Source organism: Cavia porcellus, unplaced genomic scaffold, assembly GCF_034190915.1.
Source record: "Cavia porcellus strain 051 isolate PalLab524CR breed Dunkin Hartley unplaced genomic scaffold, mCavPor4.1 scaffold_16, whole genome shotgun sequence".
In the NCBI taxonomy this organism is placed as follows: Eukaryota; Metazoa; Chordata; class Mammalia; order Rodentia; family Caviidae; genus Cavia; species Cavia porcellus.
The window spans coordinates 30,885,301-30,944,134 of NW_026947499.1; the positions used below are offsets into that span (position 1 = coordinate 30,885,301).

The 58,834-nt window shown below is 46.5% G+C and overlaps 2 protein-coding genes and 1 pseudogene across 3 annotated transcripts; 1 reads left to right on the forward strand and 2 right to left on the reverse strand.

Annotated features, from left to right (window-relative positions):
- Positions 1 to 1,930: 1,930 nt before the first annotated feature.
- Positions 1,931 to 5,978, reverse strand: LOC134470800 (kinetochore protein Spc25-like; annotated as a pseudogene).
- Positions 5,979 to 6,103: 125 nt separating this feature from the next.
- Positions 6,104 to 32,789, forward strand: Ppil2 (peptidylprolyl isomerase like 2). The gene is made up of 21 exons (XM_003478398.5): positions 6,104 to 6,262; positions 7,646 to 7,695; positions 9,085 to 9,130; positions 11,301 to 11,363; positions 12,025 to 12,076; positions 16,682 to 16,733; positions 18,944 to 19,035; positions 19,944 to 20,033; positions 20,759 to 20,834; positions 21,890 to 22,050; positions 23,308 to 23,383; positions 23,905 to 24,011; positions 24,430 to 24,519; positions 24,806 to 24,839; positions 25,342 to 25,459; positions 26,566 to 26,622; positions 27,304 to 27,376; positions 27,444 to 27,506; positions 27,607 to 27,740; positions 28,042 to 28,168; positions 29,630 to 32,789. The coding sequence occupies exons 1-20, from the start codon at positions 6,231 to 6,233 to the stop codon at positions 28,136 to 28,138; spliced, it is 1,563 nt and encodes a 520-aa protein (XP_003478446.1). The 5' UTR covers positions 6,104 to 6,230; the 3' UTR covers positions 28,139 to 28,168; positions 29,630 to 32,789.
- Ypel1 (yippee like 1) lies at positions 29,783 to 55,119 on the reverse strand. 2 transcript variants are annotated; one of them, XR_010039769.1, is made up of 6 exons: positions 54,903 to 55,119; positions 38,407 to 38,689; positions 35,139 to 35,182; positions 34,525 to 34,633; positions 32,571 to 32,816; positions 29,783 to 32,079 (listed from the first exon to the last, which is right to left on the reverse strand). XR_010039769.1 is itself a non-coding variant. In XM_003478399.5 (5 exons), exons 2-5 carry the CDS (start codon positions 38,521 to 38,523, stop codon positions 32,727 to 32,729), a joined length of 360 nt encoding a protein of 119 aa, XP_003478447.1. In that variant the 5' UTR covers positions 38,524 to 38,689; positions 54,903 to 55,119; the 3' UTR covers positions 29,783 to 32,726. The 2 variants fall into 2 exon arrangements, 1 of the variants encoding a protein (XP_003478447.1); XM_003478399.5 differs by having other exon boundaries at positions 29,783 to 32,816.
- Between the last annotated feature and the right edge of the window lie 3,715 nt (positions 55,120 to 58,834).

Consider the following 58,834-nt stretch of genomic DNA (forward strand, 5'->3'; position numbering starts at 1 on the left):
CAGATTTAATGTTTCTGTTTTAATATTAAGATCTTTGATACATTCTGATTTAGCTTGGTACATGGTGAAAGATATGGGTCCAGTTTTAATCATCAGCATGTGTAAAGCCAGTTTTTCCAGCACCATTTGTTAAAGAAGCTATCTTTCTTCCAGTGAATGCATATGACATCTTTGTCAAAGGTAAGGTGGCTTAGTGTTTCTGGAGTTGTTTCTGCATCTTGTAATCTGTTCCATTGATTTTTGGGCCTGTTTTACTTTTCTGCTACCACACTGGTTTTATCACAGTAGTTTAATAATATAATTTCAAGTCAGGGATTACAATGCCTCCTGTCTTGTCTTTGTTGCCCAGGACTGCTTTTGCTATTCTAGGTCTGAAAACAATTTTAGAATTGCTTTCTTTACTTCTGTGAAATATGCTATTGGAATTTTTATTGGGATTGATTTGAATCTGTATAACAGTTTGGAAGCATGGTCATTTCACTATATTGGTTCTTCCTACCCAAGAGCATGGGATATCTGTCCATTTGCTAATCTCCTCTTCAATCTCTTTTTCAGAGTACTGCAGTTTTCAATGTAGAGATCTTTTATATCCTTTGATAGATTGATTTATAGGTATTTCATTTTTTGTATGCTATTGTAAAAGGTATTGCTTCCCTGATTTCTCTCTTAGTGAGTTTGTTATTAGTGTACAGGAAGGTTATTTATTTTTAAATGTTGACCTTGTAACCAGCTATGTTACTGAATTTGCTTATTAAATCTGTAAGTCTTTTGGTGGAGTTTTTGGGGTCTTCTAGATAGAGTATCATGTCATCTGCAAATAATGTTAGTTTAGCTTCTTCCTTTCCTATCTTTATTACTTTTATTTCTCTGTCTTGTCTAATTGCTCCAGCTAAAGTTTCCAGGACTATGTTGAAAAGAGTGGAGACAGTGAACATCCTTGTCTTGTTCCTGATTTTGAAAGTTTTTAGTTTTAGTCCATCTGCTATGATGTTGGCTGTTGTTTTTTCATAGATGGCTTTTACTAGATTGAGATAAAGACCATCTATTCCAGTTTTCTGTAGGTTTTTTTTTTAATCACGAAGGATGCCAGACTTTGTCAAAAGCTTTTTCTGCATCTATTGAGATGATCATATAACTTTTGTCCTTGGCTCTGTTAATATGGTGGGTTACATTTATAGATTTAGTATGGTGAGTCATCCCTGCATCTCTGGGATGAATCCAACTTGGTCATGGTATACAACTTTATTGACAATTTGCTACAGTCTGTTTGCCAGTTATCTTATTGAGAATTTTTTGCATTAATGTTCATTAGGGAGACTGGCCTATAATTCTCTTTCTTAGTTGGGTCCTTCTCTGGTTTTGGTATCAAGGTGATGCTTGCTTCCAGGAATGAATTTGGAGTATTGCTTCCCTTTCAGTTTCATTAAAGAGTTTTTATTAGGTTTTCTCTAAATTTTCTTGTTGAATTCAGCAGTGAATCTATCAGGATCTGAGCTTTTATTTGTTGATAGATTTTTTTTTTTTTGGTACCAGGGATTGAACTCAGGACCTAGTGTTTGCCAGGCAGGTGCTCATGCTGCTGAGCTAAATCCCCAGCCCTGTTGATAGGTTTTTAATTACATTTTTAATTTCATTTATTGATATTGGGTTATTTAGGATTTTTATGTCTTCTTGATTCAGCTTTGCTAATTCATATGTATCCAGGAATTTGTCCATTTCTTCTGTGTTTTCTGCAAGCAAGATCGATTGTGATTTCACCCTTTTCATTCCTAATTGCATGGATTTGAGTTTTTTTTTTTTTTTTTTTGTACTGGGGATTGAATTCACAACTTTGCACTTGCCAGGCAGGTGCTTATGCTTCTGAGCTAACTCCCTGGCCTTTTTTTTTTTTTTTTTTTTTTTTTTTTTTTTACCTTTTGATAAGATTGGCTAAGGGTTTGTCAATTTTATTTAACCTTTCAAAGAACTATTCTTCATTGATTCTTTGTATTGTTTTTTAGTCTCCAGTGTGTGTTAATTTCTGCTCTGACCCTTATGATTTCCTCCCTTGTATGACCTTTTGGTTTAACCTGCTCTTTTTTGAAGTTTGAGGTTCAACCTTAAGTTGTTTATATGCACTTGCTCTGTTTTCCTGGTATGGGTATTTACTGCTATAAATTTCCCTCTTAAGACTGATTTCATTATGTCCCACAAGTTCCAGTATGTTGTGTTGTCATCATTCAATTGTAGAAGACTAATTTCTTCATTAGTTTCACCTGTGATCCATTGGTTGTTCAGTAGGGTGCTATTTAATTTCCATGTGTTTATGAAGTTCTCGTGGTTTCCTTTGGCATGGATTTCCAATTTCGTTGCACTGTGCATGGAATAATTTCAATTTCTTTACATTTGCTTAAGCATGTTCTGTGAGTCAGTATATGGTCTGTTTTGGAGAATGTCCCATGTGCAGATGAGAAGAATGTGTATTCTGATATTGTAGGGTAGAACATTCTATAGGCATCTACTATGTTTTTTTTTTAACACAAGAAAAACAAGCAATTTATTAATGCATGCAGTGCCCATCACTTTCGAGAACCCAGTGAAAAGTAACCCAAAGTAGTAGGCTTATATAGTGTCTTCAACAAAGAATAGTAAGGTTTTCAGAAAGTCACAAGACAAAAGAAAGCAGTTTTAGTTCCCGGAGGTGGGAAACCGTGGAAATGTAAGTTTATGGGAGTAAACCAATGAAGCAAGCTTGTTCGGAGGTTCCTCTGGTGCCACTTCAGAGCTGATAAGAATTCTCATCAGTGAGTAACTTCCTTTCTTCCTTGTTAACATGGCAGACAAGACACCATTGCAATGTTATGCCTTGCCTTTAAAAGAGTTTTCTTTGGCTTTGCTGCGTCTGAACTGTCTTCAGCTCAAAATATTTATGTCAGAAACATATGTATTTGGCTTTCCTTCATATCACATAGAAACATCACAAAAATGCCAGACAGAATTCTTTTATAAGGAGATATACAATAGAAAAGAAAAACAACTCATTTTTTTGTGTGTGTGTGTCTTTTTCGTTTTTATCGGTACCAGGGATTGAACTCACGACTGCCTGCTTGCAAGGCAGGTGCTTATGCCACTGAGCTAAATCCCCAGCCCCTAACAACTCATTTTTATGTCTCTTTATACATTAATTATAAACCATAGCAGTAAAAGCTTTCCCAACATTGGCAAGAAAAACTGAAAAATTGTTGGTCTTCCTTACATTCTCTTGAAATTCTGCTAGGCACTCAAGGAGCACTATCTGACACTTTATAGTCCCCTGTTTCATTTAGATACAAGGAAAACATAAATGGGTTTTCAGGATGCTTAGAGTCAATACTAGTGAATAAAATCTGCAGTTTATCCCCATACAGTTTCTAATTTCTAGTCCAAGTCAATCTTTATACAAGTCTGCTGACCTCTGAAGCCTTTTCAATCTTTCATTAGCTCTGTTAGCAGTGGAAATAGTTTCTTTCTTCCTAGAATATTCTTCAAGATCCTGAATATTTGTGGTTAGGACTTCCAGTTCCTACTTTTAGCCTTTCATTTTTCAGCAAGCAGCTTTAAAAGATTATCTTCTTTTTCTTGAATCAGCTTATTATGCTTGCAGACCTGTTCTTGATATTCCAGAAACATCTCAACCATTCATTCTCTTCCTTTAATTTGACAGAGAACTTTTCTGCCAGACCGTTTATGGAGTCCTTACAGGCATCTCTTAGTCCCACCATCTGATGGAGGTGTCATTGAGAGTGTTTCAGAACTTATTTCCAAATTCATTTATGCTTTTATCGAACAGTTCCCATTCATCCTCTACCATTGTGCAAGACATTTCATCACCGTGGCTGATAGGTCTGAGTTCTGTTATCTTCTCCCCAAACCAGAGGGACCTCTAGCTCCCAACTGACCTCCAGACTCAATTATATATTTTGGTTTTTGAGACAGGGACTACATATCCCAGGTTGACCTTGAACTTTCTATGTAGCCCAGATTGGCTTCAATTTTCTTATCCTCTTGCCTCAGCCTCCCAGAGTGCTGCTATTATAGGTATATACCACCAGACCTGCTTAGATTAGTTCTATTCCCATATTTTTAATAGAATTGCTTCCTAAAGATTATTTTTTTTTAATCTTTTTTTTTTTTTTTTTTTTTTTTTTTTTTTTTTGTCTTTTTCCTTTTTACCGGTACCAGGGATCGAACTCACGACCACCTGCTTGCAAGGCAGGTGCTTATGCCGCTGAGCTAAATCCCCAGCCCCTTTTTTTAATCTTTTTGAGACAGGGTCTCGCTATGCAGTTCAAGCTGGCCTTGAGCTCACTTTGGAGCCCAGGCTGGTCTTGAACTCATAACGATCCTCCTGCCTCAGCCTCCCGAGTGCTGGGATTACAGGCATGAGCTACCACGCCCAGTCCTAAAGACTATTTTTTTGGCATTGGGGATTGAACTCATGATCTCAAGCTTGCCAGGCAGGCATTTGTGCCACTGAGCCAGCCAAAAAAATCATTCTTTGGCTAAGTGTGACACACCCAGCATTTGGGAGGCTCTGGCAGGAAGACTACCACGAGTTTGAAGCTAGCTGGAGCTATATAGTGAGTTTAAGGCCAGCCTGAACTACAAGGAGAGAACTTGTCTCCAAAAAAATTATTACTTTTTGATTGTGACTCTGTCAGAATCACACCCTATAAGTTTGGTCATGGTAGTTCAGTTTTCCTAATAATTTTGTTAATGTGTCATGAAAAATCAAGAGTATGGGGGGAGAACCACCAGCGTATCCCGAGATTCATGCCATGTTGGAACTTGGGGCGCTGGGAAACCAAGCAACCAGTTCCCCCCTCTGGAATGTGGCTGTGAGCCTACCAGCGCATGGGCTGAGAATCAAACATCCCACCCCCGCTTAGCAAATGGGAGCCAGAGACCTGAGCATCTCTTGGGAGGTTGACCATATGCAATATAGCAAATAAGGGGGATTTCCTTCTACCATCTCTTTGAAGGCAAATATTTTTATCGCTGTTTTGCTTTGTTCTCATTTATGGTATTGCTCTATTCAATATTCTGTTTTGATAAGTTCTATAATGTTCTGTATTTCATGTGATTTTGCTATACCTGATGGAATGCACAAGTGAGATATACTATGGTAGCTATTATTGTTTTCCCGGTATCCTGCTCTGAAGTTCTATACCAATTTTGCTGCATTGTCTTGATTGGCTTTGTTCTATCTTACTTTGTTGTATTTTACTATCTTTAAAATAAAATAAAAAATCTCAATCATGAAAACAAAACAAAACAAACTAAGCCTGTGCTTAGCATGGATGAGGCCTGGATCTCAATCCCCAGCAACTCCTAAACCCCCAGCCCCAAAACAACAAACACAAGCTTGGGAAAGCTCACCAGGAGCCTGATGTACACATAAGCCAGGGCAGGGCACACAGATGTACTGACCTAAGAGGTCAGGGAGGGCTTGATCACCTTTCTCTGAGTAACTGAGGGGCCCTGGGGCAGTGAAGGGCAAATGCTGAGGAACAAATGCTTGGAGAATGAAAATTCAGTGGATAGCAAGCGTGTCTAGGAATCTAGGTGGTTGCCCCTATTCCCAGATAATTGTGAGGTTGTGGCAGGAGGATCACAAGCTGAAGGCCAGCCTGGTCAGGCAAAGTCTAGTCTCAAAATAAAAAGGGCTAGAATAAAATGCACGTGCGTGTGTGTGCACACACACACACTCACGGACGCACGCGTAACATTCAGGACACAGCACACGCAAACCTTAGCTCGCTTGCTTTCTCTGGACCTACAATACAGACAGAGCAAATGACCAAAATATAGCGTGGTGTGGTGGCGCACGCCAGTAATTCCAGCACTGGAGAAGCTGAGGCAGAAAGATCCTTGCCAGCCTGGGTTATAAAGTGAGTTCACGAGCAACCTGGGCATTGCGAAATCCTGACTCAGAAAGACACAAAATAAAGAAAAAAGAAACTGACCAAAGAGGCACACGGATACCCAGAGGAGACACTGATAGAGACACAAACCGCATTACAATCGGGACACGCCCACGCGCCTCGGAGCCGGCTCAGCAGCCCGGCATGCCGCGCGCCAGCTTCCGGGGCGGGGACACACAAACCCGGAAGTAGTGGAGAGACTGGCGGAGAGTTGGGGTGTAAGTTGTAGGCCTTGGTTTTCCCTTGTGTGCAGGTTCCCCCGCCGCCGCCGCCGCCGCCGCCGCCGCCATGGGGAAACGACAGCACCAGAAGGACAAGATGTAAGTGCAGCTCAGCCAGGCGGCTTCCCGCCTTCCATCAGTTTCCCGCCTGTCTCAGAGCCCATCCCGAGTGTTACTTCCTCCGTTAACGCCGTCTCCTTTATATCCCGGGTTGGCAGCTTCTTTCCTGCACCTCCAGGGCTTGCGTGTTGGTCAGTGCCCCTCGGCCCAGACGCCTGTTGCAGAGTCTGCCGGTGTGAGCCAATTGTGCCTCAGGTTCCCCTTCTGGCAACGGTATTTTGTTGATTCTTTCCTAACAAGCAAAAAACTCGGGACTACCAAACCGCCGCAGATTTTCACCCCAGAACTACTCTTGTAATGATGCTCTACCCCAATGCTAGGACTGAATGTAAGAGTGTTCTGTCACTGAGGACCATTTCCAGCCCTGTTTGTTTGATTGCTTATTTATAGGCAGGATCTCGCGAACCCAGTCCTGAATGGTCTGGAATTAGTGATCTCCTGCCTCAGCCTCCTCAGTTGCTAGGAATACTAAGGCACTGAGCTGGCTATGAAGATTCCTCTTGACTTGTATAGCCATATCTGGTATAGACCTGTCAGTCTTCATTTGGTTGGGTTTCTGGAAAAGAGTGGCTACACCATTATTCTGAAACCTTTTGTTGACAGCTGGGTTCCCACATGCTCTTTGTTTTGTTTGTACTTTTATATGGTTCCTTCAATTGGGCTTTTGCTGCCTCTTAGATCTGTAGTTTTTCATCAGGACCTGGGATTTAGCTCAGTGGCATAAGTGCCCATCTGGCAAGTGTGAGGTCATGATCCCCGGTACCAAGAAAAAAAAAAAAAAGGTGAAGGTGTTTCATCTGCTTGCACATGCCCTGGGACTCTTGTCCAGTGACATCTTCCTGTCTCTGGGCCTTTGTATATGCTGTGCCTACGAAGCTCTTCCCTATCTCTACATGACTTCCTCTTTTTTATTGTCATTTTTTTTTTTTAAACAGTACTGAAGAAAGAACCTAGAACTTCTACTGAGCTGTATCCTTGGCCCATTTTACTTTTTATTTTCTTTTTCTTTTTTTGTTTTGAAGTAAGATCTTGCTAAATTGCCCAAGCTAGCATTGAATCTGAATTTTCCTGCTTCGGCCTCCTAAAGTGCTAGGATTATGCATGTGTACCACCATGCTTGGCTGCATTGTCTGGTCATCTTAATAAATCCAGTTATTTTCTCAGTGCGAAGCAAGAGTGTTGGTATTTATTTACTAGTTTGTGTGTCTTCTTGTCTGTTTTTTATCACTATGTCCCTGACACCTGAAAGTACTTGAGAAATGTTTGCTAAATGAGTAAAGATTGCATCATCAGTTGTTCCAAAACTCAATTGTGTCAATAAAGGGGCAGTAGTAACATTTTTTCTTTCCCTTTATTCTTCAGGTACATTACCTGTGCTGAATATACTCACTTCTATGGTGGCAAAAAGCCAGGTAAGGCATAAAATTAGTCTTCTCTCTATGAAGAGGGGATGGTTTTAAAGAATGATGCCCTGAGTATACAGTGAGCAGTAAAAATGAACAGTTAACAGAAACAGACATTATAGTAGACAGCTGGTTTAAGGACACAGTCCATAAAATAAGAAGTAGTCTTAGGATAAGAGAATGTGTTTCATTTTATGGTTTTGTTTTGTTTTGTTTTTAGAAAGAGGCCAAGTGTGGTGGCATAGGGCTATACTCCCAGCACCCGGGAGGCTGAGGCAGGAGGATTGCCATGACTTTGAGGCCAGCCTCGCTTACATAGTGATGTAAAGGCCAGGCTGAATTACATGACGAGACTCTGTCTAAAGCACTCCACAAAAAATAAATACATTTTAAGAAAAGGTACTCAGGGGCTGGGGATTTAGCTCAGCGGCATAAGCACCTGCCTTGCAAGCAGGCAGTCGTGAGTTCGATCCCCAGTACCGATAAAAAGGAAAAAGACAAAAAAGAAAAGAAAAGAAAAGGTACTCGTATATTTTCTAGGCTTGTTTTAAATTTGGGATCCTCCTGTTTTACCCTCCCAGAACGCTGGGATTATAAGAATGTGCCATTGCAGTCAGCTTCTTGGAGATATTTTTGAACGTAAGTTACAGTAAAGAAGGTGGAATACAGATGTACTGGGAGGAATAGAGAAGGAAGGTAGGGTAAGTTAATAAAAAGAATGGTAGGTAATAGCCAGAGCTATCAGGGTTACAATAAAAAAGGACAGTCATAATTTTAATGAGAGTAAAAAGGTATGGACTTTTTCCTCTATTTTTATTGATTTTTTTTCTTTTTTGTGGTTTTGGGGGTCAAATCTCTAGGCAAGTAGTCTGCCACTGAGTACTTCCCTAGCCCATCTAAGCTTTGTTTTTTCTGTAATGGTTCTGGTGATTGGTCTCAGGGCCTTGCATTCAGCTGTTGTGTTGTGTTGTGTTTCGTTTTTTGAGATAGCTAATGTACTACGTTCCCCAGGCTGGCCCTTGAAGTTGTTGCAGTCTTCCTGTCTCATCCTTCTGAGTAGCTGGGATTACAGGCATGCACTGCTGTCTCCATCTTCTGAGTTCTTTTTTGATGTACCCCATGTGTTTTAGTTATATCTATTAAAAGATTTTTAATCCAGGAGTTGGGGGATATACCTTAGTAGAATACGTGCTTAGCGTGTTCAAGGCCCTGGGTTTAATTCCTAATACCAATAAACAAATAAACAAATGGAAAAGTAATTTTAAAAAAGTAATCAGTAGCAATTTCTATCTGAGTGGTTTCCATGAACTTTTTCTAAAATGTGATGGAATGGTTGGTAAATGCACATAGATGAATTGGTTTACAGAATAAATTTTCTTTTTATTTCATTTTAAACAGATGTCCCTCAAACGAATTTTCGTCGTTTACCTTTTGACCACTGCAGGTAAGAGGAGTTTCTTTCACCCGTGATCATTTCCTGGAACAGGTTGACTACCTTTTTTTTTTTTTTTTTTTTGAGACAAGGTCTTGCTTGTAGTCCAGACTGGCCTTGAATTCACTTTGTAGTACAGGCTGGTCTCAAACTTGTGGCAGTCCTCCTATCTCAGCCTCCCAGAGTGCTGGGATTGCAGGTGTATGCTACCATGCCCAGTTGACTTTCTGTTTTCTGAAATGCTTGGGACTAGCATTATTTCAGATTTGGGATTTTTTTTGGATTTTGAAATACTTATATATGCTTTACCAGTTATCACCCCTCATCTGAAATCCCAAAATCTAAAATGTTCCAGAATCCTTACCATTTGGAAAATTGATGGAATGCTTAAAAAGTTTCAGACCTTATTGGGTGCTCAGTGTGTTCTACTACTCACTCTGCCCCTTGACTATGCAGGTGGGATCTGGGTACCTTCAGCCTCCTCCATCTTCCTTTTCCTTGCTCTGGGACCCCAGCCATGATGACCGCTAACGGGCATTTCCTTGCTTTTTGCTTGTGTGTTTACCAGTGTTATCTTTTTAACCGTTTACCTTCTGAGGTTACACCTGTTTTATAGTTCTTAGAACCAATGCTTAGAAGAGCAGAGCGTGTCACTGTGGTGTCACAAGTCTGGCTGCTGAGGTTTGGCCCCAGTGATCTGATACTGGGCCCAAGCCCATAATATTTTACTCTTGTTCCTGATTTTCAGTAGCAGCAGCAGTAGCAGCCAGCAACTGTGAGGCCTTTTATCTCTTACCTGGGAACCTTGGGTTACTGGTTGGGGTGACAGAGTCTCCCAAATGCTTCTACAGCTATATGGCATATATGTGAACAGGGTGGGGGTGTGTCTGTTGCAGGACAGGATGAGGGCTCCTGACTCCCATGTGTTGCTCTTTAGGGTAGCTCTGGTGGTCCCTAGAAACTGAGTTTTCCCCAGCCTGAACCATGGTCACTTCTGCCCTGGACACATTTTTCATTAGCACAGCATCCCCCGCCTCCCCAGGTTCTGATTTCCAAATGTCAGGGTGACACTGGGAGGTCCTTGCAAGTTTGAGACCAGCCTGGGCTACAAAGCAAGCCCAAGACCAGCCTGAACTGCACAGCGAGACCCTGTCTCAAAAAGCCAAAAAAAAAAGAGATGTACCTGGTTAGCACCCCGCCCCCTGGCCTAGGTTTGTCATCAGTCTTGTGGGTGTGAATTGAGGTAGCCAGTCCTTCCATTTCTAGATCCAGCTCCTCCTGGAGGTCTGATCTGTATCTGTCTGCTTGTTAATTCCTTGGGTTCTGTGAAAAGGATGCTCCAGGTCAAGTTGGGGAGCAGATGCTTTTGCATCATCACAGCATTTGGCGCTGGCTTGTTTCAGCTTCCGCTCCGGTCACTTACCAGCAGCAGCACCACCAAAGCTGCAGATAGAACTGAAGGTTGGGCCAGAGACAGAGGTGGCTGGGTCGCTCAGAGGGCTCCCTGGGGGCCACTGTCCTGAGAGTCACCTCACTAGACCTTGGAGTGTGGCAGGGCTGGGGCACTGTTTTTACCTGGCTGTCCAGGTCCTCGAGACTGACCTGTGGTGACTAAACTCATAGGCAATTTGATGTACAAACAGAAACCAGGTCAGTCAGGGCTCTGGGTGGCTAACAACAAATACCCCTCCCAAGAAACACAGTGCTGGCTCAGGCAGTTCACCAAGTGCAATCCCTTCTGCAGCCCTGCTTCTCCCCAGCAGACTCCATGAGAGGGAGATGGCTTCAGGCAGTTGGGACACCACTGTACTCCCACATCTGGGTCAGAACTGCCTGAGGGCTCCAAGGACTCAGCTGTTGACTGGCATGTTCCAGCCCTTGGAAATATGGGGGACCTTATGTACACTGGGGTTAGGGGCAGGCAGTGCCTCTTTCCATGATAGCCCCCATCAGGGACCTGTGCCTGATACTGATTGACTTGTCATAGAGCTGCTGCGGGATGAAATGTTAGGGAGGCTTCTGTCGCTGGCCACAGCACAGTCCATGCCAAGGAGCCCCTGGGACTGTTGAAGAATGACTAACAGAGGGAAACCAGAGGGCCATGTTGCAAGTGCTATATCAGGTGCCTGCGCCTGATCTGTGTGTCTGGCAGCTGGCCAGGAATGACTCTGTCCTTTCTCAGTCTCTCCCTACAGCCCTTTGCCTACCCAGTCTGCACTCCAGAAGGCGTCGTCTTTGACTTGCTGTGAGTTTTTCCTTGAATTTTGATCTAATTGAAGAGGTTGTCAACTCACTAAGGGAAGAGGCATCAGGTTTGTGGATCTAGACAGTGCCAAGGCCACCAGGCTCTAAGGAGCTCTGGGTGTCCTCTTGGTGACTGAGGAAGGAAAGCCCTGGCCTCAGGAACACGGCAGCAGGGCTGCTGTGACCCCCAGGCAGACAACTTTAGGTGGCAGGTGCTGCTGTTCCCTCCCCCCCATCACTTTTCCGGGTCAAGTCCTGATTGGCTCATCTGCTCCTGTGTGGGAATGTTAATGAGCTCCATGCTTTCCCTTTGGAAAGCAAAGTCCTAAGGAAAGTGCACAGGTTTCCTTATTTGCCATATTTGTTCTTTGGTTTTTTAAGACAAGGTCTCGCTATGTAGCCCAGGCTGGCCTTGACCTCACTGAGTAGCCCAGGCTGGCCTCAAACTTGTAGAAACCCCCTTATCTCCTTTCCTGAGTGCTGGGATTACAGGTGTTTACCAGCATGGCCAGCTTCCTGTGCCATATTTGGAAGCATTATGCACATTTTTTGTTTGTTTTTTTGGTGCTAGAGATCAGACCCAGGGCCGGGGGTGCTACACATGGCCTCTCCACTGAGGTATACTTCCACTTCTGGTGACAGCTCCTCTCTCTTCCCTTCAGGAACATTGTTCCATGGCTTAAGAAGTATGGGACCAACCCCAGCAATGGAGAGGTAGGTGGTCCTGTTGCCATTTAAGTGATGCTGGTGAGAGCTCTCCTTTTGCCTATACTTTGTCCTGGTGGTCTTTTTAAATTTGATTTTGAGAGTTTCCTTCTATAGTCAGGATGGCTGGAACTCTCTATGTAACCCAGGCTGTCCTCAAACTCATGATCCTCTTGTCTCAGCCTCCAGGATGCTAGGATTACAGGTATGCACCACCAATTTGGTTGTCCTAGTGGTTTTCACATATGCTGGGACTTGAGGTGCTAGAGACCCATTGATGGGGAGCGAGTAGACAGTGAGGAGCAATAGTTTCACACTCTCTGCCCACACTCACTCCTTTACGGAAATGTCCCCCTGTGTTTGTGTGTGTGCAGGAACAGTTCCTGTGTGTGCAGATTCAACCAGCTGCCAGGTATTAATTTTTTAAAAAATTCCATCAGCACTGAGCATATACAGACCTTGGTAAATCAATACTTCCTAAACTATACAGTGTAACAACTATTTACAGAGGATGGACATTGTATTAGGTATTGTAAGTCACCTAGGGTGCCTTTAAGGTATACAAGAAGATGGATGTAGGTTCTCTGCAAATCCTCTGCCATTTTATATGGGATTCTTCACTGATTTTGATATCTGGGTGTCCTGGAAGCAATCTCCCATGGATGCTGAGGGACAATTGTATATTTCTTTTCTGGGAAGACATGCAATCAAAGTGTAGTCTGCACCTTGCTTTATGTACTTGGTAATGTGTCCCAGAGAACCAAATGTGTTGGTGCAGAAAGCATAGTCTTTTCTCCAGAGCTGTGTGGACTTTCCATGGTGTGTTTCACTGGATTTTAAAGTCATGCGCCCATACAAACAGGTGCAGGCAATGTCTCTGCTTGTGTTTTGCGGAACACAGGAGTATCTTGCTAAGACTGCTAGGCCAAAGGATGGGGACCTTTTCAATTTCAGTAGCTACTGCAGAATTGCCCTACAAGGCTGGGGATTTAGCTCAGCGGCATAAGTGCCTGCCTTGCAAGCAGGCAGTCGTGAGTTCGATCCCTGGTACCAATAAAAAGGAAAAAGATTAAAAAAAAAAAAAAAAAAAAGAATTGCCCTACAAACTAGAAGCCCCTTCTATTGTTTTAAGCTCCCAATAGCAGCGTGTACAAGAAAATGCCTGGATTTATGTGTTGGGAACATCAGTAACTTTTATTTTGGCTACGTTTAGGGAAAGAAGAATTTATTTATTATTCTTGAGAATTGACCCAGGGTATGCTAGCCAAGCACTCATCACGGAGCTATACCCCCAGCTCTTCTTGTATTTTAATTTGAAACAGGGGCTAGGTAAGTTGCTCAGGCAAGCCTTGAACTTGTGTTTCTCCTGTTTCAGCTTTCCTAGTAGCTGGGATTACAAGGGTGGTAGACACCATCACACTTGGCTCAATTTGTATTTCTTGTGAGTTAGGTAAAGCTGCTGCTTAAATTTCCTGTGCCCAGGTCCAGTGCTGTGAATCCTATGCCATGTGGGAAGTAAAATTTCAGCTCATTCTACTCTTTTTATTTTTTTAATTTTTTAATTTTTTGACCTGGGAATCCAACTCAACAACCCCACGCTTAGGCAGGCACTGTGCTGCTGAGCAATATCCCTGGCCATCATTCTCTTTCTCTAACCTTACTGTGTAAATTTATCATAACCCACAGTTTTCCCATGCTGTAATCACCCTGTTTTATTGGTCCCTTTACTTCTCAGAGACCTGTCTCCTTCCCTCGTGGGCCCATTTCTTTATATATTCAGTTACACCTATGTACTCAACAAGGTGTTAGCTAGGTAAGCAGCAGGTACAGGGGCAGGCAGGTGCCAGGAGTTCCACTGAGATGCCACAGAGAGGGCAGTGAGACTGGGGGAGGTTAGGTGGACCGGGAATATCTGAGGAGCATCTACCAGCTGAGACCAGGGGATGATGGGAGATGGTGCTACATAGAGGCTGTATTAGCGTTAAAGGCCCGGAGAGAGCTTGGGTTTGTTCTGGAGTACTGGGAGTCCAGACAGGATTATGATTTGGCCTATTTTGAAGACAAACCATGGCTACTGTGGGTAAAGAATATTAAGGAGACAGTTGGCAGCAAGGAGAGCAGCCAAAGGAAGTGTTAGGTAAACTTTTTTTCTTTTTCTTTTTCTTTTCTTTTCTTTCCCTCCCTCCCTCCCATTCTCCCTCCCTTGTTCCTTCCTTCCTTGCTTCCTTCCTTCCTTCCTTCCTTCCTTCCTTCCTTCTTCACCAGGGTCTCACTGTGCTGTTCAGGTTGGCTTGTGAACCAGTGGGATATGCCGAGGTGTCTAGGCACAATCTCTCTCTGGGACCTCAAGAGCTTCCTGAGTAGCTGTCCCTGTCTTGTGCCAGTGATGGGCAGTGAAACTTAGGCATCTGGTCTGTGTGTACGATCCCAGGCCAGGCACTGCCGCTGCTGTTATGACCTTACCTTACTCATGTGCGCAAAGACACCATTTCTAAGTTAGGTCATGTTTACAGTTTCCCAGTGAGCTTGAACTTTGGAGGAGTATTTTTCACCCCAAGAAGGGGATCTTGTGTATTTTACCCAGTGACTCTGCCCTTTCTGTCAAAGTGATTTATGTTTGCTCTTCTTTCCTGGGGCTTGGTACAAGAGCACAGATGAAGGGATGATGAATCAGGACTCAGAACACAGGGCCTCAGAGCTGGAGCTGTGACCAGCTGTGGTATCAGGTAGAAGCAACAGAATTTTCCCAGAGGCTGGGGTGCAGCTTGGGAAGAGAGCATTTGTCACTGAGGGCCAGCTCTGAGGGCCATTTCCTAGCACTACATAAATAAGTAAACAAATAAATTAATGACTTTCCCTAGAATGGTGGGAGAAGCTGATGACCCAACTGTGGCATCTTAGCTCTTTTGCCCCTGGGCTGGTTTGGTTTTCTTTGCAGCATAGGTGACCTCTCCAGTGTGGGCATCGTCAGAGACCCTTCAGCCAAATCTGAAAAAAGTCACTGCACTGAGGGCTGGCTGGCCACATGCCACTTAGGCCTGGCAGAGTATGTGTAGGCTCTCTGGTGGAGTAGGTACCTGGAGGAATGTCCCACCTCTTTTCTGGTGTAACCCTCACGTGCGTGTGGAGGGTGCTGAGTGGTAGAGTAACAGAATAGAATGAAGCCAGAGCAGAGGAGCAGATGTGCTCAGTTAGGAAAGTTGTCAGGTCAGAGAGCAGCCCAGGCACATGGCTCCCAAGACTCCTGATGTCTTCCCTGAGCTCTGGGTGGGTTTGGCTGCTGGGATGGGGACACTCTGACTTCACCTTCCAGAGTGTCCATGACATAGCCACCCACATTTCCTCCAGGAGAGGTGAGCTCTTCCCTCTAACAGCCAGGACATTTTGTGATTGCATCAGCTTCTCCTTCAAAGAGGTGAACTGAAGATGTGTTTTAGAAACTTTGGTAAACAGTGAATCTTACTTTCCTCTTAACACTTTTAGTATTTGGGTTTGTTTCCTTGTTTATTTATGTATTTATTTTGTGGTTCTGATGATGAATGAGCTATACCTCAGTCTCTCCCCTATTTGTAATATTTGATTTTACTTATTTATTTTTGAGAAGGGTCTCACTTTGTAGCCCAGGCTGGCCTGGAACTCATAGCAGTCCTCCTGCCCCTGCCTTCCAAGTGCTGGGATTACAGGCATGCGCCACCACACCTGGCAATATTTTTTTAAGCATTCATAAATAGAATAAGATGAACACCTGGATCTCCTCCTTAGCATTAGAAATATACTCAATTTTAATTTCAGAAGTAATTTGTGCTTGCCACAAAGATGTTCAGGTCTGAGGATCTAGCTCAGTGGCAGAAGTACCTACCTGGTAAGCATAAGGTCCTAAGTTTGATTCCTAGTACACCCCCCCCCCCATGTTCAGACAAGGATTTGGTAGAATATATGTTTATTATACAAAGGCTTTGGGCTTAGTTTTCAACATCAAAATAAAAGGCCAGACACTGCAGAAACATAAACTATACCATCCTCATCCTTAGTCTCACCCAGTAGCCCAGTGGTCCCTTCTGTGAATAGGTCTGTGTTTGTGTGTTTACAAACCTGGGCTCTCTAAGCCAGGCATGTTGGCACATGCCTGTAATCCCAGCACTTATGAGGCTACGGCAGGAGGATAATTGGGAGTTTGAGGCCAGCCTGGGCTACAAAGTGAGCTCAAGGCAAGCCTGAACTGTATAGTAAGACCCTGTCTCAAAAAGAAAAAAAATTAAAAAACAAAAACAAAAATCTGGGCCTTTGGGATGTGGGGATCATGTAGTCATTGCCACCCAGGTATGCATTGTGCATCCTAGCTGTGTCCTGGGGGCCTCACTAAAGGGGTCTCTCAGGAGACTCTATAGCTGCAAGGCTTCAGTGGAGAGAAACCTTTCCATTCTACTTCAGCTGGCTTTTCAGCCTTGTCTTCCTATGCCTTGTTATTATTGTGTGTGTGTGTGTGTGTGTGTGTGTGTGTGTGTGTGTGTGTGTGAGATACTGGGGCTTGATTTGAGGGCCTTGTGCTGCTAGATGAGTGCTCTACCACAATACCTGAGCCCTATTCATTACTAGTAATTATGTGTCTTCCAGAAACTTGACGGGCGATCCCTCATCAAGCTGAACTTTGCCAAGAACAGCGAAGGTGAGAGTGCTTTTAGTAGCTGGCTCTAGGATTTTCCCACGGACTTCAGGCCTTGCTCTTACCAAGTTGATTTATGGAATCAGTCATTCTTTTCTTTTTCTTGTTTTGTGATGCTGAGAATCAAAGTGAGAGTTTCATACATACTAAATATGTGCTCCATATGGAGCCCCAAGCCCAGCCCTCATTCACTCCGCCTCTGATCAAGCTAGGTAGTTACTTTTAATTTTTCAAAAGTTGTTACATGACTTCTTAAAGGCTCAGGTAGTTTTAAGCTTGGGGAGGTAGAGATGGAACCACTTTTTCACAAAGGCAGTGAAGCCATTGTACGCTGCTGTTGGCTTTTTTTTTTTTTTTTTTTTTGTCTTTTTCCTTTTTATCGATACCAGGGATTGAACTCACGACTGCCTGCTTTCAAGGCAGGCGCTTATGCCGCTGAGCTAAACCCCCAGCCCCCAGGCCTTTATAAACATGGTTGGGCCCTTGGGAGCACAGGCCTCATCTGGCTGAAGCTGTGGTCCATTCATTACTGGAAGCAGAGCTGCTCAGGCTGAGTCCTAGAGTGGTGGCCCAGTCGTGGGTGTGGTGTCCTGGAGGGATTTTTGGGCAGCTGGCAGCTGAGCTGCTCCTCCCCACTGCTCCTAAGACCCCAGCTCAGCTTGCTGCCTCCTGCTTAATGATCCTGCACTTCCTCCTCTTTTCCCTTGGTCAGATGTCTGAGCTGAGGCTGTACCAGGGGCTGCTCTTGCTGTAAGTTCTCTGTGTGTGGCCCTGGCGCAGGCCTCCTTTTGCTGCACAGATGATTTGGTTTAGGTTGTTGTCCATGTTTGCGTTGTGGATGTGGATGTGTCCTGAGAGGCCCTGCAAGGCCTGGGAAGGTGTGGCAGGCCTCAGGCTCCTCCTCTGAGATGGGAACCTCTCCGAGGGGGACGTGGTCTGGCTTCATGTTATTGGTGCTGAGGATTGAAGCTGGGTTCCTGTCCATGGTAGGCAAGTACCCTACTGTTGAGCTAAAGCCCGAGCCTGTTTTGTTTATTTATTTTTTGTCTTTTTCCTTTTTACCGGTACCAGGGATCGAACTCACGACTGCCTGCTTGCAAGGCAGGCGCTTATGCCGCTGAGCTAAATCCCCAGCCCCTGAGCCTGTTTTATTTACAATTGAAAATTTCAGATGCAGGAAAGTAGAGAGAATTAGTATTATGAGCAGCCAGCCCTGACCCATCAACAGCCTCTGTCCCGTCAGCTGTGGGCCATCGGGTTAATCTGGGCTCCCTGTCAATTCTTCCTGGGTGATGTTGAAGCAAATGCCAGATGTATTGTATCATTCCCTGATTAAATATTCCACTTTGTAGAACAGAAGATTAAGACATCATCACAATAGCATTATGACATGTAAGAAATTAACAGAGATTCTTTAGTCTCATCAGATATGTATTCAGTGGTCAGATTTCCTAATTATCATTTTTTATAGTTTTCAGATCAGATTTAAAAGAAGTCCACTCAGATGTTGATACCTGTAAAGTATGTTAGTTTTTAAGTCTCTGCCTGCCCCCTCCCCCACTTTTTTTCTGTAAGTTACTTTTTGGAACTTATAGGGCTCCTAGGTATTGGGTAGGGGATTATCAGGGCAGGAAAACCAGTGTAAGGTTTGCCAGAGTCAGTGAGGTGAGGGGTGCAGGAGGCCAGGAGATAGGGTGGCTGGTGGGTGCTGTGGGCTGGAAGGGAGAAAGAGCAGTCAAGGCTGGGTTCCTGTTTCCTGCTGGGGCTGGCTTCAAGAGGATGAGGTTGACACAGTGGTTTCAGTGCCTGTGTCTTTGAGGGGAAGAGGAGGCAGGGTTTTTTTTTTTTTTTTTTTTTTTTCTTGAGACAGGGTCTCGACAAGTACTCCAGGCTGGACTTGAACTCACAGTGTAACCCAGACCGGCCTCGAACTCAGTGATAATCCTGCCTCAGCTTCCTGAGGGCTGGGATTACAGGTGTTCCACACCATGCCTGGCCAGGGTGGGGTCTTATAGGATGACTAGGAGTTTCCTCATGGCTCCAGCAGCTGCTTTCTCTCTGTTTCCAGCTCTGAGCAGCTGGCCTGGGCTTCTGCCTGCTTCCTCCTGTGACCTTCCGCCCAAGTTCTCTCCCAGCTTGGCCCCTGGTGGTCTTTTTTTGGGATCATCAAAGCCCTTAAGGGTGACTGGTTCCCATATGGGCCTTGTCTCTAGGGAAGTACCACTGCCCGGTGCTGTTCACTGTGTTCACTAACAACACCTACATTGTGGCCATCAAGACTACTGGCAACGTCTACGCCTATGAGGTGGGTCCTTGCTGTGGGGCTGTGAGACAGCATGGCACCAGGCCTTTGGGTATGTGCTTTGGGGATTTTCTATTGGCCTGGATGTGCTGGGGTAAGCTGGGCATAGCAGTCATGACATAGCCTTGTGGGACTGGGAGTCACAGCCAACAACCAGCATAGGCACCCTGCTGAGCTCTGGCTGGGCACTTCCCTATTTCCAGATAGACCCAGGAAGGGGGAGAGGCTTTCTGTGGCTTGCAGACTGGAAATCCCAGCAGTTCTGGCTGAGAAGGGGCCCTCAGAGTCTAGGCCCTTGGAGGGCTGAGTCCCGTGGGATGGGGCAGCAGCTTCCCAGGAGGGAGCTGTCCACACACAGTGGCAGTGCCGGGCAGGGGGAGGAGCTCCTTCAGCAAGTGGTATAGGCATGAGGGGGAGCAGCTTCTGCACAGGTCCTGCTGCTCAGGATAGAGGCCGGGAGCAGCCCCCCATTGCAGAGCAGATTTGTGCCCCTTTGCTTCCTCACCTGGACATTTGCAGGGTCAATGTGACCATTGCTGTCCAGGACTCTTTAGCTCAAGCAGAGCATGTCTGGACTGCCCTGCGAGGGCCCGCATCTTGTGTGCTTGTTCATTGGTGCTCATCTCTGGCCCTAGCCTTGGGCCTGGCATGTGTCGGGGCTCAGTAGACATGGGAGTGAATAGGAAGTGGCTTCATTAAGCCCGTCGGCTGCTCTGTAAAATGTAGCTGGATCCTCCCTTGAGCAAGCTGGGTCCCAGTCACTGTTCAGGCGCACAATGCCCCCAGCCCTGCCCTTCCCAGGGGGTGGGGGCATTGTGGCAGATACAGGATCATCCCTGTCCCTCTTCATGGTGCTGCTGCCAGGCCAGGGTGTCTGGCAGACTTCATCATGCCTGCTCCCTCCTGTCTAGGCAGTGGAGCAGTTAAACATCAAGGCCAAGAACTTCCGGGACTTGCTGACTGACGAGCCCTTCTCTCGGCAGGATATCATCACCCTCCAGGTGAGTTTCACCGTCCTGCCCACTAGCTGTCTGCCTCTGTGGTCTCCTCCCACCACTCTGCCTACCTGTTGCACAGCATTCTCAGCACCTTTGCCTTTTTCCCTTGGTTACGCTGGGCCTTGGCTGGTTTCCCTACTCCTGGGCCATCTGTGCCCCTCAGGGATCAGAATGAAGTGGCCACCTTGCAAGCTGGCTCTCCTCCGGCCACCTCAAAGACAGGGTCCCTGCAGGTGTCAGCCCCAAGTAAACTGATGAGAACTCCACATAGAAAAGCAGGGGGCAAGGGGCTGGGGATTTAGCTCAGCGGCATAAGCGCCTGCCTTGCAAGCAGGCAGTCGTGAGTTCGATCCCTGGTACCGATGAAAAACGAAAAAGACAAAAAAAAAAAAAAAAAAAAAAAGCAGGGGGCAGCCTGGATAGAGCTGAGGCCGGGGCAGGGAGGCAGGAGTGTCTGGTTCCCCTCTGTGACTTGTCTCATTCTGATAAGAACTTAGCCCGTGGCTGCTCAGGCCACCCTGTGACTGCCTTCCACCAAGTGAGGCACCTCACTGGTAGGCAGAGCAGGGAGCAGTTTGGTGAATAGCTAGCCACTCTTCGCCCTGTCCCCGCCCACCCCTACTTACTGCCTCTTCCCATGGGGTACCTGCCCACCCCGTGTTGCCTGTGGCAGCCACCCGACTGCAGCCTTGGATTCACTCTTTCTGGGCGTTCTCTTTTTGCCACAGGACCCCACCAATTTGGACAAGTTCAATGTCTCCAACTTCTTCCATGTTAAGAATAACATGAAAATAATAGATCCAGGTGTGTACAGGGCTCTTCTGGGTGGAGTAGGGCGGTGCTCCTTGGGCCAAGCTCCACCTTATTAGGACCAGGAACCTCAGGCATCTGGCTTCAGCCTAGGTCAGCTGCCAAATCTGTGCCCAGTGTCTGACTTTAGAGAAGCAGCTGACTGCAGCCATGGAAATGCCAGCAGGCCAGACTTGCCACCCTGCCAGGACATCTCCCCACTTCTCCTCAGCCCTGGGGGCTGTGTCCTCCCTGGATTGCAGTTGGGGATACAGTGCCCAGGGGACACTGATAGAGGTATCGTGGGGATAGAGGCTCCGGGTGATGCCAGGTGTCTGTTCTGGAGATGGCTGGGTCCTTGGTCCCTCTGCTTCAGTAAGACTCGTGCCCAGAGATGAGTTAGCTTCAGGCTGCAAAGGACAGCTTTCAGGTGCTCAGTGATGAGCACTGTATGAGCCACTTAGAATTCAGAGAGGCTGAGGACATGATCAGGATAGATCTGAGCTCAAGAGATCATAAGGCTGAGATCTGGGGCCCAGGATGCTGACCTCCACCCACCCAGAGCTGAGCTACAGCTCTTCTGCAGGGGTTCAGATGGGGCTTTTCATATCAGGAAAGACCCCAGACACTTCTGTCCCTGTAAATAAAAATCACTTAAAAACACAAGAGGGCCCTGGGGTTTAGCTCAGCAGTGTAAGTGTTTGCTTGGCAAATGCAGGGTCGTTAAGTTTGATCCCCGGTACAAAAAAACAAAAACAAAAACAAAAAAACACCGAGCAAAATACACATTGTTAAAAGGCTGGAATATACAGATAAATATAAAGGAATTAGAACTGTCTCTGAGCCCCTATTCTCCTACCCCAAGATTCCCATTAAGGTGCTAGCATTCCCACTAGTGCTGGCACGGCCCAGAGCAGTATATGGGCAATACTGTCACAATACAGGGCAGTACTGTCGCAAGCCTGCCTGTGGCTTATACTGCTGTGATACTGCTCTGAATTTTTCCCCACCCCACCCATCTGTGGCCCATGCTGGTTTCAGCAGCTCAGAGCCTCTGTGCTGTCTTGTAGATGAGGAAAAGGCCAAGCAGGACCCATCTTACTATTTGAAAAACACAAACACTGAGACCCGAGAGACACTGCAGGAGCTCTACAAGGAGTTCAAAGGGGATGAGATTTTGGCAGCCACCATGAAGGCCCCTGAGAAGAAGAAAGTGGACCAACTGAATGCTGTGAGTGAGCAACTTCATCACGTGCCTCTCTGAGTCCTACCAAGTGGTCCTGGGGGAAGGGGTCATGGGCCTGGGATTCACGGGAGGAGGCAGTGAGACCCCTCTGTCCCCTAAACCTGTGGGTCCAGAGGCCCTGGATGTCCAGAACTCCAAAGCTGCCAGTATGGCTGGATTTGGGGAAGGTGAAGGGCCAAACACACCTCCATGCCGTATGCCCAGTCCCTGCCCCAGCCTGGGTGACAGCTGCCTGCCAGTTCTGGGGGTTCTAGCAGCTGCTTTTATACCTTAGAACGTAGTAGCCGCAAACATGTAGGTCTGTGGAGGCAAGAACATAGGACCCGTGGGTGTCCTGGGCAAAGCCAGGAGACCGAGGGACTGCTGAGGTGTCTGGGGCCACCATGTCCATGTCTCATCAAGGCCCGTTAGTGGTGACGGTGCTGGGTTTGTGTCTAGCCCATCAGCCTAGATCTGCTCTCCCTGCCCTGTTGAGACAGAGCCTGATGAGCCAGGTCAGTGGGGAGGACAGAAACCAGGGCCAGCAACTCTCAGGTTCTCCATGAAGAGTTATTTAGGAAAATGTGGAAAATTAAAAGAGTTTGTTGTCCATAATCTTCCCCCAGAACAGTTACTCCTAGCAATTTGGTATTTTTTTTTCTTATGGGACAAGTACCACCCCCCTTTTTTTCTTCTCTAGAAAAGAAAAATTTATGATGACACTTATTTTCCTGATTAAAGTGATCATGTGTTTACAAAAGCAAAATTTGAGCTGGGTGTGGTGGCTCATGCCTGTATCCCTGCACTCAGGAGGCTGAGGCAGAAGGACTGCTGTGAGTTTGAGGCCAGCCTGAGCTACACAGTGAGTTTAAGACCAGTCTGGACTACAGAGTGAGACCTTGTCTTAAAAAAAAAAAAAAAAACTTGAAACCTTTAGAAAGAAATAAGTCCTCCCTGGTATCCTGTCCTTGCAGAAGGCTAGTCCTATGTGGAGTGTTATTCCCTTAACAAGCTGGAGTCCAGTTGAGGCCATGGGTCCCAGGCTCCTACCAGACGGTGCTCACTTCCCTGGCCTGGCCTCCCCACCCCAACCCTGACTGCTGTGGCAGTGCTCCTGGTTCTCATCCTTGCTGGCTCCCAGGCCCAGGCCTAGAAGTGGTACGGTGAGGGTGGGCTGTCCTGCTGTCGTGCAGCTGGGGCTCGGGGAGGCTGAGCTGGAGGGAGAGGCCCCAGCAGGGCTGAACAACACTGTGTTCCTGCCAGGCTCACTATTCCACCGGGAAGGTCAGTGCATCCTTCACCTCTACTGCCATGGTGCCAGAGACCACGCACGAAGCAGGTAACTGCCCTGCCTCTCCCATTGGTCACTAGGGTCTAGTTTGTACTGGTGGTGGTGGGTCTCTACGATGCCCACCTTTTTCTTGATGCCCCTGTGGTTCCTGCAGCTTGGCATTTCTTGTCTGTGTGGGCTCAGCAGCAGGCAGTGGCCTGCGGAGGTGGTTTTGGTGTTAGGCAAGGCTGCATGAGCACCAGCCCTGGCCAGGTGGTGCTCTCATCGTACTGCCCTGTCCCCTCAGGCCTGTCCTTGGTGTGGATCTCCTGTATCCCACCATATTCTCAGCCATGTTCTTCAGCAACATCCCCCTTTTAGTTGCTGAGCCCATTGAGCCCTCGTGGCCCCTGGTTCAGTGCCCTGGTGAGCCTGCTCATAGGCAGGGCAGATCCTTGGCTTTGGACTCACGAACTGTCTGCACAGCTGCCCCTGTCCTGCCATGACTCATGTGTCAGATGCTGCAGGGGCCAAGTAATGGGATCACCCCAGGTGAAGGGCAGGCATGGAGCTGGAGGCTCTGTTTGCAGCTGCCATCGACGAGGACGTACTGCGCTACCAGTTTGTGAAGAAGAAGGGCTACGTGCGGCTGCACACTAACAAGGGCGACCTCAATCTGGAGCTGCACTGTGACCTGGTGGGTGTGGCTCCTGCTCCCTGGCCATTATGCAGTGGGGTCATTCAATTGCCAGGTCTCAAGTGTGGAGCTTATAAGAAACTCCAGTATGTCCCCAAGAGGAAGCTGAAGTGTCCTGCCTTCCTTCCTGGGGCCAAGTTGCATCAAGTGTGTCTCTTTTGCCTGTGCCAGGTGGATGTGCCGTGTGTGTACCTGGGTCAGGGCCCCAGTTCCACCTCTGCTCTGCCAGGGGTTACACAGCAACAGGTTACACCTGTTGCTTAGCTTCTGAGATCTTTGTCCTGTTGGGTCCTGACCAGACCAAGGTCTCCAAGACCAGCAGCCACTTATCCTCACTGTGTGATAAGGGCTCTTGGTGGGCTTTTGTGACCCTGTTGTGGGCTACTGTGAGTCATAGAAATATTGGGCTATTTTGCAGACACCAAAAACCTGTGAAAACTTCATCAAGCTCTGCAAGAAGCACTATTATGATGGCACCATCTTTCATAGATCTATCAGGAACTTTGTGGTGAGTAGCACAAGCCTGCCTGTGTGTATGAGCAGGGGATTGTGTCTGCCCTTCCTCTGGTACCCTGGCCTGGCTGTAGTGGCTGGTATGTGTCCTATAGATGAATCCTGCCAGGTACCTACAGGCTGGCCCTGGAGTCCCCCCTCTGACACAGCTGGGCTGACTAGGGCCCTTGTCCTAAGAGTGGTGAGCCCACTAAACGGGAATGCACACAGGCAGGTGGGTGATGGTGGGTGGGCAGGAGGTGGTCTCAGGCTGCCTTGCTCACTAGCTTTTGTTCTCACAGATCCAGGGTGGGGACCCTACAGGCACAGGCACAGGTAGGTCCTAATACGGGGTCCATCCCTGACCCCTTTGACACTCGGTGGGGCCTGAAAGGGACAGGGGTTGGGAGAGCCCTGGATGTGGAGCTTGGTAGACAAGGCAGAATTGCTGCTGAGCCTTTAGCACTTGGTGCCCCCTCAGGCATGATCCTGTTTCCCATTTTGAGGTGGTTATGAGGCCTCCGTGACAGGTGGTGAGGGTTTCACATTCTTCCTAGGCCCCCAGGGACACCCCTCTTCAGGAGACAAGGGACTGGCTGTCCCTCCTGTTGCCTTTCCAAACTGCATTTGTGCTCTGCACAGCACCATGGAAAAGCTTATGCAGGCTGGTGAATGAGCAGTGCTCAGCTGGTGTGTGCTCCCTGGGGCCCCGGGGAGGCTGGCAGCAAGCCATCTGAGGACCAGGGCCCCCAGAATTGCTCATGCCCTAGCCAGTGCCTGACGCCCCGGTGAGATTCAAGTGTTTGCTGCCAGCCAGTTGTGCTCTTTTCTGTTCCAGGAGGGGAGTCGTACTGGGGAAAGACCTTCAAAGATGAGTTCCGGCCCAACCTCTCACACACGGGCCGAGGCATCCTCAGCATGGCCAACTCAGGGCCCAACACCAACAAGTCCCAGTTGTGAGTCTCAGCCCAGTTTTCCTGCCCAGCTGCTGTGGGGTGGCCTGAGAAGGGAGCTGAAGTTGCTTTCAGGCTCTTCCTCTGAATACTTCCTAAAGTTATGCCAGGCCCAAGTCACATCCAGACAATGTAGCACTCCTAGGCTGAGAAGTGCTCCTGTGTCCAGAAAGGGAGCTCCTGTACCCGTCAGCAGGCAGCGCTGCATGGTGTTGTGTGCCCACTAGAGAGGCAGTCAGTAGTTTACCAGGAGGTCCTGAGAGGCCCGTTTGAAACGCAGCTGATGGCACCAGGACTGTGCGAGTGTATGGCCAGGAGGTGTGTCATAGCGGTCTCGTGTACTGGACCAATGCATTGGGTGGGAGGCCAATAGGACAGGTGACCAGGAAAGGGCCGCAGGCCTGTGTAGGGTTATCTAATTGATACTCTGCTTTCCCGGATCTTCCTTTATGCTTCTGAACCACTCTTTTTGTAGCCTTTTGATTTCCCTTCATATGGAAGCTCAATGACTTATTTTTGGACTAAAGGAGTCTATTTAAGTGTAAAGCCATTAGGTGACATCTTGTTTGCCAAGACAGGACATGTGGAGAATTTTTCCAGTCCCCACAGCCATCTTGTATACTAACTTTGTTGCACACTTTTAAGTCTGCCCTGTTTCATGCCATACCTAATGGAGTCATACCCTGGGTTTGTATTTGAGTTTCTCAGTTCCTTTGCTCTGTTGCTTCCTTTCTCCTGTCTGCTGTCCTTGGTCCTTCAGCAGATGTTGTGATGTGGCTGGGCTCTGGCCCCCATCCCACTGCCTTCCTGAAGCAACTGCTTGGGTGAGCTTAGGAGAGGTTTAGCACTGTCCAGGGAGCCACAGCTCTGGACTTTCTTCTGCCTTGCTGGTGGCCTGGGGTTACTTTGGTGGCCTCTCAGACAGCCTTGCCTGGACAGGCAGAGGATAGGAGTCAGGTATGAAAGATATGCATGGAAATTGCAGGTTCCTGGAGGGGCCCTGAAGACCAGTGGGCTCCCAGTGTGGCCCCAGTAGTCACCAGGAAAGGGCAGGTGAGTGGAGTGCCTCTCAGTGACCAGGAGGTCACTGACCCTCTGTCCTTTCCCAGTTTCATCACCTTCCGTTCCTGTGCATACTTGGACAAGAAGCACACCATCTTTGGACGGTGAGTGCTATGAAAATTCTGGGGTGTTGCACAGCTTGACAACCCACCACCAACACCACTACCACCCCCACCCCCGCCATCTGGGAACCTCTCACTGAAACTGGGTTTGATGTACCCTTTTTATGTCACTGCTGAGGGCTGTGCAGAGGAGGCTTGGGTGTTTCAGAGGTGGGGAAAGTCAGCTGGCCCTGAGGAGTTAAGGAGATGAGTCCCAGCTCATCTGTCCAGCTGCCCTAATCCAAACCCTCTGCCTTCCCACTCTGGGCATCTTTTGGATGATACCGAAGTCAGAAGTCTAGGCCATATCCTGTATTTTTCTTTATGTTACAGGCAGGACATCAGCAGACTTTCTCATTAAAGGCCTAGATGGTAATTCCGGCCACAATCTCTGTGGTGAGGACTTGGCTCTGGGGTTGCAGCAAAAAACAGATAGGGACAATGTGGGAGCCGCAGAGCGGTTCAGTCCACACACCAGAGAGCTGCATCTGGCCAGGCCTTGTCTCCTGACCACACCTCCTCTCCAGCAGCCCTTGCCCCTGGCTGCTGCTCTGGACTGTTGGGCCAGTGTGGCCCGGTGGTGATTTCATGACCAACTTGGCCCATCCTGAATGCCTCAAGAACTTGACTGTAGGCAGTACTGCCCGGGGCACATGCAGACCCCCTTCTGTCCTTCTGCTGCAGGGTTGTTGGGGGCTTTGACACACTGACAGCTATGGAGAATGTGGAGAGTGACCCCAAGACAGATCGCCCTAAGGTATGTGCCCCTGTAGGTGTTGGGGAGGGAGGCGGCCCACTGCTTACTTACTGAGCCCTGTTACCAGGAGGAGATCCGCATCGATGCCACCACTGTGTTCGTGGACCCCTACGAGGAGGCTGATGCCCAGGTGAGGCAGGTGCAGCTTGCCATGGGCAAGGCTGCAGCAAGCTGCTCTTCCTGCTGGGCTGGGAGGACGAGGGACTGGCCACAACCCTGCTCCTCCCCAGATTGCTCAGGAGCGGAAGACGAAGCCTGAAGTGACCCCAGAGGACAAGATGAAGAACAGCCAGCCCCAGCCTGGGAGCCAGGGCCCCCAGACATACCGTCAGGGAGTGGGCAAGTACATCAACCCGGCAGCCACGTAAGTAGGGTGTGGCGGGTAAGGAAACTACAGGCACAGCTTGGACTATCCATGTGTTTTAGGGCCACCCCAGCCAGAGGGACCTGCTCAGAGCAGGTTGGCCAGGGCCTCTGCAGCCCGAGGCCATCAGGACCAGGGGGTGAGGGTGAAGCACAGCATTAGGCATTTGGGATGCCTCTGAGGGAGTGAAGACTCCAAGTCACCTTGAGGGGACTATAGAGGGTGGAGGGTAGCAGCAGAGGCTGTCAGCTCAGCTTGAGGCCTGGCACCTGTGTGGCAGCGGGAACCTGGTTCTTCTCAGGAAACGCGTGGCAGAGGAAGAACCATCAACCAGTACAGCTGCCCCTGTAGCCAAGAAGAAGTCCAGCTGGGGTTTTGGGGACTTCAGCTCCTGGTAGCAGCAGCCCACACAGAATCCAGGAATTCTGGTAGGAATACAGGGCTGGGGCTGGGGGGTGTCCATAGCACTGAGCTATCTACCCTGGAAGCCGCCTCTCAGCCTGTGATCCAGTCAAGCTCTTGCCTATTGCCCAGCCACTCTTTCCTAGCCCAACCTCCTTGTCCCTTGTGTACCAAGGGCCTGGCTCCTTCCCAAGCAAGGCTTGGGGATGCCTGGCCTAATGAGGAAATCTGTGTCTCCACCCTGGCTTCCCTGGCCCTTCTTTCATCTCCCCAGGGAAAACTCAATACACTAGCCTGCATCACTCACCTGGACCTGGTTAGAAACACATTCTCAGGGCCAGACCTGACCCTGAGCTTCTAGGAAGTGGGCTTCCCAATCAGTTGCGACAAACCGTCAGAGGTTTTCAACCCCAGACAAGAACATTGGCAATACTTTCATACATCTTATCTGCTGCCTGTTCCTTGGGACTGGGAGCCCCATCTGTATGCTTGGCCTCTTGGCTGGGTCACTCTTAGATAAGGTTGACAGCTCCTGCTGTGACAAGGATGAGCAGACTGTCCCCACTGGGGAGATGGCCTTGCTGCTTAGACCCACCCCAGTCACCAACCTCTTTGGCTTCCAGGCCAGTTGTATCAGTGTCTCCTGATTCTTCCTTGATCCTTACTTTTCTGTGAGGTGTATTTAAGAAATTCGTGCCTCAGCCTGAGCTTCCCTTTTCCTGCTCTCAGGCCCTGCTACCTCAGCTTTCTGGGAAGCCTTCTCTGGGACAGTGTCTTGGAGTCAGTGTTTCCTGACTGTCCCCTGCCTGGCCTGGGTTCTCCATTATTCTTGGGCCACTGCCCACTTCCCTCCTCCACCAAATTCTTACTCAGGCTTCATTCTTTTTTTTTTTCTTCCCACACTTACAACCTTGAACTTGTCAACAGTTCTCAACAGCTCTTGCTTCTGGAATGCACCATGGCTTCTATGTGTCTTTCTCTGATGCTGAAACCACAGGCCTGAGCCCTACATGGCAGGCAGCATCCACCCCTATCAGTGTGCACTTTGCCCTCGGCCACTTCATATTGCTGCTCAGTGAGCTTCATGAGGCATGTTTTTCCTTTGTCACCAGGCTTTATTGCAGTCACTGGCTTTGGCTGTGCTTCTCCCAGGCTAGCTCCCCTTTTCCAGCTTGTCACTCCTGCTCATCAGTCGGGGACTCCAGCACCTCATGACCTTCCAGTCTCCATCCCACACCCTCCACATCTGCTGCCAGGCTCCTTCCCCTCAGTTCCTCCCCACTGACATTTCATGTTTGCAAGAGGGGAGGGTTCAGAGGCTGCAGGTTGACCAGGTAGACGAAAACCTATAGGCTGCTGAGCCAGCATTGGGGCAGGGAGCGGTGTGCTGGGGAGAAACTGGGACTGAGCCCAACACCTTTGGGGTGGTAGAGTCACCCTAATCATATATTCCCTTCCCAATCATATTCTCTGGCCATGTTCTAAAGCTCTCTAACCAGGTCATGAGAGAAGCAGGACCCTCGCAACCCTCAGTCCCTGGAACAGCCCTGAGACCTTGATGTGGCCACTGCAGGACATCAGGCCCATCCCTCCATATTAAGGAACAGCCTCCCCACAGTGAGCAGCAAGTAACGGAGAAGTCTGACATAGGAAGCTTTATTTATAAACCTCACACGGACACAGGACCAAGGCTGGCTGTGTGGTCAGGGGGAGAGGACAGGCTGAAGGTGAGACATGTGCTCGAGCTTGGCAGTCCTGTCCTCAAGGTGGACTTTCCAGCTGCTTCCAGGCTGCCATCCAGTGTCCTCCTGCCCAGCAGCCCCATCAGCCACCTGCGCCTGCCTTGCGGGGAGGAAGGAGAGGGCCCAGTCCATGCCCTCGCTTGCCCTTCAGGCCTTTGACAAAAGAGGGTTGACATTTTTGTAGTTCGTTTTAGAGCTTTCTAGATATTAAAACCACAAGGATTTTATAATTGCCTGATATGGTCATCAGGTAAAATAAAGGACTTTGGGGGAAAAAAAATCTCATTTCTGATCCTTTCAAATATCTGACAGATGCCATCAATAAGCATTAAGGTATAAAAATACTGTGTTTATATATAAAACAGCAACAAAGAACTGCATTTCTAAAGCAAATGTACTGTGCCAGAGGAGACTACAAATGTATTCATAATCCTGGCATTACTTGCCACTGTTCTCAAGGAAATACTTTAAATAATTTAAATAAGAGTCACAGGATATTTATCGTTTGGGAATTTGAGAGTGTGGAACAGCATTCCAGCACTTCACCAGCACATCTGGTTAGTCTTGGATCACTTCCCCTGAAGCCAGCTCATGGTCAGTTCATTTGGTTTAAAAAGGAGCTTGTATTTTGCGGAAGAAAGTACAAAACAAGCCGTAAGAATACCAGTAAAAAGTTCTCAGTCAGCGCCATCACAAAAGACAATACAAAAATGAAAGTGCTCAAACTGAAGGAGCAGTAAACTCGCCCAGAACATAGAAAAGCTTTAAATATAATCTTACTATATATATACATAAACTGGTTGGAAGAACTCTAGAAAATTTGCTCTGTAATTTCAGTGAAGCATCCGTGACAACGAGCCCACCCATTTCCCTTGGTCCGCTGAGGCTCTGGCCTAAGTTCCCACTCTCAAGAGGCATGAAGATCGGAAGGGAGCGTCATCTTACTTTCACTGACTAGTGCTCGCTCGTCTGTCAGGGAAGCTGCCTTTTCGCCCCTGTTCCCATTTCAGCCAGTGGAGTGAAGAAGCGGTCTTCGGATTGCAGAGCGTGGCAGCAGGAACACCACTGGCTGGAGCAATTCCTTGCTTGGGATGCCTGGGGGGGGAACCCTCGGCCACTTCATATTGCTAACTTAGGACTATAGGGACAGCCAGGCCAATGTGTCTGCAGGGAACTAGCTCTGGGAGACAGCAGCCTGCTGGACCACAGCCACAGGCAAAGGCTTACAGGCCATGCCACGATGTCCTCTAAGGTGAGGATGTAAAGGAACATGTCACTGTTGATCCTGCTGAGCTGAAGCATCTGTTATGCTCCGCTGGGCCACGGACAGTGACACTCCCCACCTTCCCAGGCCAGGTTTTGGGCAAAGGAATGGCACCAAAAGGGAAGCTTGGGGCAAGCAGTGAGCTGGAGCCAGCTGGCAGCTGAGTGCCTATAATGGCCACAGCCTGTGGGCCTGGGCTGGGGACAAGGAGCTAAAACTGAGTGGGAAGTCACTTTCTTATCCTCAGCCAGCTTGCTTTTGCTGTCACTAGACCAGCCGTGTCCACGGCAGTGTCAGCTGTCCCAGCCAGGCCAGGGCTATCCTCTCTGCCTCCTTTGGCCCCTTTTTCTTGTCCCTCTGCCCTGAGTTGGTACACAGTTTGGTTTTGGAAAACCAAAACTTCACTGGGAACTTTTTCTGGCTTTCATTCTCTTCAAATTGATCTGCAGAGGCCCAAGAGGATAGCAGGCCATGACCTAAAATCCAGCGACAGAAATGCAGGTCTTGGGGGACTGCATAGACAGGCTCCTCTGGGTCAGGCCACTCGATGGGCAGGCAGGGAGGGGGCCTCCTGCAGCAAACCAAACATCTTCTTTACAGTATTTAGCCCTGCTTTAACTCTGACCCTTTCTGAAAAAAATTTAATATAGTAGACTTGCAAGTTTTAAGGTTTTTTCCTGCTGGTTCTGGCAAACCTTTCATTAGGCAAAATGAATTCTTTTTCTTCAAGTACATCCAGGGTCAACAATGAAGTTGGACTTAACATTGGTCCAGAATGCCATTCTCTAACATCCCGGGTCAGCCACTCAGCAAGTCTGGACATGTGAGCATCTGTCAGCACCACGGGCACAGTCTCCTTAGTGACTGGGCTTCTGCAGGCCCCCAGGATGGGCTTCCTTAGGGACTAGTTCACTTGCTTTCTAGATAATGGCTTAAATAAATAAATAAGACATTTGTTAACATAGTTCTCTATTTATAGCTTATCTAAAATGCTACCAGTGGTGGCCTCTGTTTTTCAACAGGCTTAAAAACAATGTTCTTTGTGTATAAATTTGTTGACTGCTTCTGGAAGATTCTTAAATGGATACTGTATCTTCACAGTTCATCTGCAGAAAAATAACCAATGCGTAGTTTCAAGAATTAGGGGGAAACTGTAGTAGTTTCCTCTTTAAAAAAAAAAAAAGTGATGTGACACTTGCTGTTGAAGGAGACCTGTCTCTGGTCTGAGAGACTTGGTCTGTACTGACTGTGAGAGACAGCCACACTGCATGGAAGGCATGAGTTAAGAGAAAGAACTAACTTGCCAGGTAAGTTGTCAGTTGGTTAATTTGTTCTCTAGAACTTGAGAAGTTAAAAAAAGAACACTAAAAACTTGCAGCAACAACTGTATACATGAAGAGGACACAGATGGGGACACCTTACCCACAGAAATGGCTCAGAGAGGCCTCTGGGTGTCGCAGCGTGGCTAGCCTGCAAGATTAAGTTCAAGAAGTATTGCCGTCCAGGATGCTCTATGTCTCCATTATATTCAGTCTCTTTCACAAAACAGTATTTAAAGGAGAATGGGACATTTCCACTTTACTCCCAGCCATTGTCTTTGATCATGTGGGCAAGCTCAATAATAAATTTTCCTTCCTTATATTTCTGACTGCTCTCAAAGGCATGTTCCTTGGGGAAAAAGCAGAGAGAGAAGGTTTCAGGACAGGATCTACTTCAGTTTTCAACTTCTCCACACTCTTGGCAAAGAGAATAAATCTCTTATATCATCTGCACTCAGATGTTCCCTGAGCCAAGTGCTGACCCTGTGCCGGGGAGTCTGCCTCTGTGACAAGTCCATGGGGGGCACGCAGGTCCTCCTTGTGCTTGCAGGGCAATGTTCTATATTTACTGGGGCTGGGGACAAACTCTGGTTGACTTTGCCTGGCATGCTTTGCTTCCCTCCCCGCCCAGGACTAGGGATTGAACCCAGGGCCTTTGCACTAAAGCTGTATTCCCAACCCTTTCTAATCTTTATTTTTAGGGTCTTGCTAAATTGCCCAGGATGGGCTTGAACTTGCAATCCTCGTGCCCAGGCCCACAGGGTGCTGGGATTATATTTGTGTGCCAACACACTCAGCTTGCCTAGCTTGATTTGAAGCCTTGGGTTCTGTCCTCAGCACACAAACAGATCGTTTACTGATTGTCTAGAATGTGTGGGGCAAATCAGGAGACAAGAAGAGTCACATTAAGTTCAGCGAGATAATGGAAAAAACAGGTCAAAGCAGAGAGTCGGCTTCTTTGGGGGGCTATGACTATAGACACTCCTCTTCATTTTGCCACATCAAGGGTGTGGCTTGATGCCAGGTGCTGAAGACACATGACTAGGGCAAGTCATATTTGGTAGACCCGGGAGAGACGGTTTAGTGGGGACAGGTGCACCAAGAGATGTACTTGGTACAGAGGCCATGAAGGGAAGGCAGGGCGCTGGGAAGAGGGGCCACAGAGATGGTACAGAGCTAAACAGGTAGAGGCTCTGGGGACCCCTGAAGGTTCTACAGAGCTTTGCTCTGTGCTGGGGATTGTGTTCTCTCACAGCCCATAGGGAATCCAGGAGACCAGAGATGATCAGGAATTCAAGCAAGAAGGGCACAGGCAGCCTCCACCTGAGGAACTCCAAAGCCAGGAGATGCCTTCCAAAAAGGAGGGTGCCAAGGCAGGCATCTCAAATGCCACTGTCAGGGTACATTATCTACAAGGTGACCAGGTGGCATCTTCTAGGACAGAAGCTAAGCAGAGGCAGATGTCTGGAAACTGCCCACACGAAGTGGTCAAAACTATGCCAGGCAGCTGTGGCCCAGAACAGGAAACTCAGCAGACACCCAGGTGCTGGACAGTGGCAGGAACAGAGACTGAGCACCTTGCTGGCCTCTGCAGTGCAGGCAAGAGGCCTCAGGGAATCTTGTGTGAGGCCATGCTTGCAGAGTTGGGGGCAGAAGGGCCATGAGGGGCTAGCTTATTATCTTTGAGAGAGAAGGAGGTGACAGATGAAGGCTGGAGATGACAACATCTAGCTCAAGGTATGGGGAGAAAGCAAGACCTCCAGAGAAGAGACTGTGGGCTGGGGGTGGCCCTCTGACTCCAACCCCAGCAGTTTCTGCTGCCCAGTGTGGGTATAGAGCCATCCACTTGGGTTGGGCTCAGAGCAGCTCTGTCACCAGTCACATGCAGCACACACGGTGGGCCCTGGGTCTGCACTATCCCTAACAGGTTTCTAAAGAAACTAGTGGAAAATGTCATTTTTTACTGTGATGCCATCTATTCTGCTGCAGAAGTATGTGTGACTCCTCTGCATCTGGCTGTGTGTGTACAGCTTGTTGTTAGAGAGGCTGGTACTCACGTATTTCCACCCGAGCGTGGTCTTACAGTTCTCACAGTAGATGTCCGCGACTGCATGCAAGCCGGTGAGAAGGACCCTCTCCTCGGCAGGGCCACAGCCCACGTTCACCCTGTAGGGACACGGGGTGACTGTGTTAGATATCCCCATTCCTGGCCCTACTGCTGGCTTCTCCCACACTGGCCCAGTACTTTTCATTAAAAGACCACCAAAGTTAGGGAGGGCTCCTAAGAGAGGACCCTGCACCTCTCAGCTCCCCTACTACTGCAGGCCACCGCCTGTATGGAGAGGGAACAACTCTTGCGGGGGCAGGATACTGGGAGTCAAACCCAAGGCCTCCCATAGGCTAGGTGTATACTCTGCCACCGAGCTCCAGTCCTGGCCTAGGAATAACTTTTTATTACCCGAGGAGGATGTCAACGCAGAACAGGCTGGCGGGCTAAATGCTCAGAGAAAACCACCCTTTCAGAAACTCCAGAGCAGGGTCAGACAAGGGCACTGACTGCAGGTGGAACTTCTCTACATATTCCAGCTCTGACTAATTGAACAGGTGGACAGACGCCATCTGCCCAGACCCCAGGCCACAGCTGGATAGAGTAGGAGCAGCAAGTACTCACACGGAGTTGAAGAGGTAGGCTCGTCCCTGGCTGCCCTGAAACGACTGCAAAGAAGAAGCAGCAGGTGTTAGAAGAGTGGTGGTGGCCAGCGCCCAGGGACAGCTCTGTGTCTAAACCCAGGACGAGGTGAGGGTGTGGGCACCTGCACCAGAGGCTACTGCTTTTACAGGTTCCCTTAGCTCCTCCAGAACAGGTGACAAAAGAGCAAATGTGATGTTCCTCCAAACTCCACTACTAATGGTAATGGTCACCAAATACCACGAGATGCTTTAGGGTCTACACTGATTCAGGAAGTGGCTCAGGCTGTTGCTTCAGCATTCTGTAAATGATTAAAATTATGGCACCTCTAGCTTTCAATTTGATTTTTTGAGACAGGCTAAGTAGAACTTGTGAGCCTCCTGCCTCAGCCTCCCACACAGCTGAGATTACAGGTATGTGCCACTGCACCTGGTTTTTTTTCCCCAAGAGACAGGGTCTGAACTACTGGCCTAGAACTACTAGACTCAAGCAATTCTTTTGCCTTGGCCTGGACACCACCAGTGTCAATATATGTTATTTCAATGTCTGATTATAAACAATAATTTTTAAATTAAAAAAGCAGAGCCTCCAGTTGACTCTTGATATCACCTGAGAATGAAATCAACCTTTGCTTCAAGCACTGAGCTTTTTTTCTGCCTTGCTTGGTGCTAGTTGCTGTTTTTGTCTTTGATTCTTGTTTGTGGCAGTGGAGACTGAAGTTTGGCCTTACAATGCTAACCACATGCTCTACCACTGAGCCACACTCCTATTGCATCCTTGTTCTGATTTTAAAACACAGGTTTTAGACTTAAAAAGGGGTAGTCCGTCAGGTGGCTTTCTAGGATTACAGAATATTATTCTATGTTGAATTTTATTGTCTCATAGACCTTCATATATTCTTATCAGCCATCAGTTTTCTAGATTGTATTTCTTAATTCTTTCACCTCTTCAAATCCTCAGGTTTTCACCGGGGTTTGGATTAGTGGCAGGAACAGCTCTATGATTCAGTCTCAAACCTCAGTCTCCCCAGAGCACAGGGCAACCAGTGTCTAAAATAGGGCCAGGAAATAAAATGACTTAGGCTTACTGAGCTTTTAGGGCCCTGTTCCAACTAGTCTGCCATAGCAAACAGTGGCTCTAGATGACTGGAAACAGGTGAGCATACTTGTGATCCAATAAAAGCAAAGAGAAGCAGGTAAGGTGCCAGGTTACTGCACACATGGCTCACGGAGGCCATTTGAGCAACTAGATCTGCAGACAAGAAAGGGCGCCCTTGGACAAGGGGATTCCTTGCTAGTGACAAAGGCGGACTCAGAAGCTAGAAAATCCCTATGAGGAAGGAGCCCCCAGCTTCAAGTATATTGTAATCTGCTCCAGTGTTTTGGCTGGGCAAGTGATGCCCATCTGTAAACCCAGCTACTTGATTTAAAGTTGGAAGCCAGCTTGGGCAACGAGTAAGACCCTGTCACCAAAAGGGCTGCGGACACAGCTCAGCACTGGAGAAAAACATCCTTTTAGTGTTCTCATGAAGTCCTCCAATTGGAATAATGAGATAAGGGAGGGAAGAGAGTTCCCTATTTTCATTGTCTTCCATACCAGTACTAATGCAAGGTCTGACACTTGTTGGCAGCCTGGGTGTTTGCAGAGTTTAGGGCTTGGTATCTCTTCAATCTGCAATGCTCACCTAGTGTCACAATGGATAACAGTTTCTTGCCACTCCCTTCCTAGCTGGCTTCTGCTCTTGATGTAAAGTTAAAAACAGTTAATGGCATTGGGGTTCTTTGAAGGAAGCATCTTAAATTGCTTATGGTTCCCCTAATGATGAATATACTCAGAATTCTCAACAATAATGGTGTCTAACTTTGACAAGTGAAAAGTCATGCCAAGAGCAGGTGTCATGGCCGTGTTATCACTGAGATGCTTTGGAAAACAAGGTGCCTGAGAAGCTTTCCTAGTTTCTTGAACCTTCTAGAGAGGGAAAGGAGCCAGAGGCCACAAGACAGCAGAAACTGGCCTCACAGTTTTTATTTCAGATGACAGAAATGAGACAACCTCTTACTACTGAAAAGACACGTAGATGAATGTTCTTCTAGTTGAGTTAAAAAAAGAAGCTAAAGAAGAGATTCATGAAAGATAAATTCTGAGGGGCTGGGGATTTAGCTCAGCGGCATAAGGGCCTGCCTTGCAAGCAGGCAGTCGTGAGTTTGGTACCGATAAAAACGAAAAAGACAAAAAAAAGAAAGATAAATTCTGACAGGACTTTCAAATGGTTTGGGAGAACGGGCAAGGGGTCAGGGAGATGCTAAGTCAAGTCAGGGATGAGCCAGGGGTCACTTGCCCTCTGGGACTGGTGAGGACTGTGGTTTCCAGAGTGACTGATAACATGTCCATTACATTTTGACTGTTCTAACGGTTCCACATGGCTGAGTGTAAACATCACATACTGCTAACAGACAAAGAGGTTCTTTATTCACATCTTCAAGGCTGTTCGTGGCCCTGTACACAGAAACAACCTAGAGCGTCACACAGGCTTCCTTGCCTGGTGGCCATGCCTTGTGGATAGTTTTGTTTCTTTTCTTTTGATGTTAGGGAGGTTTTCTACTACCAAGTTATTCCCCTCAGCTTTTTTCTGAGCCGCCTCTTTTGTGCACGTGTGTGCGCGTGTGTGTGGTATTGGGGTTTGAACCCAGGGGTCCTCTAACACTAAGCTATAATCATAGCCCTTTTGGTTCTTAATTTTGAGGTAGACTAAGTCCCTACATTTTAGACTCAAACTTGTGATACTCCTGTCTCAGCATCTCTCAGTGCAGGTATTAACAGGTTTGCACCACCATGCCTGATTTTCTTAACTCTTCTGAGTTTTAAAATAAGTTATTGGGCTGTAGGTGTGTAGTTCAATGAATTGCATAGTATATGTGAAGCCCGTGGTTTAATCCTCAACACTGCAAAAGCAGGACTTTGTCAATTCTTATTAAACTACTTCTACAGATTTTCTTTTGCTTCTTGAATGTTCTCTCACTGCTCTGATGAATCACAGACTCATCTTGTTCTTTATGATTTACAGGAGTCCTCGTTGCCAGCCTTGTGGCATCCATGCCAAAATCATCACCAAGACTCAGCCCAGCCATACTGATACATAAACTTTTCAGGAAGTCTATGACAGTTAAGCATTCATCTACTAAGCAGGAACCACAAAGGCAAAGAATCATTGCATGAAGTGCATGCCAGTTTCAGGACACAAACCACTTGCCTTAGAGATCAGCTCATCGTGATTGGCCAGGTGGGCTCTGCAGTGGATACAGCTGTATGTTCGGTGACAGCTTGGCAGATAAGCTTGGAAAGTTTTGGACTTGGTCATCTTCACCATGTCTGCTGCACGTTCCTCACTCAGCTCAGGGCTGACGCTGGAAGAGCTGCGGCTCTGCCAGACTCTGTGACAAAAGAAACACTGGAGAATGCACACAAGAGCCGTTGTTGTCTGGGACAGCGTGTGGCACTATCCACACAGCTGGGATGAGAGGAAATTTTACAACCTGTCAACAAATCAGACAAAGCTGTGAGTTACAGAAAATGAAACACATTATCCACTACTGGCCCAATTATTTAAATACAGGATGACCAAAAAGCTGCATATTTTTGTTAATTTTTATAACAGGAAATATAAAAACAAAAATTTCATCAAATTTATTCAACGAACTGAAATGACACTTGCCAGAGAGACACTTGGGACAATCAGGTTTAGAAACACGTGCAGCCAGAGTGCTGCTCGCAGTAAACTGTGAAGTGTTAAGGAAGTATATCGAGGGCATATGTTGTGAAGAATGGGAAAAGGGACAGGACTAGAAATTAAAAATCTAACTGTCTTTGGTTTTGTCTTTATTTTTTCTGGTGCTGGGGATGGAACCCATGGCCTTGTGCATGCTAAGGACATAGCACACCACTGAACTGCATCCTAGTTCCATTTAAAGTTAGAATACTAGATCTGCTCGTTGTTAACCATTCCACATTCAGTTAGATGCAGCAAAAAGACTACTTTTACATCCAATGTGTTGAGAAAAAGTGTTTGATTAAATTCATCTTATACCACATTTGCTTTAGGAGACAGGAAAGAAAAGGAGCAGCTGGATTCATCCCAAATGCTAGCATAGTGACTTGACGTGCTAGCACTGTTCTATGTGTGAGGGACGCAGGATTAATTAATCTTTATCAGTCCAGAAATAAACTTTAAAAAAATACCAACTCAGATACAGGCGAATAATCTATAGTCAAAAAGTGCCTACACTATTAGGTGAGGGACAGCATAGTATTTTCAACAAACTGGGGAAACCAGATATCCACACCCAAAAGAATAAAGCTGGTCTCTCATCTAAAACCATATACAAAAATTAATTCAAAATGGATCAAATACCTAAATGTGAAAGCTAAAACTATAAAATCTTAGAAGAAAACAGAGAACAAAGCCTTACAGAAGCTAGAGTAGGCTATGATTCCTTGTATGTAACACAAAAATCATAGACAGCAAAGAAAAAAATTGATAAATAGAACTTCATGGAAATTTAAAATACTTGTCCTTCAAAGGACTCTGCAACAGGATGTTATGGAAGAAAATATTTTTAAATATACCTGATACACTGTCAACATTCAGAACATATAAATTTCAGTCAAGCAACACACACACACACACACACACACACACACACACACACACCTTGCTGTATGTCTAGCTATGTGGTCCAAGCTGGCCTCAAACTTGCAGCAATCCTCCTGCCTCAGGTTCCCAAGTATTAAAATTATAGGCAAGCCACCCAGCCAAACCTTATTAAAAATGGACAAAGGACTTAATGTTTCTACAAAGATATGTAAAACTGCACACTTAAAACTGGTCACAATGCTAAGTATCAACTATCTAACATATTTGAAAAGGATTACTTTTTTATTATTTTTGAAAAGAATCTTTACATATTTAACATAGCATTAAAAGAACAAAAGCAGAAGAATCCATCGCTGATCCCGCCAACCCTGCCCCGGCATGGGAGCTGGCTTCTCTCTCTTTCCAGCAGCCCAGCTGTGGCTGTACTCTCAAGTCAGGCATCCTGCAGGAAAGGTGAGCACACAGGATTTTTAGAGCAAACAGTTGAAAGAGATTTCCCCCAAATTCAAGAGCACAGGAAAGGGCATGAACTGTAAACTTTCAGGTAGCTTTGGCCCAGGAGCCTGCTCCACCTGCTCCTTGGTAGACCGCATCACTGTGGTACACCTCATCACTTCTCTTCTACGCCCTTCCCTGGATTGATACCTTCAATACAGTCCTGGATCCTCCTCAAGGCCCCAGCCCCTCCATCTGTGCAGCCAGTTCTACTCTCTGCCCAGATACTCTCACACTGGAAAGTCACCCGTTAAAATCCGTGATCCATTTATGAATGGGTAAATGGGTGAGCTGCCGACAGACACAAATCTCCCAGATGCCTGCTGCCAAGTGTGGAACTGGGATCAGGTTTCTGCTGGGCCACAGTGCCCTCACCTGAGAAGCCACCTAGTTTAGACCTGGTGTTTCACTCTGGGACTGTCTTAACAACTGGGCAATGAGTGCGGCCCTCCCTGACTCTGCTGTGTGATTTTTCTGCTGATGCACGGCCAAGTTGTCCCATGGGACAGGTGACTGGGCTCCTTCTTCTGGTGTCCACGAAGATTCCCACCAGTGTGCCACATGCAGCTACTGGTGGCTCATGGACATGCAGTGGCTCCCACATTGTTCCACTGCATGGCCATGGACAGTACCCCTTCCTGGGACACGGATATTCACACTCCGAAACATTGGTGACAAAGATATTCCGCAGGCAGTAGCTGAGTGCCTGCTAATCTTCCTCACTGACAACTCAACATGATTAAAGTTGTAAATTTTTGCTGCCTTGGGCTGGGGATTTAGCTCAGTGGCATAAGTGCCTGCCTTGCAAGCAGGCAGTCGTGAGTTCGATCCCCAGTACCGATAAAAAGGAAAAAGACAAAAAATAAAATAAAATAAAAAATAAAAAATTTTTGCTGCCTGGCAGGTAGAAGACAGCATCTCACTGTAGTTTTAATTTGCCATTCTTGCAAGTGCACAGGTGTCATCCTGTATGATGCTCCTTTCCAAAGTGTTTGTTCCTTTTTTTGTTAACTGCTGATCCTTTCCTTATTGCTTTGTAGCATGGCATCCAAAGCACACGTGTAACAACACAGCTGCATATTTACAGGCACTGCTATGATGGAGCAGAGGATCCCGCCTCTTGGCAGAGGTGCTGTGGGAGAAATTATGATTGAGGATCACCCCTTGCTCCCTAGAGCAGAAGCTAGAGCCCTGAAAGCCTCTGACACCTGAATATCATTACTTAAAAAATTAATTACAGGTCTGCCCTCATGGCCTGACCTGGCACAGCTGCAGGGCTGCACTGCACAGTGCCTGTCCCTAGAGCCTGGGTGGACACTCTCAACCATGGCCTTGCACAAAGCACAGGCCACATACAAGGAGGGCTGCACAGGTCCCGAGGGCAGCTTCCCTGAGCACAGTAGGATGCTGTCATCCCAACCCAGGCTGTCAGCTATGTGATATGAACTTCATGAAGCGTGTTTCTTGTCCAGTGTGTGGATACGTATGTATGTCATACACATGCACATGTGTGCATGCACTCATTAGCAGTTTTCAAGTTCCTCAAGCCTGATACTCAAATGAAATCTATCAACATGCTGCTTACCATAGTTTAGATTTTAAAAGATAAATGCTAAATGAAAATAAAAAGATGGCTTAAGATTTCATAAAAACTTCTATCTGTAAAACTGCTATTCCAAGCCAGGGGTTTAGCTCAGCAGTGTGACTGCTTGGCAAACTTGAGGTCATGAGTTCAATCCCCGGCACAAAAAAAAAAAAAAGAAGAAAAGAAAAGAAAAGAAAAGAAAGAAAAAGAAAAAGAAAACTGCTATGCCATAAATTTGGACCAACTCTGCCACTAAGAAGTACTAAAGATGCTAGGGGCTGGGATTTAGCTCAGCGGCATAAGCACCTGCCTTGCAAGCACGTGGTCGTGAGTTCAATCCCCGGTACCAATTAAAAAAAGAGGAAAAAAAAAAAGAAAAGAGAAGTACTAAAAATGCTGACAAAATGAAAGGACACTTCATTCACGACTGCTGTACCAGGTTTTGAACCTTAGTAGCAGTGAACTACATCTCCATGTGCTGCTGCTTTGTTGTTGCTGTTGTTGTTGTTGTTGTTATTGTTGTTTTGACACAAGGTCATGCTATTAGGCCAGGCTGGCCTTGAGCTTATGAGCCTCTGCTTCAGCCTCTCAAGTGCTGGGCTCACAGGTACATCCCATCCTACCTAAATCCCCAGCTGGCCTTACACTGAAACTTGCCTCAGCCTCCCAAGTAGCCGGGATTACAGGAGTGTACCTGTTTAGGATATCACCTTAAAGGCATCGGGATGCTGAGCAGACAAGGAGGAAGGAGCACCACCTTCTAGAACAGCAGTACCCATGGAGTCAAGCATGGCTGTGGCTTCTGACCTGAAAGCGTCTGCCCACATCCAGCAAACCTGAGTTTCTGTTTACAAATCTGAAGCCAGCACGATGCAGAGTATGATGAGTATCCCTGCCCCACAAAGAGTAAGCTTAAGATGGCCTCATATGGATTCACAGCTGAAATTCCCATCTTGAGGGGTTATGAATTCACAATAGATGAATTTTATTTAAAATGGCTTTAGGCTGAGTTGCTCAACATACGTGGTAAAAACACCCACAAACTTAGTCTGAAAGAAATATCTGTATACCATACCTAAGAAATCCCCACAAATAGGCATGGTGGTACACACCAATAATTCTAACACCCTAGGAAGCTGAGACAGGAGGGTTCTGCTCAGGCTGGGCAATTCAGAGAGACTCTGTCTCAAAATAACTAAAAAGAGCTCAGGACAGCGCTCAGCACAAAAAAACCTGGGTTAAATCCCTTAGCAGTACAAAGAGAAAATAAAACAGACAGAAAAGAAGAAAACAGAAAGAAAGGGTGAGCACTAAAGGAAGAAAGCTTGTAAGAATAGGTAGAGATAAACAGCAGGAACAGACTCATGAAGACTCTGCCTTCAAGCTCTGGATGCAGGGAGGAAAGGCCTTGGCTCACTTTTTTTTTTCATGGAGATAAATGATAGGGTTGAACATAAAGGGTATAGCAAGTGAGAGAAAATATCACTGCAGATCTGGGGTAAAATAGAAGTAGAACTTTTAGAAATAAACACCATTAAGCAACAGATTTAACAGCAACAAGACACAGATGGAAAATTATTAGTGAACCAGAGGTAAGTTAAGAGTAACTAATGATTGAGGATTTTTCCAGAACTGAAGAGAGGAATCTATAGATTTAAAATGTCTAACATCCTAAGGATAGATAAAAAATAAAGTTAGACAATAATGAAACGGCAGAACACCAGAGAAAATTTTTTAAAAAGTCTTAAACATGGGAGGAAAAATTACCTAGCCAACAGAACAACTTGCTAAGTAAACAACAGAATACAGAAAGTTAATAACTACTATTCCAGAATTCATATACTGTGAGAACACCTTTTCAGAATTGGGCAAAATGGTATTCTCAGGCAAGGATCACTAAAGGAAGTTCAAGAATGTACCACACACACATGTAGTGATCAAAATATATGTTTAAATTTGTAAAAGTTTATTATAATAAGACTCATTCCCACTAATCCCCTTCAAAACTCTTTCTCACTTTGAATACCTTACTCTATTTTTCTTGCCACTTTTTAAAAGATTTATACACAATTTAAAGATTAATTAATTTTGAGAGGGTCTCACTCTGCAGTCCATAGCTGGCCTTGAACTCACTATGTAGCCCAGGCTGGCCTTGAACTTGTAGCAGTCCCGCCTCAGCCTCCTGAGTGCTGGACTTACAAGCTTGTATCACCACATCCAGCTTACTTGCCACTTTCTGAAGCAGTTCTGGAAGAGCTCTTTCATGTGACGTGTGATCAAAAATACAGTGAGCAGGCCTACCAAGCACCATGCAATGGAAAAGTATAAAGTACAAACATTATGGTTTGTCTTCATCCACCTTACTCACTGGACCCAGCACGGTGTGACTTCCGACTCTTTGCCAAAGTCTTAACTAAGGAGGACGGAAGGTAAATGGTTAGAATGGACTCAGGACTTCAAGCAGCACTAGCATAACTGAAGACAAGAAAGAATTCCAGAGCTGCTCCAGGAAGTGGCCAGAACAATGGCATATGCTTGTTTGGAGTATTCTGAAGGGGATTATGGCAATGTGCCTTTACTGTAATAAGAAGGAAGAGGGGGAGGCAGCGGGGCAGGGGGTGGGGAAGGCATTCCACGAGCACTAAGGGGTGAGAGAATTTCCTGATCTGCTAAGAGATGTCTACAAAACCACATCACACTTTATGGTAAAAGGAAACATTCTTTCTGACATCAGGAATAAAATCAGGATGTCTTTTACATCAACACCTTTATTCAATACTGTACTTAAGTCCTAGCCAGCTCAGTAAGACAAGAAAAAGAAATCTGGCAAAAAGATTATAAGGGAAATGTACTCTCACATCATTCAAAGTGCCTAAGAAAGAATCCAAAGACCTTTACAGAGTATATTATAAAACTTTGAGGACATTAATAAATAAAAAACACAAACATTCAGGCATGGTGATGCACACCCATAATCCTGGCACTAGGGAGGCTTCTGCAGGAGGATCACTGCAAGTTTGAGGCCAGGATGGGCTATATAGTGAGTTCTAGGCCAGCCTGAACTATACAGGGAGACCGTCGTCTCAAAAAATCAAACCAAACCAAACCAAAACAAAATAAAAACTGGAGAGGTCAAGATTGAAAGGTATTGTCAAGATATCTATATCTATATATATATATATACATATATATATATATTTTTTTTGAGACAGGGCTTCACTATGCAGTTCATGCTAGCCTTGAATTTACTTTGTAGCCCAGGCTGGTCTCAGACACACAGTGGTTCTCCTGCCTGTGGCCTCCCAAGTGCTGGGATTACAGGTGTGTACCACCATGCCCAGCCACAAATTGTTTTAAATTAAATAAAGCCCAAATCAACAATCAGCAATGAGTGTGCACGTGTGTGTAAGAAGAAAGATAAACAAAGGCATTTTTTCCCATAGTGCTATAGATTGAACCTAGTGTCTTATACATACTAGGTAAGCATTCTACCACTGAGCTACACCCTCAGCCCAGACTTGACTCTAAAACTTACTGTACAAATGTCAAAAGGCCAAACTGTTAAGCAACTCTTGAACCAGAACAGCATGGGAGGTGCACAGTGCCTCTACAGTGCCTCTATCATTTTCCATGAGGGTCACACGGACAGTGAAGAGCAGGTGCAGGGCAGAATGGCTAGTCAGTGCTGCATGGAAGAGAGCCCAGTAACAGGTGCATGGGTGACATCAGAGTGCAGAGATGGTTTTGCAGCTTAGATGCAAAAGTATAGGATTTCCAAGAAATAGGGAGGACCAGTCCTGCAAGGGATCTGCAGGAAATGAAAACTCATACTGTAAACAAAAACTGATAGTTGGCTACATTTCTCAACAGAGGGAACACAGCAAGACAAAGGTCTGTACAAGGTATATACGCACACATTCCTATCTTCTAAAATGAAGATTCTTTCCTAAATAGCCCTCACAACCATGTGTTAAGAACTCCTGAAAAAGAGCCAGGTGGTGGCACAGTCAGGAGGCTGAAACGTGAGGATCACTGTGAGTTCAAGGCCAGCCTAAAGTGAGCTGAAGGCCAGCCTGAACTTCGTAGCAAGATCCTGTCTCAAAAAGACAAAAACAAACAAATAAACAGAAAGAACTCCCAAAGAAATCAGATTACACTGCATGTTTCCAATTAGTGATTCCCCAAAATCTCACTCTTTTCCCCACAATAGGCTATTAAATCATGCCATGCCAATCCTGAATTTTTTTCCTTGGGTTTCTTCAGATTCAAGGGCAAGACTGCACATGTAGCCTCAAAACTTTACATTTGATTAGATTTTATTTGCCTTGAGTTACTGCATACTTTATAGATTGGAATTCAGGTACTCCCCCCTTGTTTTTTTTTTTTTTTTTTTTTTGGTCTTTTTTGGGAGAGGATCTCACTATGCAGTTAGGATGGCCTTGAGCTCACTTTGTCACCCAGGTAGGTCTCCAACCACAATTCTCCTGCCTCAGCTTCCCAAGTGCTGGGATTGCAGGCATGCACCACCATCTCCAGCCAGGATTTTTTTCTTATTAATTGTGGTTTAAAAAAAAAATCACTTAACATGAGAGCTAGCCTCTTAACAAATTTTTTTTGTGTGTCTTTTTCCTTTTTATCGGTACCAGGGATTGAACTCACGACAGCCTGCTTGCAAGGCAGGCGCTTATACCACTGAGCTAAATCCCCAGCCCCCCTCTTAACAAATTTTAAGCACATGGTATGTTGTGTAAGTATGATGCTGTACAGCAGATCTCCACAGCTTATTCCTGTTACTGAAATTTTATCCCTTTTAGTAAATTCCCATCTTTCCCAGTCTCTGACAACCATCATTCTAGTCTTTGATTCTGTGAATTTGACTTCTCTAGGGAACTCATAAGTGGAATCATGCAGTTATCTGTTTGGCTTATTTCACTTACCCTAATGTCTATAAGGTACATTCATGTTACTGTTCAATGCAAACGAGCAAACTTTTTTTTTTAAGGCTAACTAGCATTCCATAAGATAAATATGGTACAGTTGCCTTCCATATCTGTGGGTTCCACATCTACAGGTTCAGTAATAGCAGACTGGACATATTGCATTACAAGGGTAGTTTCAGTTCCAAGTTTCAAAAAACTAAACTTGAATTTGCCACATGCTCAGTAATAAGCCAAATCCATTCAAATGAAGTAATGTGTGAACAATATACTGTAGTAGGTATTATATATAATCTAGAAATAATTTAAAGTGTAAGGAAGCATGTTGGCAGCATGCATCAGACCCTGGACTTGACCCCCAGGACTGCTGAAAAAAAGAGAAGAAAAACATGTTTGTAATAGAATGTATTCATAGGATAGATGGAAATGATGCACCAAGCTACATGAGAGACTGATGCATATGGGACTCTGTGGTCCTGGGGGGGTCTTGGAACCAACACCCCCCATTACTGAGTAATGACTCTGTATTACACATAAGACATATAAGCCAGTGAGCTTTCAAGTGACAATTTGCCAAGAATGTTCTACTTATTCTAAATTTTAAATTGGTATAAATGTCTAACTGCAGATCATCTTCTCCAAGTAACCACAGCTCCAGGACAGGGCAGGGCTCATGCTCCCCTGGTCCCACCCCCACACCAGTGCCACCCGTGCTCGTGCAGTCCCCAGCACACATCTCTCATCCCTTCATCAGAGACACTCAGAACCTGAGGCCCTTTGCTTGGCGTGACAGCCAGGGCAGAAGAAGCAACAGCCTTGGGGATGGAGGGGTGATAAAGCCTAGAAGGATTTTAAGTTGCTGATGAATTCACAGATACTCATTTTATTAATCTTTATTATCATGTGTTTAATATCATAATCTTATCATAAGGAAATAGTGATAATCAAATCCAGGGCCCTGCCCACGACTGGCAAGCACTCTACCACTAAGCTATACCTGGCCTTTATAGTACTTTTAAAAAGATGGCGAAAGGATATACTATTAAGTCAAAAATGAGTCTCCTACCAGATGTGATGGGCAACTTGGGAGACTGAGACAAGATCACAAGTCAGAGGCCAGACTGGGCAATTCAGTGAAACCTTGGCTTAAATTTTTTAAAAAGGCCTGCAGCTCCAGCTCAGTGCTTGGAGAATGCTTGTCAAGCATGTTCAATCCCCAGGGAGGAGAGTTAAAGAGGAAGGGAGGGAAGGAGAGAGAGATGCAGGAAGGCGAGAGCGCCTCCCACCTCAGGGGGGGGGCACCAACCCGGTCCACAGGCCAGGCAGTCAGCGGTTCCTCTTGATACTCAGGAACTTTCTAACCACACATGACCATTTGCTGCTTCCAAACACAGCATACTTTGCTTAAATAACACTATTTTGTGGTTATAAGAATCTTTCACTAAAACTAAAATTTGAAAGTTCTTAGGTAGCTTTATGAAACCCAAGTAGTAGAAAAATTCACTGCTTAGTGCTCTGGCCCATAAAAGGGCTTAAATGTTTGAGGAACAAAAAGTGACAGGAGAGTCTCTCACAAAGAAACAATGAAAAAGTAAACAGTAAAAGATGCTATTATATTAGAGAAGTGGCTGCTAAGCATCAGTAAGCTTGTTTAAAACATGAATGGCTAGAGCGTGGTGGTGCACAACTGTAGCTGCAGCTACCCAAGAGGCTGAGGCAGGAAGATCACTTAAGCTTAGATATTTGAGGCCAGCCTGAGCAGTACAAGATCCTGGGCTTCTGTGAGTGCAGGGCATCACTACAAGTTCATCAAGACCTGCACATCCCTGAGTCAAGGATCACAATCTCCGAACAGCAGTGCACAAACCAGAGCCTCCACCGGCCCATCTGGGGAGTGCCAGCACTAAGGCCTGAGGTCCAGGAGACTCTAGGAAGGGTTTTTCTCTATATGGGTACAAGGTCCTCAGCTTGCTGGTCAGTCTGAATCCAGAGATTAAATCTGAGGCCCCCTTGGAGTAATAAGAATCTTGCATAGACAGGCATGTGTGCACACCGTATAGTGTGCAAACTCTCAGGCCACCTAAGAAACTGGCATTGCTGCCAGCTGGTCTGTGCCCATATGAGACTACGAGGTTCCAAATGTCCAGGTAGAAGTGCCAGTCAGCTTCTCATGAAATAGCTGGCCCACCTGCCCTGAGAAGCAACATGCTGGGAGAGGTTAGTAAAGACCCTAGAGGTCACCCTTTAAGTACAAGTGTGAGGGACAGGAAATAGCACACTCCTGTCACAAAGGACCAGTGATGACCAGCCTCTAGTCCCCACCCTGTGTTGCCCCAGGAGCCCCTGTGCTGTAATTTTCCACCATTCCCCATTTGTTCCTGACAACTGCTCTCCAAGCACAAAGGACACTATCCCAGGGGCAACAGCGAGGACAAGGCCAGGTGTTTGTTTCACGTATTTCTTTTCCATTCTTGGTTGTGCCCATAGCAAGGTGACAAGCACCTTGAGGTGACCACATCCTCAAAGCCCAGCTCCTCTCATCCCCACCTTTTCTGAGTCTCAGCCTCCTTCCCTGGAACAGAGGTGACACTATTCACTTAGACTGGGGGGAGGGGGGACACCAAGTTAGTCAAACTGCTCAGCAAAAGGCCATGCACAGTAATCACAAGAGGTCACCACAATCACAAGAAAGCCTTCAACTCCTGACCCGAAGAGGCTCACTGCTTCCTGGGTATCTCACACTCACCCTATCTGTAGGTCTTCACTGGCAGGCCCTGCCCTCTAGGAGTCGGAGCCCAAGAGCCCGCCTGGGTTCCAGCATCCAAGGCCCCTCCTTGCCATGACCTCTAAGGCAGAGTGATGATTCACTGTGTCTCATGCAAATTTAAATTTCAGGCTATCTCAGTCCTGACCAGCATCCTTTTACCAGCACTCAAAGAGGACCTGACATAACTCAGAGTTTGTTTATTTATTTATTTATTATTTTGATAGTACTAACGTTTGACCTGGGGCCTTTGCACTAGGGCCAGCCTTTTTTTTGGTGGGGTGGTGGGCATGATCTCACTAAGTCGCTAAGTTGCCCAGGCTGGGCTAGAACTTTAGATCTTCCAGTCTTGACTTTTCAGAATGCTAGGGCTACAGAGGTGTGTCACCTTGCTTGGCTTAGCTTTTAAATTAGACATTGGCTAGTGCACTGGGTAAATCAGGGCTAAGTTTTCAAGCAACCAATGTATGAATGGGCTTTTAATAAGCTCTACTGATGAATCGGGAACCACTTTAAATCACTGATCAGCAAACACTAGACAATGCAAGCGAATCGTTTCTACTGCAAGACACTGTGAGCCCCTGAGTCTGGACAGCACCTGTAGTAATGTGGGGTAAGGTTTTGTTATTGTTGGGGCTGGGGATTTAGCTCAGCGGCATAAGCGCCTGCCTTGCAAGCAGGCAGTCGTGAGTTCGATCCCTGGTACCGAAAAAGACAAAAAAAAAAAGGTTTTGTTATTGTTATTTTTTTGGTGTTACTGAGAATTGAACTCATGACCTCATGCTTGCCAAGCAGGCGCTTATGCCACTGAGCTAAATCCCTGGGCCATGGGGTAAGGTTTTCAAGCAAAACAATTTTCTAGTTTCTAGAAGTTTCTCCTAAAATATAAAGCACATAAAACTATTTTAAGAGACTGTGAATCAGGCCCATGTCCATATGGTGCAGTTACCACACTTCTAAAGACAGAAACACTGAGAAATAAAAACCAAACCCCAGCAGCTTTTGACACTTAATGGATGCAGGCTCTCCTTTGTCTGAGCTGAGCCTCTCCACCCCAACACGCAGGCCCCTGGCAGCCCTATGGCTTTCTCATCTTCCCCTGCAGCCAAGGTGGGCCCTTCCTTCCTAACCTCTTCACCCCTAGAACCTTTTGGGTTGTAACAAGATGAAAAGAGGCTACCACAGAAGCACCTCAGTGTCACAGGCTGCAAAGACAGACCAGAACCAAAGTGTCCACTGGACTTGGACAGTAAGCTGCTGGTGTGCCTGGTGGACAGAGTTCTAGGAAGCAGGGGACAAAAATATTGCCCAAACCATGCAAAGTATGCGTACTTCTCAGGCTCCTAGAGGGACTCAGCACTCCCTAGAAGGCACAACACAGTAAGCCATGGTGTCTGTACGCACGGTTGTCATCCTGGCACTAGAGCAACTGAGACAGGAGGACTGCAGGTTAAAGGCCAATGTGGGCTACACAGCAAGATCCTGTCTCAAAACTAAAAGGACGGAAGGAAGGAGAAGGGAAACGAAAGGGCCCCAGGCAGCCTACATACACTGGGGACGTTAGTCCCATCTTCCTAGGGAGAAAGAGGCGACCCCAGAGTTGAGTGTGGAGTGACAAGAGGCCTTTCTCCTTCCTTCAGGGCTACCTCATTCCAACAGCTCTCCAGCCCCCAGGTAAAAAGGAGGCTCCCTGCTGGCCATACCGCTCTAGCATTCACTTGTAAGGTACTATCCTAGGGATTAAAAAGGTAAAAAGACCACTGCCATAGCAGAGAAGGAACTACAGAAGAAACTGCCAGTTCAAGGTAAAGAACGGTAGCTCCCAAAGAGCCTAAAGGCCAGCACTGGCATTATTCTAAGTTGCGCGGAATCACAGGAAGTAACAGGTGAACCCAAGGGAATCCATACCTCTACCGCCCAGTGATCCAGACACTTCCGCCCTCCAGACCCACACATCCATGTCCATCTCTCCCCCAACTACGCTCAATTCCTGCATCCTCCACCTCCCACAAGACTACTGATAATCTGTCTACAATTTAGCCTTTTCTTTTTCTTTTTTACCAGTTCAGTTCTGATTCCAATTTTAGCCTTTCTTTCATTCTCTCCTTTCCTTTTTTTTCTTTCTTGTTTGTTTTATTTTTTAAACAGGGTCTCACCATGTAGCTCAAGCTGGTCTTGAACTTGTGGCAATCCTCTTGCCTCTGTGTCCTGAGTGCTGAGGTTATAGGCATCTATCACTGCCCTTAGCTTCAATGTTTCTTTTGGAAGAATTTGCAACATATATCTATTTCTACATTAGGAACAATGTTTCCCACAGCTATAGTCCTAGCCTAGTTTCCTTGCAAACATCAAGAAGAGGGAGGATGCAGGAAAAACCCAAAATGTTCCCCCAGAAAACTGAAGTGAAAGAAAAAAGGCTGGGAATTTAAAGCTATTTTATTTAATCACTTGCTAAATAAAGTACAAACATTCAGAGACCTTTCTTATGGCAAGGGAAAATTCAAAGATACAAAGGGAAACCAAAAAGAGTCTCAGTACTCAGGGGAGCTATCCAAGTGTGTCAGAAGGCAGGTGATATTTGGCAGGATGCTATCACTGGAAACAAAGTGGGGGAGGGGCGGCTTTTACTCTGTGAGGGGCTTCCCAGAGTTTGATTCACATATTGTTGTTCCTAGGTCTTTGAATCAATCTCTGTTAGCTAATGTGTAAGATGGTAGTAATATGCAATTCACAGGGTGGTCCAGAGATTCACAAAATATTGGAGAGAAGTAATTCTCAGTCAAGTTTAAATTCTTGCCAAGTGGCACATGATAGCAGCATGCTGTCATTGTCACAGGATGGTTAGCAAACTCAACACCTCACAGACCCTTGGCCCTGGTCCCAAGACCTTGCAAGTGCCTGGAGGTGGCTAAATAATGGCAGGATGGGGGCTCTTAACTCTTTCCTGGGTGACAACAGCTGGTTAGCTCTACAATTTTCATTTTATCATCAGCTGCAGATGGGTTTTCAGAAGAATTCCAGTGTCTCTGTCATAGGAGAACATCCCTGAGCTGGCAGAATTGATTTTCCTTGATTTTTTTCTGAATGCATCTTACCCTGACCTCCCAGGAATCCTTAGCTCTCCATGTCTTGGTCATTCAGAACTTTCTCCAATTATCACTCATCAAAATTCTCCCACCTGGAAAGGTAACTCAGTGGCAGAGCACATGTATAAGGAACATTCTGGGCTCAATTCCTAGCATCAAGAAGAAAAAGAAAATTCCCTAGAGTCCTTAGAGATTATCAGATCTAATGACTCTGACACAAACAAACCTAATATATCTCTTTAATAAAGAGTATCAGAGAATAGTTTTAAAATAAGAGACCTAGGGCCAGGGATATAGCTCAGTGGTACAGCATCTGCCTGGCAAATGCACAGTTCTGAGTTTGATCCCTGGTACCAACAACTACAACCACCATAAAATAAAGAGACCTGGACCAGGGGTATGGCTCAGAGCTGGTGTGCATTACCTACAATTCATGAGCTGGGTGCACTGTAAATCAATCGACTAATCAATCACAACAGAATAAAGCAGGAGGACTTTTTTCTTTTTTTGTGGTAAAGACAGGTAAGAATCGATGGATGTTGAAAGTACACTGGCTTAGGGGCCAGGGGTTTAGCTCAGTGGCATAAGCGCCTGCCTGGCAAGCACACGGTCATGAGTTCGATCCCCGGTACCAAGCAGAAAAAAAGAAAAGTTTTGGGGCTGGGGATTTAGCTCCAAAACTTAATAACGATAAACACACACACACACACACACACACACACACACACACACACACACGAAAGTACACTGGCTTCAGCATAAAGAAACAGCTTTAGCAACTTCAGTGCTTCACACTAGAAAACAAGCCAGCCATTGTGGCACACCTGTATGTAATTCCAGCTACTGAACAGGCTGAGACAAGGGAATAGTCACTCAGAGCCCAGCCTGGACAATTTGGCAAGACTCAGCTTCAAAACAAAAAAACTAAACACAAAAGGGCTGGGGATGTAGCTCAATGCAAGGGCCCTGGGTTCAATCCCCAGCCCTCCCTCTCCAAATCAAACCAAATGAAACAAACCAAAAACGTAAACACTATTTTTAAGACTGGTAACTAAGATCATTCAAGTATTTTTGTATGTGTGTCAAGTAAAGGCCAGACCCTGCTATGTATCTGTGGTAAGGCAGCAAGGGCTTTGGTCTGGTCCTTTAAGCAGAAGGCATTCTAACCACATGGGTCACAAGGTGAAGGGGAACAAGGGTCTAGAGGATCCTGAATATCAGCATTCCTCAAACATGCCACCTTTGTCCCCCAAGAGCCCACAGTAAGGATGGGGGACTAGCATGCATCTGTAAAACTCGGTGGCACCCTGGATGAGCTTGGCAAACATCTGTTACACCTATTAAGAACACAACAGGGGCCAAAGGGTATGGTATACACGTGAGCGTGAGCGGTTAGAGCAGCTTGCTCAGGTGAAGCGCCTACAAAGGTTACCTGAAAGAAATAATCCTGACTTGGCTGCCTGGGAAGGAGTGAGGGGCTGGTGTGGAAAGAATAACATTCTTGGCCAAGTCACAGCAGGTTACTGTGGGTACATTTTATACAGAAAAAGAAAGGCAACTGAACTGAAAGGGCTGGGATGGGAAAAACTGTTGTCTTTCATGTCTAGCATCTATCCAAAATAAGAACTTCAGATTTGAATTCTACCTAGAACTGAGGACAGAATTTGGACATCAAAGAGGTCAATCCTAAACAGCCATAAGGTTGGGGATCTTACTAGGTTCCTGAAGCTCAGATTTTTGCAATGTCTGCTTTAGTGAACTCTAATGGCACAAGTGGTAAACAATGAAGCCAGCTCACTGTAGTCACGACCCTCATGTGAGCAACTTGAAAATAGGTCCCCTGTTAATAAACAGTCCTTTACTGGTGACATCTTTTGTCCTTATTTCCCTCCCCAATCGCATTTCTTTCTTTGGAGGGAAAAAGCTATCACTGAACGCCCACTTCATTTTCTGTAAATCTTTCTATGGTGGGCTGTGGGCGGCAGCAGGCAGGGAGGACGACAGAAGAAAGGGGTGTGAAAAAGGTCTGGCTCCGCGATCTGTTCCCAAAGGGAGTGTGCCCACTATCAACACAACGAAAAACACCAAAACTAAACAGTCTGCGGATCCGCCGCGCTCGCACCCCCGCCGCGCGGAGGCCAACAGGTGCCTGCGGGCCCCGCAGCCCCGCAGCCCGGGGTCGCCGCCCAGAGCCCGCCCGCGCGGCTGTCGCGGCCGCTCGTACTCACCGCCGTCGGCGGTCCGCGCCCCAACCCGCAGCGCCCATCCGGCCCGGGCCTCAGTCGGCGCGGGCTCCGCTCTCAGGCGGCCCTGGAGCGGCTCGGGGCGCGTTGCGGCCGTTGGCGCCTCGGCAGGGTGCGAGGCATCCTCCCGCCACCGCCCCGCGGGCCGCCTGCCCTTTGTTTTGGAGCCGCGGCCCGGCCCAGTTGCCGTCAGTGGCCTCGGAACGCGGCAGCGGCCAATCAGCGCGTCTCTCCGCCCCTTCCCCGCCCCCGCCCCGCCCTTATCGCGCGCACCCGCCCCGCGCGCTCCGCGCCACAGGCCCGGCTCGCTCCCACCAGGCCGGGTGGGGCTGGGTGCACGTGCCGCGGGGCGCGCCACACTCCCATTGGCTGGCCGGTAGGGCGCGGCCTCGGAGCCAGCCTGTGAAGGCCGAGGTACCGGGGACGGGGCCGCGCGCCGGGCTGGGCGCGGGGCGGGCTCAGCGAGGAGTACCGCACGCAGGCGCAGGTTGGCCCGGAGACGGCGCTCTGCCAGGCCAGCCTGCCTCTCCTGTGTAGGGGGCGTCTGCGCCCCAGGAACCGCTCGGGTTCTAGACTCGGGACGTGTGGCGAGCGCAGGACGTGCTGGACTTGAACCGGCAGGGCTTGTGGGGGAGGCGCTCAGTGTCCCGGCACAGTGTGTGTCCACCCTGTAAGCGCTGGCGGGCGCGTTCCCAGGGCGCCGGCGAAAGGGCGCGGTTCCCCAGAGTGCGGGGTCGTCCTCACGGTCCCACCTCGACCACCCTCTCGGGACCCTCGAAGCCACTCTGCGACCCACTTACACGTGAGAACCTTCAGCTCTGCACCTGGACCCTACCTCTGCTCCAGAGCCCCAAATCCGACCAGCAGGAGCCCACTGGGCAGCCCACGGCCTCCCCTGCATGCCTCAGTTGTCATTTACATTGCACAATTTAAAAACTCACTGTTGAGGTCACAATGTATATAACATTTTTATACATGCTAGCGTCCTCAGGGTGTTGCAATGCATTGTATTTGTGAAGGTCTCTGTGTAGCTGGCTGCACACCTGAGTCATTATTTAGATTAGGGCTGATAGCCTGTTACACAATCGTCATTTCTTTTTTTTTTTTTTTTTTTTTTTTTTTTTGGTATTTTTCGTTTTTATCGGTACCAGGGATCAAACTCACGACTGCCTGCTTGCAAGGCAGGCGCTTATGCCGCTGAGCTAAATTCCCAGCCCCACAATCGTCATTTCTTTAGCGATTCTTCCTACTGTTCCCCAATTCTCTGCTTCCACAAACCTTTCTCCCTCCTCATCTACTTCTCCCTATTTCCCTTTTTTTACTCCCATCTCCACTCCACTGGAGACTGAGACCATGAGTCCTGAAACGCTGAACTACATCCTCAGAGTGTTTTGTTTGGTTTTTAGTTGTTTTGTTTTTTTGAGACATGTAGCATTCCAGACTGGCCTTCAATTTACAACAATCCTCTTGCCTCAGCCTTTGGAGTGCTGGGATTACAGGTATGGGTCATTGCCCAGCTATTGTTTTGTTTTGTTTCTGATACATGGTGTCATTAATTGCCCAAGCTGGCCTCAAACCTTGGAATACACTGGGTTAGGCTGCTTCCATTCTGTTAAATGTTAAGCTATTTATATATACATGTTTTTCCTATTGCAAATATCTTTTCTCAGCCTGTCCTCCGTTGGAAATAAATCCTAATTTTGATGTCAATCAAAGCGTGTGTGTGTGTGTGTGTGTGTGTGTGTGTGTGTGCGTGTGCGTGATTTTTTTTCCTGTGGTGCTTGAATGGCCTGGCACTTGCTAGGAACTGTTCTGCCACTGAGCTGCGCCCCAGTCTACTATATAGGTTTATGTCCTGCTTTTTGAAAGGCATTTCTTCATGTAGTCTTTAACATATTTTTTGGTGAGTGCATATTTTATTTTATTTTATTTTTTGTCTTTTTCGTTTTTATCGGTCCCAGGGATCGAACTCACGACTGCCTGCTTGCAAGGCAGGCGCTTATGCCGCTGAGCTAAATCCCCAGCCCCGGTGAGTGCATATTAAAATTAACATGCATAACTAGCTGGTTACGTGTAGTGGTTTGGACACTTAGATTTCTGTCCTATTTCTGCAGGCCCCTAGCTAGAAAATTTTAGTACCAGACTACCATTCTGTGTTATGGTTCCTAGCATCATTCTTAGAGAATTATTGTACTTTATTTATTTATTTTTATTGCTAGTGGTGCCAGGGATGGAACTCAAAACCTCACACTTGTCAGGCACGTACTTACGCTACTGAGCTAAGTGCCCAGCCATCCCAGGGTTCTCTTAGAGTCTACATGTCATGAAGTATAGATGGCCCTTCTAGTGTCTTGCCTGTCACCTCCATAGCACCTCTCCTGTAAGAGGTCTTTGGTATGACCCCCAATATTTACCCCTTACTGACCAGAACCTTTCAGATTTTTCCAATTTTATATAATATATTTGGAGGGCTGGGGATTTAGCTCAGTGGCATAAGCACCTGTCTTGCAAGCAGGCGGTCACGAGTTCAATCCAGTACCAGTTAAAAAAAATATATATATATATATATTTGGGGGGGGTGTTTGTTTTTTTGATACCAGGGTTTGAACTCACAACCTCATGCTTGCCAGGCAGGTGCTTATGCCGCTGAGCTAAATCCCCAGCAATTTTATATAATAAAGTACAAATATATAATTTACCATTTTACTCACATTAAGTGTACAACTTAGTGATACTTATACACTTAATGTTGTGCAACTATCACCACACTCATCTGAAGAGCTCTTCATCTGTATAATCTCCATTCTATTAAACATTAACTGTGTAACCCACTGCCCCAGCCGATGGCAAATGCCAGTCTATGATTCTGACTATGTACTTCGTATAAATAGAGACATGCAGTATTTGTCTTTGCTGTGACTGGCTTGTTTCACTCATAATGTTTTCAAAGTTCTTCCATACTGTAGCATGTGCTAGAATTTCATTCCTCCCTAGAGCTGAATATTCCATTGGGTGTATTCTTCTGTCAAGCTATTTCTACCTTCTGATTATTGTGAATAATGGGTATAAGAATTATGAACATGGGTTTAAGAATTATCTGCTCAAGGGGCTCTAGCTCAGTGGCATAAGCACCTGCCTTGCAAGCAGACAGTCGTGAGTTCGATCCCCAGTACCGATAAAAATGAAAAAGACAAAAAAAAAAAAAAAAAAAAAAAAGAATATCTGCTCAAAACTGTGCTTGAAATGCTCTGGGGTATATACTCTGAAGCAGCACATGTATCAGAAAGTGGGTACACTATTTTATATTCTTGCCAACACTGAACAAGTGTTCCAGTTTCTTCATATCCTCACCAATTTTTTGTTTTTTTGATAGTCCCCATCCTATTGGTTGTAACATGGTCTCTCATTGTCATTTCAGTAATTAGTGAATTGAGTATTTTGTGTGTGTGTGTACTTATTGGCCTTAAATATTTTTAATGTGAACAACACTGCCCTATTATATCTCATATGTGTAATGTTTGTATGTTTCTCTTTGGGTTGATAAAAACATTTTGGAAATAGTAGGGTGGTTACACAACAACGTAAATGTACTTAATGGCAATGAATAATACATTTAAAATGGGTAAAAATGGTAAATTCTGTGTTAAGGTTTAGTATTCTTAATCTCATTTTTTTACTTAAAGTACAGATTCTTGCATATATTGAGATGAACATTCCCTGGTTGTACTTTGTCGATAGTTTTCTCATTGCTACCATTATTAATTTAATTGTCGCAGGCATTACCCATAGATCCATTTGTCAGCTGGAAATTCTGCTTCATTCCATTAACAATGCATAATTTTGAGCAAATTGAAAAGCCTATATCAATAATAATTTGTTAATATGTTGCCTTCTTAAAACTAATTACAATAAAAATC

Excerpts from the sequence above, each read along its gene's own strand:
- Ppil2 (XM_003478398.5), top strand. The coding sequence starts at position 6,231 with ATGGGGAAACGACAGCACCAGAAGGACAAGAT. Across the intron at positions 9,131-11,300 it reads TTACCTTTTGACCACTGCAG|TCTCTCCCTACAGCCCTTTG; the intron begins GTAAGAGGAGTT and ends GTCCTTTCTCAG. Across the intron at positions 11,364-12,024 it reads GGCGTCGTCTTTGACTTGCT|GAACATTGTTCCATGGCTTA; the intron begins GTGAGTTTTTCC and ends TCTTCCCTTCAG.
- Ypel1 (XM_003478399.5), bottom strand. The coding sequence starts at position 38,523 with ATGGTGAAGATGACCAAGTCCAAAACTTTCCAAGCTTATCTGCCAAGC. Across the intron at positions 35,183-38,406 it reads ACGATGAGCTGATCTCTAAG|TCGTTTCAGGGCAGCCAGGG; the intron begins GCAAGTGGTTTG and ends TCTTCTTTGCAG. Across the intron at positions 34,634-35,138 it reads GCCTACCTCTTCAACTCCGT|GGTGAACGTGGGCTGTGGCC; the intron begins GTGAGTACTTGC and ends GTGTCCCTACAG.